This window comes from Alnus glutinosa, chromosome 9 (assembly GCF_958979055.1).
Source record: "Alnus glutinosa chromosome 9, dhAlnGlut1.1, whole genome shotgun sequence".
NCBI lineage: Eukaryota > Viridiplantae > Streptophyta > Magnoliopsida > Fagales > Betulaceae > Alnus > Alnus glutinosa.
In genome coordinates, this window is record NC_084894.1 from 13,775,290 (window position 1) to 13,847,378 (window position 72,089).

Sequence of the window (72,089 nt, forward strand, 5' to 3'; positions counted from 1 at the left end):
GATGGTTGCAACTATCTTCCCATATCTGTGTTTTGGAAAGAAATCCCATAGTTGATCGAACATTGAGTGGCGTCCATACGTGCTGCTGAAACGCCTGGACAGATGCAAGCTGGAGTAGTTCGAAGCTTCTCGACACAGAGGAAGGTCCGGACGAAAAGTTCTCGTCTTCTAGACGGATGCAAGGGATCCAATTTCTTTAACTTGGAATCTGTGCAGAATCTTCTAGAAACATATCTTTGAAGAAGACTTCTGAAAACTGACTGAACCCTTAGTTAAAAGCATCATTGTTTATGTTATTGACTGATGAGTGTCCAGGCGTTTCACCAGGCCGTTCGGACGATAAACTCAGGACCTGACTTTTACTGAGCTGTAGACTTTGTAGAGTCTTCTTGGAGTCCAAAAGTTCCTTCTTGATGCTTGTGACACTGATCTTGTCATAATAAGGCCATTTCCATATCAGAGAAATAAACTCTAAATATTTGAAGACTTTGAACTGATACGACATCCCTGTGGAATCAGCAACATTACATAGAAGTGATTTTGTCCAATAGAATGCAGCCAACACAAAAAATAACAGATTTCATATTAGCATAGAACCAATGTAAGTAGGAGTGCTAGTAGCCACCCCAGTATGAAAAGCTATGATATGCAGGAAAATAGTTTTGAACTGTCCAATTTGTATTGAAGAGAGAAACCTCATGGCTAATCTAATAGTATTCGATATGGAGGGGTTCGATATCATTCTTGGGATGGATTGGTTGTCAAACAATCTTGCCATCATTGATTGTCGCAGTAAAGAGATAATTTTTCATTTACTAGCTGACACCTAGTTCAAATTTGTTGGAACTAAGGTGAGCAATACCCCACGATTGATTCCAGCAACACAAGTCAAACAATTGATATTAGAAGGATGCCAAGTTTATCTAGTGTTCATAAAAGAATCATCTCATCAAGAAAAGAAGATAGAAGACATACCCATGGTTGAAGAATTCCTTGACGTTTTTCCAAAGGATCTTTCAGGACTTTCTCCAGATAGAGAAATAGAATTCTGCATTGAACTAACTCCAGGAACAGCTCCGATATCCAAATCACCCTACCAGATGGCATCAACTGAATTAAAAGAATTGAAGACCCAGGTACAAGAATTGTTGGACAAAGGATTTATTCGCCCTAGTGTATCGCTATGGGGAGCACCAGTTCTTTTTGAGTGGAAGAAGGACGGGATGATGCGAATGTGTATTGATTATCGAGAGCTCAACAAGACTACCATCAAGAACAAATATCTGCTACCACGCATTGACGATTTGTTTGACCAGTTACAAGGTGCTGAATTATTTTCAAAAATTGACCTTTGTTCGAGGTATCATCAACTGAAGATAAGGAGGGAAGACATACCCAAGACGACTTTCTGCAAACACTACGGCCACCACGAGTTCTTGGTAATGCCGTTCAGATTAGAAAATGCACCAGCAGCCTTCATGTACATGATGAATCGAGTCTTCAAAGAATTTTTTATTATTGAGAGCTCAACAAGATTACCATCAAGAACAAATATCCGCTACCACGCATTGATAATTTGTTTGACCAGTTACAAGGTGCTGAATTATTTTTGAAAATTGACCTTCGTTCGGGGTATCATCAACTAAAGATAAGGAGGGAAGACATACCCAAGACGGCTTTTTGCACACACTACGGCCACTATGAGTTCTTGCTAATGCCGTTCGGATTAGCAAATGCCTTCATGTACATGATGAATCGAGTCTTCAAAGAATTTTTGGATCAGTTCGTGGTAGTATTTATTGATGATATTTTAATCTATTCCAAGAGCCCAGAAGAACATGAAGACCACTTGAGAATTATTCTACAAAAGCTTAGAGATGAGCTACTCTATGCTAAATTCTCCAAGGGCGACTTTTGTAGGGTGGGCAATTCGGGTTCACGGGTTGGGTTCGTGTCAACCCGACTGACCCGATTACATAAACGGGGCTGACACGAACCAGACCCGATTATTGATCGGGTTGGGACACGCGACCCGATTAATAATTGGGTAACCCGAACACGACCTGACAAACCCGACTAATAAACGTGTCACCCGTTTACCTGACACAACCCGACACCAATTTCATAATATGCATGTTTTTTCGTGGAAAAAAAAATACTTTTTTGGGTAGAGCATTAATTATAAGTATATTACTTCAAATATAAAGTAACCGGTGCTTGATGTTGAGTCTAGTTGACACATATCAATGATATCATTGTCTCACTTCATTGCTTGAGGGAAAGAAGGGTCAGATTCTGGATTTACATAGACAAGGAAGTTCTACAAGGTTGAATTGTTGAGCAAATGGGAAAACTAGGTTCCATACTAATTACTAAGCTAAGAGCATTATTTGAAGCTTGGGCTTCTCTTACTCTACATTCCTAGTTGTGGTAATACCTTTGAAATTTATTTTCACCTAAATGAGGTTTGAAGTTGGCGTGGTTACAGCGTTTTTTCATCATTCCATAATTTTATTTTATTTTTTTTTTCTAATTGATAACGGAAAAGGGTTCCAAACACCAAAGGGGGGTCCTTCATACTTCATGAACTGATACCTCTAAATACAGAAGCCACACCGCATGCAAAAGAGAAGCTTCATCCCATGGAAGGTAGTTCCAAGCCTTAGTTTACACAGACTTCCCAAGTTTATCAAGCACATACGGCATACAGAAAACAAGCACCTCGGAGACAACTGACAAAAAAAAAAACCACCAATGGTGGGGTACGATGAAGGTTGGCAAACACAAATTAAACTTAACACAAAAAGAAAAATGCTAAATTGTTCCTCTAAAATTAAACTTAACACATAACTAAAAATTTTACAACTAATAAAGACAAAACAGAATTCAGTTTCAAGGCAAAACAAAACCCATAATTAAAACAAACCCCATAAAAGGAGCTCATCCACATATAAGCCAATGTCAAGGAATATTAATTGAATTTGTTCCTGATGAACTTGGAACATCATTGGAATTGAGATTCAAAGTTAAAATATCTTCTTCAGACTCATCAAACTTTATTTGTGTCAATTCTACATCAAAAGATAAGATGAATTAGTGTAATAAATAAATAAATAAATATATATATATATATATATATATATATATATATATATATATATATATATATATATATATATATATATATATATATATGTATGTATGTATATAAGTTAATGAAAAAAATAAATATACAAATAATAAATATTACCTTTCTCTTCAAATAACCAATCCCGAGTGCATACTAGTGCCTCAACAATATCAGGTTTGAGCAAACTCCTATATTGATCAATTATACGTCCACCAACACTAAAAGTAGATTTTGAAGCAACAGTAGAAATAGGAATACTCAAAACATCACGAGCCATAGCAGCAATTATAGGATAACGAAATTCATTTCCTTTCCATTATGAAAGAATGTCAAAATGTCCATCCTCATCAATTATCAGTCTGGGTTCATCAAAATAAAGTTCTAATTGATTCTTATTTGCTAGAACATTACTCCCGCCAGAACTATGAAACGCCTACAATTAAAATAAGATAACGTGAACATAATTTACTAAGTAGTTAGAAGCATATATATTATATTCTAAGTTACAAACAATAACACATAAATCACAAAATAAACATATAATTTTACCTTCATCGTTGCGGAAGTCCGCTTGACAGCCTTGACTTGTGGTTGGGGTACTTGGGAATTAACATGTCTTGCATCAAGAGATATGGAGCTTGAAGATGAAGATAAGGAACCACCGTACTCCATAAAAAGATAGACAAATTTATCACGAACATGACAATACTCCATAGAATTATTAACTCCATAAAGCCTCAAATAACAGAAATTTACAAGTTCAAGCTTGTAGCGAGGATTCAACGAAACTGCAATAGCCAACACTACACTAAATTCTGACCAATATTTCTCAAATTTAGAGAGCATATGTGTTGCCATTAATCTCTTATATTCATCTTCGCTCTCAACTTCTTCCTTCAAGGCTATAAATATGTCAAAAATCACAGGAAAGTAGAGGTTGGCTGTGGGATACTTGGTACTAGAAAACTCACATGTAGCATGGTAAAATGGAGCCAAAAAACAACATATATGAGTCGCTTGTTCCCACTCAGGTGCAGTAGGGCAATGCTTATAGTTTGAATCAATCATCTCTAAATAACTAAAAGCACTCCGATAATGAATAGCAGTCTCAAGCATAAGATATGTTGAATTCCATCTAGTTGGCACATCTTGTTTTAGTCCCTTTCTACTATCCAATGACATTTTATTCACAGCCAAAAGGAAATTTTGTTTTCTCATTTGTGATCCTCTAACATACTTCACACTGTCACGGATCTTTTGGAGAGCACTATCAATCTCTTTCAAACCATCTTGAACTATCAAATTGAGAATGTGTGCACAACAACGAATGTGAAAAAACTCGCCTTCACAAACAAGGGCTTTCTTTTTCTTCAATTGATTTCTTAATAAACCAACACAAACATCATTAGAAGAAGCATTATCCAATGTTATACTGAAAACCTTGGTTTCAATCCCCCACTCTCCTAGCAAATTATACGTCTTTTCACACAAAGAAATACCATTATGTGGTGGGGGCATGAATGAAAAGTTTAACTCCCTTTTAGTTAAGACCCAATTCTTGTCAATAAAATGTGTTGTGAGACACATATATCCATCAGTAGTCAAAGAAGTCCACAAATCAGATGTTAAACAAATCCTACCAGGACAATCATTCAACATAAATTTAACCTTTTGCTTCTCCCTCATATGCAAATTTTTCAAATCAGCCTTAAGGGTATTCCTAGAGATAAAAGGTGCATCAGGATGCAAATATTTTATCATCTCTCTCAAGCCCTCATACTCAACAAATCTAAAAGGCAAATCATGCTTAATGACCAAAGCAAACAACAGTTCTCTAAATTTTTTGGGACAAAATTTAGAGTTACTTAAAGACAGAGATCCCTGACTTCTGGATAAAAGCATCTGTCCAACATCACGAGTGTCTCTCCTCGGACAATTGTCTATGTGGCGCTTCAAATTTCCAGTTACATAAGTACTTGGAGCCAAGTATACAGTACCACACAATTTACGTTTTGCCTTTAACTTCTCACCCTCCTTACCATGAATGGCATCAAAATGTTCCCAAACGGTTGAAGTCCTCCTACGCTTGTGGCCTTTTCCGCCTTTTCCCTCTTTCTCCACACAAACAGAGTCATCTTCTTCTTCTATTGTAGTCAATTCAACCACATCATCCTCAAATTCTCTAACAATATCATCACCAAGTACTTCATTACTCATCTGCACATATCATTATTAGTAAATTAGTTCTTCAATCCAAATTAGATAGTATATAAAATTTAGCTCACAAAGACAACTTGCAACTTAAAAGGCTAATAATCTTACCTGCTCAGGCTGCTCTTGATCTTGATTCATGATTGGACACAAGTAACCTAATAGATGAGCTGTGTAGGCTAGTTCGTTTGTCTATAAAAGCTACACAGATTGCAAAAGAGTATTAGCATTTTGAATATATATAGACTAGATTAAAAGAAATTTATCTAATATAGTTTGAATAAAACTTTATAAATAAAAAATGAATTGCTTGCTAATTGCTATATATATATATATATATATATATATATATATATATATATTTGAGATAGGACAAATTTAACTCGACAATTCAACATTATTGATGGGGCAGATATGGACCATATGGTACAAATTGGCTCCAGGTAGGCAGGTACTCACGTTGGAAAAGCATGGGGTCATAAGTTCATAACATGACTTTCCCCCAAACTTTTCTGTTTCTAGTTAAAATTATATTTGTAGAAGTAACCTCATATATAGCCATATAGGGCCGAGAATTATGACTATCAAATATCAATGATGAAGACTAGAAAGCGAGGGAGCTTGCCAACCAATATTTACACATGGTATTCTCGATCACCGAATGGAAACCAAAAAGTCATGCTCCTGCACTGGCTTTTGTCCAGGTGCAATGCTGAGGAACCAATCAATGGGTTTGAACTTTGAACCCATATGTGATTCTCACATGGATATATATATATATATATATATATATATATATATATATATATATATATATATATATATAAATGCAAAATTTCCTGTATTTAAATGTAAAAAATCGAAACCATCATCTTCCCCCCCCCCCCAACATATATATATATAATAACCATGAAAGCTGAGGTGCATAATGCATATGGCATGTTCTGCTTTCAAAGTTCTCATCCTGCCAAATGCCGTGAATTTGCACTGTTGAAGACTTGAAGTAATTATCAATTATGAATTTATGAACCACTTGAAAATAAAATTAAAAAATTAAAAATCAAAAAAAAAAAAAAAGCTGACTAATTATGGACAGAATAATTAAAAGCCATTAAATTCATCAATTCAATAAAATAGCAATTAGCAACGATCTGAGTTAAAAATCAAAAGGAAAAACCGAAAAATCCCTTGAGAAAATTTACCCCTCTAGAATCTAGATGGTGGGTCATGGGTCGTGGCGTTCGGACATTTCAGTACGGTGGTGCTACCGTACTGGGCTATTGGTGGTGTCGCCGGGGGGGCGGCGTGCGGGCTACCTGGCAAAATCACAGTGGGCTGTGCCGCTGTGGCCTGTGGGCATGTGTAGATGGCGGGCGTCGCTCTTATCTGCCGGTGGTGGTGTCGCCGGGCGGGCGGGCTGGCGGGCGGCTTGCGGGCCACTGGGCAGTGGGCTAGGGTTCGCACTTCGCACAGTCGCACTTCAGTTCGGGTCACTTCGGGACTTCGGGTTCACGTTCACAAGACACACTTCAGTACTTCACCGTTCTTAACTTCTTTACTTCTTTTCTCTTTAAAAAAATAATAAATAAATAAATAAAGAAGACGGGTCAGAATCCGGTTGACCCAATTCGACCCGAACCCGATTACATAAAACCCAAACCCTATTTTCTCGTGTCGTGTTCGTGTCGGGTTCGTAGGTCGTGTCAAAAATTGCCAACCCTAGAATTTTGGCTCGAAAGGATTTCTTTTCTTGGACACGTAATCTCTAAAGAAGGCATCACGGTAGATCCCAAAAAAATTGAAGCTGTAGTAGACTGGGAAAGACCTACCAACGTCCAAGAGATTAGATGCTTTCTTGGTTTAATAGGTTATTATCAGCGTTTTGTAGAAGGATTTCCAAAAATTTCCGGCCCCTTGACTGTTTTAACAAAGAAGAATGCTCGTTTTGAGTAGACCGACGAATGCGAACATAGTTTTCAAGAGCTAAAGTAAAGATTGGTGACTGCTCCGATTTTGACACTTCCCTCAGGATCCGGTGGGTTTGTTATTTATAGCGATGCTTCTAGGAAAGGACTTGGCTTCGTTCTTATACAAAACGGTAAGGTTGTAGCGTATGCTTCTCGGCAACTCAAGAACCACGAGTTGAACTACCCCAATCATGACTTGGAGCTCGTTGCGGTAGTTTTTGAAAAATGGAATTTGACTTCTAATTTATACAAGTGTGCGTGCGCACAATGTGTTAATAAAATAATGCTGAAATAATACAAGATTTTTGTTAACGAAGTGGAAACTCAATTAAGAGAAAAACTACTCCGGGGCAGCCAAACCCAGGATATCCATTATTCAAAAGACAAAGCTAGTTACAAAGTAGTAGCACTCACATACCCCTGATGCAGTAGTCGTACCTTGAACTCTAACATGTAACCCAACACGAACGCCTCCCAACCAGGTCTCCTACCTAAAGGGGTCTTCAATGGAATCCTTTACCTTAGGGCCAACCCCTAAGATATACTTCAGATTAAGCGCAGCAACATCACACACAACAACGACTTCAGAGAGATCAACTCAGTGTAATAATCTCAGAATATAGCTCTCTAAGCACTAATGGAATTCAATACCGAATTCTTATTGTTCTCAAGCCTAGGGACCTCTATTTATAGGCTTATGGTTCAAATGAGCATCTGGCTTGATAAAAATTAGGCGTCGTCCAGACGGAAGTCATAGGCTGTCCGGACGGACAACTATACGACCGAAATTTCAAAAATTTCGCTGAAAATCTTTCCTAAAATGAGCCGTGTCCGGACGGTGGTGCCCTGTCGTCCAGACGGTCGCATGTCCGTTGCAAGTAATTTCCATATAGAGGCTTCGGGCGTCCGGACCAGGAGGATGGTCGTCCAGACGGCTAATCTGACGCACGCAATTTCCATAACTGATGCTCGCGCATCTGGACCATGATGACTGGCGTTTGGACGTCTGGATTTGAATTGCGATACTTGCCTTATGGATGAGCGCATCCGAATGGAAATCCACGTCGTTCGGACGGTGGCAGTAATCTTCCCATATATGTGTTTTGGAATGAAATCCTGAAGCTTTGGTCGAACATTGAGTGTCGTCTGGACGTGCTGTTGAATCGTTCGGACGGATGCAAGCTGGAGCAGTTCGAAGCTTCTCGACACAGAGTAAGGTCCGGATGGAAAGTTCTCGTCATCTGGACCGACGATACTGTAGACAAAAGAGCATCCGAACAGTATGATATGTCGTCCGAATGGCTGGCACTTTGGACAGATGGGCATCTGGACGGTATGATAATTCGTTCGGACGGCTGGCAGGGAACTGGATTTTTCTGACTTGTAAATTGTATAGAATCTTCTGGAAGCACTCTGAATAGCGGAATCCCTGTTAAAAAGCATCTTTACAAATAAGTACTTTTGTCCAACAGAATGTGGCCAATTACAAATTAACAAACTCCCCCTTTGGCCATTCTGGGACAAAAATCACTTGACTGGTTAAAAATACAATCTCGGTCCAAATAAAAAATTACTCCCCCTTTTTTGTCACAAAGGGACAAAGGGTAAAACAGATTAATGAGAATGAAACACTCAAAAATTACTCCCCCTAACTGTCTCTGAAGGACAAGGGTAAATAGAGTAATAATATCGAAAGATAAAAACATTCTAAAATCCTAATCAATAGGAAACAAGAGAAGAGTCTGCAAGTGGCCCAAAAGAGAGGAACAAAAATCCTCCAAGTATCAATCCTGCTGATGCACTGAAATCAAGTAACGGAGATAAATCCGTATAAAAAGCTGGATTTGTACTACTTCGGCTTCTAGCTCAGGAAGCCGGAACCCATGGACTAAAGAGCTTCAATCTCTTGATTTTGCAAGGCCTGAAACTAGTTATCCGTAGATTGACATCCTCTAAGCAACTGGTCTGCAAGATAAATGAGGAGATTCACCACTGAACCTCTAACTGATAAAGATCCGAGGGAATGCTACGGGAGGCTCTGCATGAGTTAGGAGAAAGAGCTCATCTTAATCCTGATACCTTTGGAATTTGAACATCCGACTTCAACAATTGTCAGTTTTCCAAAGGATCCATCTGTAAGATATTGTGCTGGGAGCTACTAGACGACATATTCTTGAAAAGATTTAAACAAAAATATTTCCAAAAATAACACCACAAAGAAATATTAGATCTTGTCAGTCCCAAAAAGAAAGTGGTATTATGACAGCTGTCAATTGGATGCCCAAGTATTACAAAAGCAAAGATTGCAATCCAAATGACCCAGATATATCAATATCAACCCAACACACAGACATAATAGGATTTTCATGCACACTATCTCAAGAGAATATCCCAACAAATATTCTAATATTCTAAAAGCACAAAAACTTAAAAGAATAACGGAAGACACAATGAAGATCATGGGATGAGAGGAGATGTGCAAAGAATGCCAAAATCTCGGGAGAAATCCACGAGAAAAACACACAACATAATATGATAAAAATGCAGAGATGTGTGTATGGCAGAGAAACAGAAGCAAGGCTTAAACCTATAGAGATCCTGTCTGGACGTGTCACTTAACCGTCTAGATGGCAACTGTTAGGTTAGCATATGGCAAGACTGCTCTCGTCTGGATGTAAGAATAGGTCCGTCTGAACGCTTCACACTGAAAATCTGAAACTTGAGGAAAATTTGCAGAAAAATATTTTTTTCCAAAAGTTATCTTCAAAACACGCGTGTATAATCAACTAATAAAACAATCAAATAGCATTGCAAAACTATGTAAAGATATAAATGAGAGTTAAGTATTCAATAAGCACAAATTTCCCTGCAGATAGCAATTTTAAATAGATTACTCAACTCATGCAATGTATGTGTATGTGAAGACTTTCTCAATAAGGTATGAAATTCACTGATATGACGAAAAGCAACCAGATTTTTCAAACAAGAGAGAAGATTTATGAAAGATCAGCCAAAAGTCTAACCTTATCTTACTAGGGCCTAGCCACCCTCATCTGATACACTCCGCCTAAGATGCAACACCTAATTATTTTACTTGTACCATGAAGGACAAGGTAAAATTTTACTTGCACCATGAAGGACAAGGTTTATTTCAGCACAGAAGCAATGAATGTAAGCATATAGCACAAAAAACTAAAGAGTTACTGCTTGATTCTAGTGATGCTGCAACCTAGAGAGTGCCAGAATATTTAGGTTCTAGGTTCAACTAGCATGTGGTCAATTTGACCATCTTAATCAAAGACATCTATCTCATTAGAATTTCTAGAAGCAAGAAGTCAAAGAGGAAAATGATGTACCTTAGGGGAGCCTTGGATAGTGCACATTTTCATTGCATGAGGAAAGTAACTATCTATCATTAAGATGCCACAAGAAAACTTAGCAGATATCATGCATAAACTCTCAATGATATATAAGCATATTTAATCAATGCTTAACGAACTGAGATATCAGGCAAAAACACATACAATATCTAAAAAGCTATCAAAAGAAAAAAAAAAATAAAGCTCCGCATCTTCTCCCCCAATATGTTTTTCTTTTTTTCTTTTTTCTTTTTTTTGTTGAAAACAAATGAGTCAGAAAAACAACAAGAACATGCTTATGAAAAGGAAATAACATCTAGTCCAAGCATGTAAGGTAAAACCAAACCTGTCCTCATGGAGAGAGGTTTAGAAATACCAAAACAGAAAAACTGCCGCCGGACGTGCTTTAAACTGCCATCCCCAAAAAAAATATCTGCAGAAGTTTCTCTAGATAACAAGAGAAAATATGGGGGATAACATAAACAGTTCCTTAAACAGAATCCAAAGCATGAATAAGATATGACATGAAAAAAATAATGCAATGCAAACATACCTGATATGCACTAGGATTTAGGAACCAAAATCCTAGGCATGGTGAGACTTCACATTTACTAGGTGAGTCTACTCCCCATCAAGGGGTGAATGGTCTCATTATTCTTGACCCATACCTGCTTGACCCGTGGAGATGGTTTGCGAGTCATGTCCATGTTGGCTATACTCCTTAGCATACCTTGTATTAGGCTCATCAATCCTTCATAGCCATGGCTGTCATTGGGCTTGTAGCGCCCCAGATTTTAAGACATATAATTTAATGTCTTAAATTGAATTTCAGATCTAATAATAATGTTAAAGAATAAATATTTATGTGAATAAATAATCATTTGTTTTGTAAACTGTTTTATAAAAATATCCTATTGATTTATGAACATTGTTTTAACGAAACAGATATTTATTCTATACCCGAAATTACTGAGTTAATAAATTAGACAAGATAGTTAATCACTAGATTAATTAACTTCATTATTATTTCAGTTTGTATAAAATGGTATTAAAAGTCCCGGTGTATGAAACTCAAATAGCTGATTATGATCTCTCTGTACGTCATCCCTTACGTTTTATTCCACTTAAGGCCTTTTTAAAATCAACTCACGCTCTCCAGCTCCCTCCACTCATCACCCTCGCATTTTTAAAATTCATTCAGCTCGTACTCCGCTCTGATTTAAAAGTACTCACTAGCCTGCTCTCTACCTCCTACACTCATTACTCTCACATTTATAAAACGCACCCTCACCCCTCTGAAAATCGCATTTCTTCAATGTTTCACTGACGGTCTCCTTTCTTCTCCTTTCTTTATTTTCTTCCTTCTTCTCTTTTCTTATTCTTCTCTTTACTTCGTCTAAATCTAAGGAGACCGAGAGGGATTGAAAGAGAGAGAAGGGGAGAGGCTGAGTGTGAGGATCCGTTCGGTGGTGGGTCGACGCCGGCAGGAACAGAGGTCGGAGGAGCAGAACCCGACGAACCAGATGAACGGCGGCCCTGGAGCCCGACTTCCGGCAAGGCAAAGATGATCCGATGGCCGGAAGCTACCTTTCCGGCGGATCCGAGCTCTGACCCAGTGAAGTTCAGCGCGATCTTCGGTGATTGGGGGCTGTTCTCCGGTGGTTTTTGACGATAGAGGACTGCCGGCAAACTGAGGAGAACCCGGTTCTGCCAGCGATGGTTTTTCGACGAGTTTCGGTGCGAATCCGGCGAGTCCCAGTTTGTTTCCGGCCGTGTCCTTCCGGTGGCCCGATGACGCGCTTCTGACAGCACAGTGACGACTCCAGCAGTGTTCTTCCGCCAATTTCAGTGGATTTTCTGTAGAAAATCCCTAGGTAATTTCTTGTGATTAAATTGGTTTAACCTTGTTGATTTTGAATGGGTTCTGGTTGGACTGATTAACTAGGTATTTTGGTGTTAATTTAAATTATGATTATGGGTACTTTGAATTTATGATCATTGTGTGTGAGATGTGTACTGGCAGGGAGTGTATTTTGTGGGTTCAGCCAATTTGGAAGGTATATATTTACATGGGATTATTTGATGGGTATTGTGATTTTGTAGATGTAGTCTTGATAAGCTGTGCTTGTGATGTATCGTTTTTAGTGTATTATGTGGTGATATTATTAATGAATTGAGATTGGTTAATTGAGGTTATATGCTGATTGATATTCCATAAAAAATGATTAGATGTACTAAGTAATAATATTGGGACTTAATCATATTATGTTGAGTAATAAATAATGTAGATGATTGTTCATGTGTATACAATAGGATATATATATCAATAAACGGATCTATGTAATCGAGTGATGATGTTAACACTCGGTGTGTATAAATGTGTTTATTGCAGAAGATGAATTAAGAGGCTGCACAAAAGGCTGTAAGTATCTCTATACTTACTGAGGACGAAGCTGGTGGATTTTTTCATAATATTGTGTTTACTGCTTTATTTAATTTGTTTGTGCATGTGAATTTACATGTTTTATAATTTAATTAAACTGTGTAATAACAAAGCTGGTGAATGCAGCGGGGGTGCGTGCTGTTGCCAGTGGGACCTTTGGTTCCCATGAAAGATAACAATAAATAAATCCTGTAACCGTAGGTTTACAGGCCAGCTGGGACCTTTGGTTCCTAGCCCAAGATGAAATAAGCTTTAAGTGAGAGTTGGCGAATACAGCGGGGGGTGAAGGTATTGCCAGCTGGGACCGTAGGTTCCCACAACCCGTTAATCCGGACCGTAGGTTCCATCACGAGAGGAGTGCAAAAGATGATAATTAAACCTTGCATATAAAACTGTCATATTACTGTTTTATGGTTATGTATATATTCAATCTATGACTGTGATTAGCTACCATGGATCATATATTGCATATACACGTGATTATAAAACTATATTTGCATTATGTTGCATTTAATAAATAAATCGGCATTCATTATATTATTGGAAACAGTGGACTCACTTAGGGTGTTTTGTGTTTTTGTTTCTATATATATATGTATATTGGTGCAGGTTTTTATAGATGAAGATTAGAGCTCAAGAGGTTCTAAAGCTAAGGACACATAGATTATATTTTGTTTATAGTTTTCTGTGTTCATAACATTTTATGTTGACAAGATTGCTAATAATTTCCATGTATTCTCTGGTGTCACTATTGACACATATTTCCATGTATTTGTCCTAAGTATTTTCTAATGGATGTCTAGAGGTATTTTTAGTTAGAAGCTCTGATGTGTTATTTAACTCCAAATCTGTTGGATAAAAATATATTCCGCTGCGAGAGTTATCTCTAATGTAGTAATGTCACGTGGAAACTGGAGGTTTCCGCTAACAAATTTACAGGCTCAAATTCGGGGCGTTACAGGGCTTCTGCGGCTTTCTCTTGTAGGGCCTTGATTTGTTCTTCTTTGGTTTGACACTCTGATTGGCAAGAACAAACTTTTGCTGATGCCGTGGAGCCTGAAGAGTCGTAGGAGGTAGAGTGCCTGATGTAGCTCTTGTTGGCAGCTTCTTTTGAACCTTCGACTTCTGAGCCTGAAGCTGTGGACATTTGGGTCGGATGTGACCGGTGATGCCACAGTGATGACTGGTGGGCAAGCTTCTTTTGTTTGAATACTTCTTGACATTCTCTACAGAATTATGATTAGCATTCTTACAAACAACACTGCCCTTACCTTTTATATGTCTCCTATGAGAAGGGAGATATTTTGATGAAGAAGAATCTTCAGTTTCACTTTTCCTCAGAGCATCCTACTTAATCCAAGGCCTGTGGGATTTCAACAAATAACAATTTGGCCTAATATGACCAATTTTCCCACAATTATGACAAGTAAGAACAAACTTACCTCGTGTTCCTAATTCCTTGGACTTTGGCATCACATGATTATTTAAGCTGTATCTACTATCACATGATTAATATCTAATTCAGAATCAGAAGCATGTGAAGTAGAAGCACTCATATCATCAACAATTAAAGCAGGCTTGTTAGAAACATCTGTGTGAATACAAAGCATGCTCTTCAAATTATCACTTGAGAATATTTTCAAGAGATCTTCAGATTCTTTTTATTTATTCTCAAGTGTATCAATAATGTCAATTAGCATGGTATTCTCAGATCTCAAAGAGTCAATCAAAGCATGTGATTCAGATAATTGAACAATCAAAGACTCTTTTTCTTGCTTCACCTTTGTAAGCTCTTTTGGAGAAACAATTTTATCTATTTTTGCAAAAACTTTAAAGAGCTCAATATCATAATTTTCTTCAGATAACTGAGAGAAATCCATGATAAAAGGTGTAATTAAAAAAATAAAAGTTACAAGAGATGAGGATCACACTCAGGAAATAAATCCTAAACAGAGTGTACTTGCTTTGATACCAAATGAAAAATGGAATTTGACTTCTAATTTATACAAGTGTGTGTGCACAATGTGTCAACAAAATAAAACGGAAATAACACAAGATTTTTGTTAACGAAGTGGAAACTCAATTAAGAAAAAAACCACTCTGGGGCAGCCAAACCCAGGATATTCACTATTCAGAAGACAAAGCTAGTTACAAAGTAGTTGCACTCACATACCCCTGATGCAGTGGTCGTACCTTGAACTCTAACGTGTAACCCAACACGAAAGCCTCCCAACCAGGTCTCTTACCTGAAGGGGTCTTCAATGGAATCCTTTACCTTAGGGTCAACCCCTAAGATAGACTTCAGATTAAGCGCATCAACAGCACAGACAACAACGGCTTCAGAGAGATCAACTCAGCTCAAAAATCTCACAATGTAGCTCTCTAAGCACTAATGGAATTCAATACCGAATTCGTACTGTTCTCAAGCCTAGGGACCTCTATTTATAGACTGACGGTTCAAATGAGCGTCTGGCTTGATAAAAACTGGGTGTCGTCCAGACGGAAGTCATAGGCCGTACGGACGGACAACTGTGCGACCGAAATTCGAAAAATTCCTTATAGCACAAAAACTTTAAATAATAACGGAAGACACAATGAAGATCATGGGATGAGAAGAGATGTGGAAAGAATGCCAAAATCTCCGGAGAAATCCACGAGAGAAACACACAACATGCCATGATAAATCAATAAAAATGCAAAAATGTGTGTATGGCAGAGAAAGAGACAAGTCTAAAACCTATAGAGATCCTGTCCGGATGTGTCACTTATCCATCCGAACGGCTACTGCTAGGACAACGTATGGCAAGACTGCGCTCTTCCAGACGTAAGAATAGCTCTGTCCTAACGCGTCACACTGAAAATCTGAATCTGGAAAAAAATTTGCAGAAAAATATTTTTCCCTAGAGTTAGCTTCAAAACACACATGTATACTCAACTGATAAAACAGTCAAATAGCATTGCAAATATATGCAAAGATATAAATGAGAGTTAAGTATTCAATAAGCACAAATTTTCCTGCAGATAGAAATTTTAAATAGTTTACTCAACTCATGCAAAGGTATGAATTTAACTGATATGACCAAAAGCAACTAGATTTTATGGACAAGAGAGAAAATCAATGAAAGATCAGTCAAAAGTCAAACCTTATTAATTACTAGGGCCTAGCCACCCTCATCTGATACACTCCCCTTAAGATGCTGCACCTAATTGTTTTAATTGTACCATGAAGGACAAGGTAAAATTTTACTTGCACCATGAAGGACAAGGCTTATTTTAGCACAGAAGCAGTGAATGTACATATATAGCGCATAATTCATAAGAGTAACTGCTTGATTCTTTTGATGCTACAACCTAGAGAAAATGCCAAAAATTTTAGGTTCTAGGTCAATTTGGCCATCTTATCAAAAACCTCTTCTCTTATCCAGAATTTCTAGAAGCAAGAAGTCAGAGAGGAAAATGATGTACCTAAAGGGAGCCTTGGATAGTGCACATTTTCATCGCATGAGGAAAGTAACTATCTATCATTAAGATGCAACAAGAAAACTTAGCAGATATCATGCATAAACTCTCAATGATATATAAGCATATTTAATCTTGGATAGTGTGTGCAACAAGTGTCAACAAAAATTAAGCACAGTAGAAAATAAAAGACACATAGTTTTTGTTGACGAAGTGAAAACTCAATCAAAAGAAAAACCACTTCAGGGCAGCCAAACCCAGGAATTTCACTATTCAGAAGACGAAGCTAGATACAAGATAGTAACACTCACATGTACCGATACAGTGGTCGTACCATGCTCTCTGACGTGTAACCCAACACGAACGCTTCACAACCAGGTCTACTACCTGAAGGGGTCTTCAATGGAATTCCTTACCTTAGAGCCGACCTCTAAGATAGACTTCAGTTGTAGCACAGCACACTTGAAACGGCTTCAGAGGGATCTTGAACTTCTCTGAGCTCTTGTGAAATTCAATACCAAATTCTTGCAGTTTCAATGCCCAGGGGCCTCTATTTATAGGCTGAGGTGCAGAATGGGCGATAGCTGTAATATGTACGGATTCCGTCCAGACGGACAATTGTGCGACAAATTTTCCAAAAATTTTGCTGAAAATCTTTCCTGTTTAAGAGTCGCGTCCGGACGGTGAGACACTGACATCCGGACGGTCATACGTCCGCTGCAAGTAATTCCATATAAGGCTACGTTCGTCTGGACCTAAGGGGATGAACGTCCGGACGGCAATTCTTCAACACGCAATTTCCATATCTGCTATGCGTGCTTCCGGACCATGAGAGGCAGACGTCCGAACGGTTGAAGTCGAATCGGCAATTTCAATAATAGTTGCACGTGCGTCCGGACCAAGGCTGACTGACGTTCGGAAGGTGATATTTGAATTGTAATTCTTGCCTTATTTATGTCTGCATTCGGACGGTGTGTCAATCTTCCCATATTCTGAACTTGGAAAGAATTTGAAGCTGATCGATCACTATTGGGCGTCCGGATGGGCTGCTGAGAGGTCCGGACGGATGAAAGCTGGAACAGAAGCTTCTCGATACAGTAAAGAGTCTGGACGAATGATGCTGGTCTGTCTGGCGTCCGGTCAAGATGAACACGTCGTCCAGATGGATGGAACAGTGGACAGATGGACGTCCGGACGGGATTAAACGTCGTTTGGACGGCTGATAGGGAATCTGAAATCTTCTATCTTTTTTGCAGTGCAGAGTCTTCTGAAAATGCTCTGACAAGTGGAATCCCTGTTTACAGCATCTTTACACATAAGTGATTTTGTCCAAACACAGAATGAGGCCAAAATACTAACAAACTCCCCCTTTGGCTATTCTGGAACAAAAATCAATTAACCGGTTTGGAAATACATTCCCGGTCCAATAATAAAAATTACTCCCCCTTTTTGTCACAAAGGGACAAAGGTTAAAACAAAGTAATAAAAGCCAACTGTCATAAAAATTACTCCCCCTAACGGTCTCAGAAGGACCCGGGTAAACAGAGTAATATTAGCTTAAGTGTTTAACAAAAAACAGAGAATAACAAAAAGTCTCAAAATAACACAAAAAGAGACAATAAAAATAGAGGGAAAGTCAAACATCCTCTAGCATGTGTACAGTCTGAGCTGCAGCATCCTCATCATCACTGCTGTCCGGATGATGGACTCGAAGGCACTCCTAAAGGTCCAAATGGGTCTGCTCCACCCGCTTGTTGATAGACTGCACTTCGAGCTACAAGGAGGAGATGGACTGCTGCATCGTGGTCATGCCTCCCTGAATGGCAGCTAAGGCCTCCATGATCTGAGAATAATTAGCCTCTGGCTCAGATGGTGGGACGGTATGAGAGGATGAAGCCACGTCTGGAAAAGCAACATGCATAGCAGCAGGCATGTCATCATCAGAATCCTCTCATCGTAGCTGCGCATTCGACTTCATCAATGTCTGTTTGCTGAGGGGCTGCTGGATCTTCATCCTCGGCTCTCCATTAACATTGATACCGGACTGAAGGATGATCTGAGTGATTAGGCAGCCGAAGGGGAGACCGGTATTGCTCTCATCACGAGCCTCGAGCATGACTCCCAGAATATGCTTGCAAAGACAGAAAGGCAAGCGAAGATGAACAACATAAACAAATTGTGCCCTCTTCAGTATTAGATCACTGCGCCTGGCAACTGGCCAGAGATTGTGCTAAACAATTTTGGACAACATACGATTAGCCGGAGCAAGTGTACCAATCCTGATGTTAGTCGAACGCCCCTCACCCTGTGGAACAGCATGGAAGAACTCTCGGAGATCGTCCATAGATGGCGGAAGCACCACCTCATTGTAAGGACTGGCAGGCAGATCAAGGACTGGTACCCCGATGAACTGACTGATGATCTGGGGATCAACAATGATGATGTGTCCGTCAATAGTGGACTGCAGTACCATCCCACGGTCATCATCCTGAGCGACCTCAAGGTTGGCATAGAAAAGCCTGACTAGCCAGGTGAGGACGATGCAGGCAGATGTGTAGAGATACCCCCAATGATATGTATGGATAGTCTCATAAATGCTATCCAATGGAGGCACCTTGATGTCGGCACGTACCACGTTCCGCTCAGTGAGGACATTGCTGTCCATGATCTTGGCTTGGAAAGCACTCTGCTCTTCCTCTGTCCTCTGGCGGACCCGGCGCTGGGAGCTGATGGCAGACATGATTCTGAAAAGGATCCAACAAGAATTTTTGCCAAGAAAAATAATCCACAAAAAATATTCTTGTTAGGGTAACAAAAATTTGGCAGAATAACAGCAGTAAAAATGACTTTTGTAAAAAATAAAGACAGAGAATATCACAATTAAGTCCAAAGAATTTCAGCACAAATAATCCCAATATGCATCACATAAGTTCAACCTCAGTCCAAAATTAACTCTCTAACAGTTTGAAATAAATAAACTGAAAAGAAAGAGACTAAAAAAATACCTGGAATGGAATGAGAATGCACAAGAAGACACCGGAAGATAACTCCAAAGACTCAAGAAATTACTCACAAAGTGTTAAAAGAAGGTATTTTGTGGGGTATGGAGGAGTGAGAGCGGGGATCTGGGCTATTTATAGCCTCTGTGGGGTGCCCGTCCGGACGATGTTTTGATGACGTCCGGACGCGCGCTGCTTCGGAAAGGAGCAAAACGGTTACACACATCCAGACAAATTAAATTACCCGTCCGCCCGAGAATGACAGCTCACATCCGAAAGTGGAACAGATTCCATCTGGATTGCAAAACACCGTCCGTTCGAACTCCAAAAAGGCCACCGTCCGAACTGCTGAACTCCACCCGTCCGGACGACAAGAGGGACCATCTGGACGCTCCACACTGAAACACCAGAAAAACTGAGGAAAATGTTACAGAGATTAAATTATCTCAAGTCTATGTCAGAACATGCATGTATAATCAACTGATAATACAATCAGAGAACATCTCAAAACTAAACAGAGATATAAAAGAGAGTTGAGATTTCAATTAGCACTAATATTTTTCCTGGTCATAGAAAATTCAAATAGACAACTCAACTCACGCAATGCATGTGTGTGTGTGAAGACTCTTTTCCCACAAGGTATGATTTTCGATGACTTGACATAGAGCAACTAGATTTTCTAGACAGGAGAGAAAATCAGTGACAAATTAGCCAAAAGTCAAACCTTATAACTTGCTAGGGCCTAGCCACCCTCATCTGATACATTTCCCTTGAGATGCAGCACCTCAGTGATTTACTTGTACCATGAAGGACAACATAAATGTTTTATTTGCACATAGAGGGCAAGGCATAAAGCAAATGTAGCACATAAGCAGTGAATATATACTATAAAGCATAGATATCATATGATTAACTGCTTGTTTCTTATTGTGCTGCAAACTGTAGGGAGTGCCAGAGTTTTTAGGCTCTAGGTTCAACTAGCATGAGGTCAATTTGGTCATCTTATCAAGGACTTCTTCTCTTATCCAAAATTTCTAAAAGCAAAAGGTCAGAGAAGGAAAGATGTACCTTTAGGGGAGCCCGGGATAGTGCACTTTTTAATCGAGTGAGAAAATAAGCTATCCTACTTTTGCATAGACAAGAAAAACACTTGGCCAATATAGTCATAAACTCTCAATTATATCTAAGCTGAGTAGATTAATGCTTACAGAATTGAGATATCAGGCAAACATAAATGCAATATCTAATAAGCCAAGAGAAAAAAATATCCTGCAAATTCTCCCCAATTTTTTATTTTTTTTTTATTATTAAACAAAAACAACAAGAAATATGGAAATGACATCATATGCTAAGGCAAGATCAAACCTGTGTACGCTCAATGATGCCACTACAGAAAAACAGTCACTCGACCTGCTTTTTCTGTCTTCCCCAAAAAGTACCCGCACAGTTCTTTCAAGAAACATAAGGGGCAGAACACAACTGGTTCCTAGATTGTATATAACAATATATCAAGTAAAATAAGCAATCAAACCTGATGCCATAGGATTAGGAACCAAATCTTAGGCATGAACACCCGAATCTACTAAGTGCGTCTGTACCCCCTCATGGGGTAACTGTCCTTCTTGACCTAAGCCTGCCTTCCAGTGGGTGGTTGCTGGCAGGACTGTATCATCCACTCCATCATGTTCTGCATCCAGATAGGAGGCACACTGGAGTATTGCTTTTCTTTCATCTTCTGAGGCCTTGTAAACTTCTTAGGTTTGCTTTTGTAGGTGCCACTGTGATTGGTTGGTACAAACCGCTGCTGAGGCCGCTGATGCTAAGGAGCATGAGACCAAGGGGCTTGATATTGATACCTTGGTGCTTGGTGAGGTGCCTGATGCCATGGAGTCCGATGCTGAGCCGCAGGTCTAGTGCTATAATGAGCTTGTCTGGGCACTTCTTTCTTGGCTTTGGCCTTTTGTACTTTCAGAAGAGAGCACTGAGGGTGAACATGCCCACTAAGACCGCAGTGATGGCAAATGGGAGGTCTTCTGATGGAATGAGGCTCCTGAATGACTGGAACATCATCGTTGACCTTTTCCTTCTTTTTATCTTCAACAATGGGAGTAGGCTCTAGGACTGTAGGTTTTACAAACACAGTCTTTGAGGAAGAAGGAACATAAGAAGAGGGAGCTACATACCCGAGGCCAGTCTTGTCATTTGGGCTCTTCTGGATAGACAGCTGTTGTGCAAATATCTACCTAGATAAATAGGCAAATACTTGTACGTTTTACTCGCAATTGCACAAGATCAAAACAATAGTATAGCAGGCAAATACGAGATCATTCCCACGAAGATTGGTATAAATTGTCTTTAAAGAGAAATTCCTAAAAGCGATATGTTGAATAAGACAGGATAAAAGATTGAATTAAAAATACTATGAAGAAAAGGTAGGGCTTCGATATCCACCGCTAATCATACTCAAATAAGATTCGCAATATGCACAATACTACAATCATAACATGATGCTTAATGCTTACCAGCCACAAGGGAATGGTATCTTCTCCTAAAGCTATTGATTTCCCTAAACAACGAGTTAGGCATGGTATCTACTCTAACTCTTTTCTTCCTTGAAGGATTTAGCATGGTATCTACTAAGTTGTTCTTCAAGGAAGCATAAATCTATGGAAATCGGTAAACACACTCAGATTGGAATATGGTATCTATTCCAGTTGTCTTTATGCTGATTAATCCAAGAACCTGTGTCGGGGTTCTTTTGTTACTCTATTATGCCCAGGACTCGGTCATCCAAATTCACATAAATAACAAATCCATACCACATGCATATGATGGCCAAACATAAACATATGAGGAATTCAAGAAACTAGAACTAATCAAGTTAAACATCAATATATAAATTGTAGCAAGGCAAATTGAAAAACTTAAAAAGACATGATTAGGGCTTCAATCGAGCCCTAACTAAAGTATTAGTTACAACTAATATAAACTAAAATTATATACATACATAAAATAAATAAATAAAGAAAATAAAAATTAAAAAGAACCTCCTTCTTGATGTAGCTTTTAATTCTTCCTCAAAGCTTGTATGTCTTTTCTTCATAGGCTAGAGGCCTATTTATAGGGATTATAAGCTCTAGAAGCTCTAGAATTCCTATTACAATTCTAAGTAGGTCTTCTAGTCCAAATAGAGTAATTACAAGTCTTTTCCTTTTCTGAAATTTCTATCCAAGTAGGAAAAGGATTCCAAAATTCGTACAGATTTGTGGTCTTTTATTGCGGGGAGATTTTGGCATGGAAAACTTCTGAATTAGGAAAAATCTATTTCTGGCATATTTGTTTCTTTCATTATTAGCTTTCCAACGCCACCAATTTTGTTGCAATTTGATACTTGAGCCGAAAGTTATGATTAAATTACTGAGACGTGCTCATTCTGGATTCTTTCCAAAGATAACGAATTTTTGCCAACTTCTCTTTCCTTAAATTCAAAATTGATTTGCAGTTTGAATCTATCCAAAAGTGAGTTTGCTGACTTCATTATAATCTTGGAATTTAATCGGTTTTTCATCTAAAACCTGTTACAAGAAAACACAAAAATAACACAAAACATCAAATTATAACAAAACTAAGAGCTTAACATATGTAAATTAAGGGGCTTGAATGTATAACATTCAACACATATCAACAGCATATGAGTCAGCTTCTCACAGTGACTCTCTCTAGCTGGAGCTGCGTCTCTAGTAGCTTTTCCTCGAGCTCTTGTACTTTGAGCAGCAATGAACTCTTCTTGATCTGTAAACTATTCAGATCATTAAGGTGCTGCTTTCGGCCTTCCCTCAGCTTCTCATACTCTATGTAGAGTGTCTTGTAGGCCTCCTTGAGCTCTTCCTCATTATCACTATGCTCCGAGTAATACGAGTCTTCTTCTTCAACATTTGGGGCTACAAAGGCTAGAAATTTTTCAGACTCTGGAGCTTCTTCTTTTGACTCATCTCTAAGAGTCACATTGTATGCTTTCCCCTTGCCCTTTCTAAGATTCCAGCAATCGGCCCGGATATGCCCAAAGCCTGAGCATTCAAAACATCGGGGTCCTCTGGGATCTTTCTTATCTTCTTCCTCAGGTTCAGCTTCTCTAGGAGATTTCTTTACTTTTTCAGAAAAATTCTTGAGTTTAGAATGTTGAACACATGATCATTTGAAATTGATTCTAAAGTCCTACTACTTACTTTTGGCATCTAAGGATTCATTTATTTCAATCTAAACTATCACAAGCACATTAGCATATAATTTGTGAGGTATGATATATGAACCTGATTGTGTATTTTTCAATATCTTGGGTGAAGCTGGGTCACTTGTTAGATGGATACCTTGGTATATGTATAATAAAAAAAAAATTAAAAAAAAAAGGAAAAAAACCATTTTTGAAGCTTTCACTGAGTAACTAGACTTCTTGCCTCATTAAGCATTGAATGTTCACATCAAAAAGTGAGAAATTTGGATTGGTTAAAGTCATGACTAGTTTAGTTCTGTAGCCTTTTTGACTCGAGTTAGTAAGCTCTTAGGGGTGTTTCCACACCTAGTGCCTTAAAGCCATCTGGTTTTGGAGCAGTAGCCTAACACTCGTTATATGAGCCAATTAGAAAGCATAAGAGAACTAAGCATTGCACTGTCTGACCAAAAAAAAAAAAAGAGAATAAAGCTCTTGCTATTATGCCTTGGTTATTCAATTTGATGGGGATCCTAGTGAATTTTGAGATATTGAGTCATTGCACATTGGAATTAATTTGAAGCCTCATGATTATATGTTAGGTCACCTTACATTGAATTGAACTTGTGATGCCTCAGCTTGTCGCTCTTAAGTGGTTAGACTTTGGAATTCTATTTTATATTGAAGATGGAGTTTATCTTTCTAAGCTTGCTAATGAATGAGAATCATAATTTTGGTGACATTTAACTCTTTGGAATAAACATGAATTTTTTGCATAATGTTTGTGGGTATCATTCATGGTAAACCCTCACGAGACTTCACTCGTCTACAAGGGAGTCCTACGGGTTTAAAAGGCTTATTGCATACGTTAAATGCAATCGTGTCTCTCGCGACAGAGGAGGTAGAGTAGTTATTGTTTTAGTTTTCCTTTTATTTTCAATTTTGCATTGCTAAAGGACTAGCAATATGTAAGTTTGGGGTGTGATAAGTGTTGAAGTTACACATTCAAGCCCCTTAATTTGTTTTTGTGTTTTCTTGTATTTCATAGGTTTTTGAAGAAAATCCATCAAATTCCAAAATTATAAAGAAGTCGGCAAACTCACTTTTGGATAGATTCAATTCCAATCAATTTTGAATTTAAGGAAAGAGAAGTCGGCCAAAAATTCGTTATTTTTGGAAAGAATCCAGAATGAGCACGTCTCAGTAATTTAATCATAACTTTCGGCTCAAGTATCGGATTGCAACGAAATTGGTGAAGTTTTGGAAAGCTAAGACAAAATACAACAAATATGTCAGAAATAGGTTTTTCCTAATTCGGACTTTACTATGCCAAAATCGCCCCGCAATAAAAGGCCGCAAATCTGTACGAATTTTGGAATCCTTCTCCTACTTGGATGGAAATTTTAGGAAACGAAAAGACTTTTAATTATTCTATTTGGACTAGAAGACCTATTTATAATTGTTCTAGGATTTCTAGAGCTTCTTTAATCCCTATAAATAGCCCTCTAACCTTTGAAGAAAAATACACACAAGCTTTGAGGAAGAATCAAAGGCTACATCAAGAAGGAGGTTCTTTCTAGTTTTTATTTTCTTTCTTCCTTTATTTTCTGTATGTATATAATTATAATTTATATTAGTTGTAACTAATACTTTAGTTAGAGCTCGATTGAAGCCCTAATCATGTCTCTTTAAGTTTTTCAATTTGCTTTGCTACAATTTATATATTGATGCTTAACTTGATTAATTCTAGTTTCTTGAATTCCTCGCATGTTTATGTTTGGCCATCACGTGCATGTGGTATGGATTTGTTATTTATGTCAATTTGGATGACCGAGTCCTGGGCATAATAGAGTAATGAAAGAACCCCGACACAGGTTCTTGGATTAATCAACATAAAGACAACTGGAATAGATACCATATTCCAATCTGAGTGTGTTTATCGATTTCCATAAATTTATGCTTCGTTGAAGAACAACTCAGTAGATACCATGCTAAATCCTTCAAGGAAGAAAAGAGTTAGAGTAGATACCATGCCTAACTCGTGGCTTAGGGAAATCAATAGCTTTATGAGAAGATACCTTTCCCTTGTAGTTTGTAAACATTAAGCATCATATTACGATTGTAGTATTGTGCATATTGCGAATCTTATTTGAGTATGATTAGCGGTAGATATTGAAGCCCTACCTTTTCTTCTTATTATTTTTAATTCAATTTTTTTATCCCGTCTTGTTAAACATATCTCTTTTAGGAATATCTTTTTAAGCATAATTTACCAATCCTCTTGGGAATGATCTCGTATTTGCCTACTATACTATCTTTTTGATCTTATGCACTTGCGAGTAAAACTTACAAGTATTTGCCTATTTATTTAGGTAGATATTTGCACAACAATATCCTGGGTTTGGCTGCCCCGGAGTGGTTTTTCTCTTAATTGAGTTTCCATTTCGTCAACAAAATATTTGTCTCCTTTAAATTCTACATTTAATATTTTGTTGCACACTATTCACACACACAATTAATTAGAAGTCCAATAATTTTCAAAAAGCATCATTACATAGAAGTGTTTTTGTCCAACAGAATGTAGCCAACCAAAAACTAACAAACTCCCCATTTAGCCATTCTGGGACAAAAATCACTTGACCGGTTTAAAAATACAATCTCGGTCCAAAACAAAAATTACTCCCCCTTTTTGTTACAAAGGACAAAGGGTAAAACAGAGAAATAAGAAAAATCACACAACGATTACTCCCCCTAAATGTCTCAAAAGGACAAGGGTAAACAGAGTAATAAATATCCAAGAGTTTTAGTATATCCAACAATTTATCCAAACAAAATAAAATATCTCAAAATGGATAAAAGCCAAACACAAAAAAAAAATAAAAATAAAAATAAAAATAAAAAAATCATGTAGCCTCATCCATAGGCGCACCTGCCTCGTCATCACTGCTACTGCTTGATGGATGATGGTGCTTGAGGCACTCTTGGATGTCCAGTTGACTCTGCTCCACACGGAGGTTAATCTGGTGAACCTCCTATTGCATGGTAAAAATGGATTGCTGCATAGATGACATTGTCAGCTGTATGGAACTCATGCCCCCTTTGAGTGCATCTAAGGCCTCAAGGATCTGAGCATATCCTGTATCCTGCTGATATGGTGGCGGAGCAGTCTAAGATGAAGAAGCAATGTCTGCGGCATTACAACATGAATTGGAGCTGGCTGAAGGTCTTCATCTTGGTCGTCACGCTGCAGCTGGGCATTTGACTTCATCAATGTCTGCTTGCTGATGGGATCCTGGATCTTCATCTTTGGCTCTCCATCTACAGAAATGCTTGACTGTAGAATGATCTGAGTAAGCAAGAATCCGAAGGGGAGGCCGGTATTGTTCTCATCTCGAGCCTCCAAAATAATACCCATAATATGCTTGCACAGACAAAAAGGCAAGCGCAAACAGATAGCATAAAAGAACTATGCCCTCTTCAGAATCAGATTGCTCTGCCTAAAAATAGGCCAGAGATTGTGCTGGACGATCTTTGTTAGCATTCGGTGCGGGGGAGATGTAATACCCCGTATTTTAAGATATTGAGTAAAATATCTTAAAATATGATTTAAGGCCTAATAATAGGAATAATATACATATGAATATTTGTGGAATAAATATTCATCAAGGTGGGTATAAATATTTAAGAAATTAAATATTTATTAGAAATATGTGTATAAGTATATAAGAGTTAAATGGATTAGAATTAAACTAAGTCTAATTCGATCAATCAGAATCGATCGAGCAATCGTTTAATGTCTTAAAATCGATCGTGCGATTAGGGAATCGAACTCTTATTAGAAGCCGAAATCGATCGATCGATTAATTAATCGATTGAGCGATTTAGTTATATAAGTGCTAAAACGGATGAAAATTTGGCTAAGTATAATAGATCGATCGATTATTTTATAGTGTAAAAAGTAGATCGATCGACCTACTATTCAAGTAGATCGATCGACATAAAAGTGGATGTATCTACTTTCTGCAGAAAACAGATTCATGCACCGAATCTCCGAAAATCTGATATTTAATACCAAATCTCCCCAAATCTTCTCCCCAGCCGTTAGATGCGGTCATTTTGGAGCAATCTTGGCTGTTCATTTCACTATAAAAGGAGCCCATGTTGTGCAAAAATCTACCTAAATAAATAGGCAAATACTTGTACGTTTTACTCGCAAGTTCACAAGATCAAAACAATAGTATAGCAGGCAAATACGAGATCATTCCCACGAAGATTGGTATAAATTGTCTTTAAAGAGAAATTCCTAAAAGCGATATGTTGAATAAGACAGGATAAAAGATTGAATTAATACTATAAAGAAAAGGTAGGGCTTCGATATCCACCGCTAATCATACTCAAATAAGATTCGCAATATGCACAATACTACAATCATAACATGATGCTTAATGCTTACCAGCCACAAGGGAATGATATCTTCTCCTAAAGCTATTTATTTCCCTAAACAACGAGTTAGGCATTGTATCTACTCTAACTCTTTTCTTCCTTGAAGGATTTAGCATGGTATCTACTAAGTTGTTCTTCAAGAAAGCATAAATCTATGGAAATCGGTAAACACACTCAGATTGGAATATGGTATCTATTCTAGTTGTCTTTATGTTGATTAATCCAAGAACCTGTGTCAGGGTTCTTCCGTTACTCTATTATGCCCAGGACTCAGTCATCCAAATTGACATAAATAACAAATCCATACCACAAGAATATGCTAGCTAAACATAAACATGCGAGAAATTCAAGAAACTAGAATTAATCAAGTTAAACATCAATATATAAATTGTAGCAAGGCAAATTGAAAAACTTAAAAAGACATGATTAGGGCTTCAATCGAGCCCTAACTAAAGTATTAGTTACAACTAATATAAACTAAAATTATATACATACAGAAAATAAATAAATAAAGAAAATAAAAATTAAAAAGAACCTCCTTCTTGATGTAGCTTTTAGTTCTTCCTCAAAGCTTGTATGTATTTCTTCAAAGGCTAGAGGCCTATTTATAGGGATTAGAGAAGCTTTAGAAGCTCTAGAATTCCTATTACAATTCTAAGTAGGTTTTCTAGTCCAAAAAGAATAATTACAAGTCTTCTCCTTTTCTGAAATTTCTATCCAAGTAGGAAAAGGATTCCAAAATTCGTACAGATTTGCGGTCTTTTATTGCGGGGTGATTTTGGCATGGAAAACGTCCGAATTAGGAAAAATCTATTTCTGACATATTTGTTTCCTTTCTTATTAGCTTTCTAACGCCATCAATTTTGTTGCAATCTGATACTTGAGCTGAAAGTTATGATTAAATTACTGAGACGTTCTCACTCTGGATTCTTTCCAAAGATAACGAATTTTTGCCAACTTCTCTTTCCTTAAATTCAAAATTGATTTGGAGTTTGAATCTATCCAAAAGTGAGTTTTCTGACTTCATTATAATCTTGGAATTTGATCGGTTTTTCTTCTAAAACCTGTAAAATATAAGAAAACACAAAAACAACACAAAACATCAAATTTTAACAAAACTAAGAGCATAACATATGTAAATTAAGGGGCTTGAATGTGTAACATTCAGCACTTATCAGCCCAATCCATTCCTTCAATTATACATCTCATTTCTCTCCCAAAACTCTCTCAATTTCTCTCCCAATCTCTCTCAAATTCTGCCTCTCTCTCTCTTTCAATTTTGGGTCCAACAGCAAAGGTAGAAGAAATCCGAAGCTCTCTCTCTCCCGTGGGTATGTCTCTCTCCCAAGCTCTTTCTCCTTCTCTATCTCTTTGTCTCTCTCTCGGTTATACTGTGATGGAAGAGGAAGAAGAAGAGAAAAAGAAAAAGAAAGAAAAGGGAAAGGAAAAGGAAATGATATTTAGTTTTTTAAAGTTTTGTTGTAATATTGTTGATTATATGAGTTATTTATGAATTACTCTAATGTTTTTAAGATGTATTTCTAAACAGGGTATTTCAAGCAGAGTATAGAAATATAAAAATACGACGCTATGATGCCCGAATAAAAAATATATTACTTTACAAAAACGCCGTTACACGGCGCAAATATTTTTAAGTATTTTAGATATTATTGATATTAATGCCGTTATGCTGCCCGGACTTTATAAAGAATAAAATAAGGTTATAAAGCTCATTATTTATATTTAGTAAATTATATATATATATGCTTTTTAATGATAAAACTTTTATAATGCTATGGGTATTTTAGTTATTATAAATGCTATTATAATGCCTGCATGAAATACTTGGCATTATAATTAAACTAATTTATACGCTGTTACTATGTCTAGATAATGTTAGAGATTATAATAAGGTTTAAAGGTTAAAAATGGGAATAACTTTAAAATGTATTGTCAGTGAATTATATTAATTCACTATTGTTTGTATTAAATTATTGCAGTGAATATTTATCTGTAAACACTTTCCGAAGCGGGAAATAACTGTGAGTATTTTTACTCATTGAGGATCATACGTGGTTGTTTTCTATAATGTTGTGATTTCTGCTTTATTTAATTATATGCATAGGAATAGTATATTGCATACTGTTAATAAAAATTATGCAGGTTTAATAATAAGTTGGTTGTTGGGATGACCAATAGACAGGCATACCGCCTGTGCGAAAAACAATAATAAGTACAAGTTAGATGTTGGGATGGTCAATGTGCTAGGCAAGTTATGGCTACTTAATTGGCTGTCGGGATGGTCAATGTACTTGGTTGTCGGGATGACCAATGTACTAAGTATGCTACTTTAACTACTAGTGCGGAAAAGCTAAGAAAACATGGTAAGGGAGTCTGTGCTCCAATAATTAGCCGCTTAAACGAACATGGATTTAATGGCCCTGGTATGAGAGGAGTGCAAAAAGAGAATAATTAAGACTCTACATATAAAACTGTCATTACATCATATTATTGCATCGTATATTGTTAAATAAATCAGTAATCATCATATTATTGAAAACAGTGGACTCACTTTAGTGTTTTGTATTGTTGTTTTCTTTCTGTATTATGTGTCAAATCAGGTTATGAAGAAGAAGAATATCAGGACTATCCAGACACTTAGGTGGATCCTGACACTAGTATTTGAGGCTAGACCGCCTCCCTTTTTGGGAACTACTATGTTGTAGTTCATTAACTTAGTTTAAAGACAATATTTATGATTCTGCAGTTATGTAGTCATTAAACCTTAGATGTTTTGGCTTGTATGACTACTTATGCCCTGTGAGGCATGACTACTACTACTTTGTATAATTATGCTGACTTACTTATTATATCTATCTTGAGGTATTTCAGTAGAAGCTCTGAAGTGTTACTTAATTCCTAAGTTTATATTATATTTATATATATTCCGTTGCCAACATATAACTCTGATGAGTTAGTAACGTTACGTGGAAATCGAAAAATTTTCACTTACGCTTTTTGTAAAAGCGGGGCGTTACAGGAGACAAAGCACCGATCTTGATGGCAATAGATCGCTCCGCACCCTAAGGGGCAATATGAAAGAATTCCAGGAGCTCATCTAAGGAAGGGGGCAAAACAACTTCATTGTACGAACTAGTAGAAATCTGGAGTATTGGCACTCCAATGATCTGGCTGATAGCCTGAGGATCAACCATAATAATATGCCCGTCAATGGTAGATTGTAAGATAATGCCATTATCATCATTTTGCACGAACTCAAGATTGGCACAAAAAATTTGGACCAATTTGGTGAGGACTACACAAGTATAGTTATGGAGGTAGCCCCAATGATATGTCTGGATGATGTCATTGATGTTGTCCAGTAGAGCAACCAAGAGATCAGTGCGAATGACATTCCTTTCTGGAATGACTGCCCTGTTCATAATTCTAGCTCTAAAAGCTGCTACATCCTCCTTGGTTCTTTGTCGAACTCTCCACTGTGGACTGTCAGCAGAAATAATTCTACAAAAATAATTACCAACAAGGTATGCCAAAAATATTCTTAAAAATGTTAGACACCAAGAAAAAATTTGGCATTATAACGGCAAAAAAGTGGACTTTCCAAATAGTTACAAACAGTGAATACTTCAATACAATCCAAAAGAGTGCCAAAATAGACAGTCCCAACACAACAAATATCACAGATATGCAGTTTTTAATCTCAAAACACATTCCCCAAAATATTTAATATTCTAACAGTGAATAAAACACTGAAAAGAATAGACAGAACAGAGAAAGTACCTGGAATGGAGAGAAATAAGCACAAAAGGACAAAGAACGCCTAGAATATGCACTAACCCATGATAAAGTCACTCAAGAAAAAAGTAAGAAAAAAACGAGTGAAAAAAAAATGATGTGGCGGAGGTTAGGGTAGAAACTCGACTTATAACCGGGTCCTCGTCCGGATGGATCACTAACCAGTCTGGACAAGTGTTGCCACATAAGCATGAGACAGGCCGCGCGCGTCCCGATGTGTAACCTTACCGTTTGGACACCTGAGCCGCATCCATCCGGACGCAAGGAGAGGCCGTCCGGACGCTTCACACTGAAAAGCAGAAACTGAAGGAAAAATTGCAAAAAAATATTTTTCCTATTGTCAGCTTCAGAACACGCATGTATAATCAACTGATAAAACAGTCAAATAGCATCTCAAAACTATATAGAGATATAAAAGAGAATTCAGAGTACAATCAGCACAGAATTTTCCTGTAGACAGAAAATTTAAATAGATTACTCAACTCATGCAATGCTTGTGTGTATGAAGACTTTCTCAATAAGGTATGAAGTTTACTAATATGACAAAAAGCAACCAAATTTTCTAGACAAGAGAGAAAATCAATGAAAGATCAGTCAAAAGTCAAACCTTATTATTTACTAAGGCCTAGCCACATTCATCTGATACACTCCCCCTAAGATGCAGCACCTAACTGTTTTTACTTGTACCATGAAGGACAACGTAAAATTTTACTTTCACCATGAAGGACAAGATATAAAGCTAATTCAGCACAGAAGCAGTGAATATAAGCATATAACACAGAATTCAGAAGAATAACTGCTTAGTTCTTGTTGGTGCTACAACCTAGAGAGAATGCTAGAATTTTTAGGCTCTGGGTTCAACTAGTATGTTGGTCAACTTGACCATCTTATCAAAAACATCTCTCTTATTCAGAATTTCCAGAAGCAAGAAGTCAGAGAGGAAAGAATGTACCTTAGGGGAGCCTTATAAAGTGCGTATTTTCATTGCATGAGGAAAGTAACTATCCAGCTTTTACGTACACAAGAAAAAACTTGGCACATATATAGTCATAAATTCTCAATCATATCTAAGCAAAGTCAATTAATGCATAATGAATTGAGATATCAGGCAAAAATACAAGCAATATCTGACATGCCAAGAAAAAGAAAAAAGAATCTCCTGCAATTTCTCCCACAATTTTTTCTTTTTTAATAAAAACATGCTATGTGGAAACAAGATCATAGAACTAGCATGCAAGGCAAGATAAAACCTGCGAGGGATCAAAATTGCCAATACAGAAAAACAGTAGCCCAACATGCTTTTTCTATCTTCCCCAAATAGTGCCTGTAAAGTCTCTTAAGAGAAATAGGGGGTAAATAATAGTGGTTCCAAGATTGCACAGCAAGCATAAGATATAACAAGTAAAAGATCAAGCAATCAAACCTGATGCCTTAGGATTAGGAACCAAATCCTAGGCATGAATACCTTTCACCGACTAGGTGAGTCCATTCCCCCTCATGGGGTGAATGTCTTCCTTCTTTGTTGCCCAAGCCTGCCTTCCTATAGGTGGTTGTTGGCAAGATATCATCTGCTGATCCATCCATTGCATCATGCTTTGCATCCAAATAGGTGGCTCCCTGCAGTATTGATCATCCTCCACCTTCTACGGCTTTTTAAAGTGCTTGGATTTGTTGTTCTTTGATTTGCCACTATGATTGGCAAGAACAAATCACTGCTGAGGCCGCTGATGCTGAGGAGCCTGGCGCCATGGTGCATGATGCCAAGGACCTTGATATTGAGGAGCCTGATGCCTTGGTGCTTGATTCCATGGAGCCTGATAAGGAACCTGATGCCATGGAGTCTGATACTGAGCCAGAGGTCTTGTGCCGTAATTTACTTGTCTGGGCACTTCTTTCTTGACCTTTGCTATCTGAGCTTTGAGAAGGGAGCACTAGGGTCAAACAGGCCCACTTAACCCATAGTGATGGCATATGGGAGATCTTCTGATGGTCAGTAACTTCTGAGTAGCCAGAACATCTCCATTGATTTTGTCCTTCCCTTTATCCTCAACTGTGGGTGGAGGCTTAGGGGTTGTAGGCTTAACAAAGACAGTCTTGGAAGTAGAGGGAATATCAGAAGAAGGAGCTACACACCCGAGACCAATCTTGTCAGTTGGGCTCTTCTGGATTGATAGCATGTGAGTCAGCTTTTCATCGGTGACTCTCTCCAATTGAAGCTATGTCTCTAGCAACTTCTCTTCTAGCCCTTGTATCTTTAGCAGCAACGAACTCTTCTCAATCTGTAAACTGTTCAGATCATAAATGTGCTGCTTGCGAGCTTCCCTAAGCTTTTCAAACTCTACATAGAGGGTTTTATAAGCGTCCTTGAGTTTTTTCCCATCATCACTATGCTCTGAGTAAGAATCTTCCTATTCTACATGTGGAGCCACAAAGGGTAGAAATTTCTCTTTCTCAGAAGCTTCTTCTTCTTCGAACTCATCACTGAGAGTCGAGTTATATGCTTTCCACTTTCCTTGCTTGAGGTTCCCACAGTCAGCCCGGATATGTCCAAACCCTGAGCATTCAAAACATCTTGGGCCTCTGGGATCTTTCTTCTCAACTTCCTCAGATTCAGATTCTCTGGGGGCCTTCTTTATCTTTTTCAGAAAACTTCCTCTTGAACCGCTCGTTTCTCATTAGTCTTCCGAAATTTTTGGCCAGCATAGCCACAACTTTTTCTTCATCATCAGAGTCATCTCCAGATGAGACTTCGACCTTCTTCTTGGAAGCTTTCAGGGTAATGGTCTTCAAATTTTTGATCGGGGGCAGGGACAGCTCATAAGTTTGAAGAGAACCCACCAACTCTTTAATCTTCATCTCTTCCAAGTCTTTGCTCTTTTCAATTTTAGTCACCGTGATTCTGAAACGCTCAGGCAAAGATTTTAGAATTTTACAGATGAGTTTTATATCCGAGACGATTTTCCCAAGACTCACCATTGAGTTTCTTAGGTCGCTCATTTTGGAGTAAAACTCTCCGAATGTCTCATCTTCCAACAACTTAATTTCTTCAAATCTAGAAATCAACATTTGAAGTTTGGCAAATTTAACGAGTTTGATGTCTTCATATGTTGTTTCTAAGATTTGCCACGCTTCTTTAGCGGATTCACTGTTTGAGATTCTTGCGAATTCAGATGGTGAAAGCGCTTGACAAAGAACATGGAGGGCTTTATCATTAGAAAGTCGTGCAGTTTTCTAAGTGACTAGTTCGAGAGTTGCATCCGCTGGCTTGGTCCAACCAGTTTCAATTTCAATAATCAATAGATTTTAAAAAGAACCTCATACGAGCTTTCCAATAGCCATAGTTCATTCCATCAAAGCAAAGAACAGTATTAAGATTTTGAGACATTGAAATAAAACTAGAAGTCAAAAGGAAAGATAACACTCAAGAATTGAATCTAAACAGAATGTACCAAGCTCTGATACCAAAGGAAAGTTAAATAGACTTCTAATTCTAACAAGTGTGTGCAAAAGTGTGCAACAAAATATCAAAAAATATAGAATTAAAAGAGACAGATATTTTGTTGACGAAGTGGAAACTCAGTTAAGAGAAAAACCACTCCAGGGCATCCAAACCCAAGATATCCACTATTTAAAAGACAAGACTAGTTACACAGTAGTAGCACTCACATAACCTTATGCAGTGGTCATACCTTGAACTCTGACGTGTAACCCAACATGAACGCCTCCCAACCAAGTCTCCTACTTGAAGGGGTCTTCAATGGAATCCTTTACCTTGGGGCCAACCCCAAAGATAGACTTCAGTTTAACACAGCAACAGCACTTGGCAACGGCTTGAGAGAGACTAACTCAGCACAACAATTCTAAAATATAACTCTTTAAGCACTACGGAATTCAATACCAAATTCTTGCAATTCTCAAGCCTAGGGGCCTCTATTTATAGGCTGCAGGTTCTAATGAGTGCCTGGCTTGAAATACCGAGGCGCCATCCAAATGGTAGACATAAGGCGTCCGGATAGGCAACTGTGCAATCAGCTTTCCAAATTTTGCAGAAATTCTTTTCTGAATTGAGTCGCATCAGGACGGTGTTGCCCTGTCGTCCGGATAGTCGCACTTTAGCTACATGCAATTTCCATATCAAGGCTTCGCTCGTCCGGACCATAGGATCTGTCGTCCGGACGGTTGATCTGATGAACGTAATTTCCATATATGAAGCTCGAGCGTCCGGACCATGAAGAATAGCATCCGGGCATCTTGATTTTGAATGCACGACTTTCCTTATGGATGAGTGTGTCTGGACGGGAATCCACATCGTCTGGACGGTTGCAACTGTCTTCCCATATCTGTGTTTTGAAATGAAATCCCATAGCTGTTTGAACACTAAGTGGCATCCGGATGTGTTGCTAAAACGTCCAGACGGATGCAAGCTGGAACAGTTCGAAGCATCTCGACACAAGCTAAGGTCTGGACAGAAAGTTCTTGTCGTCCGGACAGATAATGCTTGGACAGTTAAGCGTCTGGACGGAAAATCACATCGTTCGGATGGCTGCAAGGGATCCGATTTCTCTGACTTGTAGACTGTACAGAATCTTCTAGAAGAACTCTGAATAACTGAATCACTGTTTAAAAAGCATCATTACATAGAAGTGTTTTTGTGCAACAGAATGTAGCCAACCAAAAACTAACATGAACGATGGTTTTAGAACAGTATTAAAGGACACAAAATGAAGAGGGTTTGATCGGCCATGCCTAGGAATGATGAATTGCTCTACATCCTAGTTAGTTTAATTTAGGTAGAACAATTCATGCCTTGTTGAAAGATGAGTTATGCTTATCCCTTGATTACGTGTATGCTAATTAAGAAATTTGATAGTTCATACCTAGGGAAGACGAATTGTACCGTATCTTAATGGTTTGGTGGATGATCTGTGCCAACGGAAGATGGGCTATTCTTATTTCTTAATAAAAGAAATTTCTTAACGACTTCGTTGGGTGCTTGACAAACACACATTCGTCATATCATTTATATAAGTGGAATTCCCATGTTAAATGCAATTTACCATTATTATGAGGTTAGTAATGAAATCAATTCCCTGTATCTTCTTCATACTATCTTATTCTTACTTTTATGTTTTTATTTAGTTTCAATTAAAAAACTAAAACCAAATATCTTTTTTGAATTAGATTAGAGTTAATTTCAATAACTTAACAACTCACAGTCCTTGAGATTCGACACCTTCACATAGTCCTACATCAATCACCTATTGCGAGTGGTAATTTATTATTGATTCATCCTACAAAGATTCATCCTATTGCGAGTGGTAATTTATTATTGATATATATTTTGTTTAAAAAGACTACATCAATCACCTTGGTTGCTCGGTATTTGGCTTAAAGATGGATTTCTAACGAAAGCCTTGCAATGTATCACTGCATTATCACATTGCATGACACATTAATATTAACACAACATTTCTAATTCTAAAATTCCGTTTAGTTATTGAATCGCTCGAGAACTAGACCCATGGAAAACTCATAGAATTTCTTGGGTTCCATTTGACTACCCATCAACTAACATTACCAACCTATAAAATAATCTTAGGGTTAGACACAAAATTTACCAATTTAGAACACTTCAACAAAAACTAATGTTTAGAGATTGTACCTTGATTTCTCACAAAAAATAAAACCCAATCCTTAGAGATGATCAAGAACACTCCAAAACACAAAATACATAAAGAAAATTGACGGATTAAACTCAACCCTTTGAAAATCTATACAAAATCTAGAGGAACTTGAATTTTCCGATTTACCTCAAACCAATCGGTGAAAACGTAGATTCTACCCCGATGATCACGTTTCGGATGTCAGATTAGAGTTTGAAAGCTTCAATATAGTAGGATCTTGGGCTTTGTCACAAAACCCTAGGAGAGAGAAGAGAGAAATCGTGTAAAAGAGGAAGAAAATGAGAGAAATGAGACAGAAATCGCGTCCAGCAATTTCAATACAAGCCTGTTCGGACACTTAAATGGCCCGTCCGGACATGCGTATGTGAAATTGCATATATGAAATTTCTACAAGGCCCGTTCAGACACGAAAATAGTTTGTCTGGACGCGTAGAAACTGGGACTTATTGGAAGTCCCGTCCGAACACGACAGTGGACAAAGAGTTTCTGCCAAGTTCGTCCAGACACACATTTTAGTTCATCCAGACGAACAACTTAGGAAGTCACCACTAAACATTTTCTAAGTGTTTTTCCCATATTTTTTCTAATTTCTCTCTTAATTTGTCTAATTCATTTCTTTAATACCTAATTAATTTCTTTCTTAGACATTACATCCCTCCCTCCTTATAAGAATGTCATCCTAGAAATTCAAATTCTACGTAGTTAAACAAACTTACAAACATGCATTTTATCTAAATGAAAACACGCAAATGATATGATAAAGTGATCATACCTGGGTTTACTCGAACAAATGGGGATATCGATCATGCATGCCTTGCTCAAACTCCCATGAGGCTTCTTCTACGCCGTGATTCCGCCATAGGATCTTCACTAGTTGTATGGTTTTGCTTTGCAATTGTTTTTCCTTCCGATCCAACACTTGCACTGAAGCTCTTCATATGTCAAGTTTGCTTGAATATCAAAAGGTTCGTAACCTATAACATGTGAGGGATCATGAACACACTTCCGCAACTGAAAGACATGGAAGACGTCGTGAATGCCCGCCAAGCTAGAAGGCAATTCAACTTTATATGCTAGAGGGCTCACACGCTTCACAACTTGGAATAGTCCAACATACTTTGGACTGAGCTTGCCCTTATTGCCAAAACACATTACGCCCTGCATTCGATACCTTGAGACACACAAGGTCACCAACTTCGAACTCATGCTTGTGATGATGCTTATCCGCATAACGTTTCTGTCGACTTTGGGCATTGAGCATCCGCTTCCGCATGAGTACAACCTTCTCTTTCTTGTCTTGCACCATTTTTGGGCCTAACAGTTGTCTTTTATCAACTTCATCCCAATACAATGGCAATCTACACTTACGCCTATACAATCCTTCATATGGTGCCATGCCAATAGTTGCTTGAAAGCTATTATTGTAAGCAAACTCAACTAAAGGCAAGTATCGTATCCAGCTTCCCTTGAAATCCAACACGCACAACCTAACCATATCCTCAAGCATTTGAATGGTTCTCTCGGATTGGCCGTCGATTTACAGATGGTATGTCGTGTTAAAATTCAACTTTGTTCCCGTTACATCCTGCAATCTCCCCCAAAACTTCGATGTGAACAGTGAGTTACGATCAGACACAATGGAAACAGGCACTCCATGTAGCCTTATTATCTCTCGTACATACATTTATGCTAGCTTGTCCATGGTGTTAGTATTTTATGTTGGCTACATTCTGGATGATGAAAACACTTTACGTAATGGTTCCTTTTTAAACAGGATTATCTGTCTTCTTCAAAATCTTCAAGTTTTATGGACAGTGTTTATTTCAGACCTTGTGCCTTGTCACAAAGTTTCCAGAAGATGTTTATGAAGATTCCATGCTAATTCCAAGTCAACTAGCCAGTTTTTGTGCAACCGTCCGGACGGGCCTTTGAAGGTGTTCGAACGCCCTGTAATGTCTAGAAGCTTCAGCGTTGAAGACGTCCGGATGTCAGGGCAACACCATCCGGATGCTAGGTCAAGCTTCTCCAATTTCTACTCGGAGTTGGATTTCAGTCGACACTTATTTGGGAAGTTTCTACAAGACGTCCAGACGATGTGGCAACTTGTCCGGATGCTATCCAGCATTCTAGAATATTTTGGGTTTCCTATACAAGCGCGGAAAGGAGTTACAGCGAAGACCGTCCGGACGCTCGGCCAAGCTGTCCGGACGTGGACCTGTTATGGGAAGTTTTGCACTATTCTCAAAAGGCGATCGCAGAAAACCGTCCGGATGAGTCTATCTTCCGTCCGGACGCTCCACAGCCAGAGTCTGAATTTGTCTAGAATTAGGTTTCAGAATCCTATATAAAGAGGGCTCTAGGCTTGTTATTTGAAAGAATTCAATATAGAATTCCATAGTGCTTAGAGAGGGTGTTTAGGGAGAATTAAAGATCCACTAGCTCTCTAGCTATTGCCAGTGTGTGCTACCACTGTTCGTGTGAAGTCTATCTTAAGAGTCGGCCCTAAAGTAAATGAATTCATCAAAGACCCCTTCAAGTAGGAGACTTGGTTGGGAAGCGTTCACGATGGGCTTCATGTTATAGTTAAAGATATTACTACTACAATAGGTTTTGTGAGTACGAGTGCTTTGTAACTTGCTTTGTCTTTGGATAGTGAATTTCTTGGGTTTGGCTGCCCCGGAGTGGTTTTTCTCTTCACAAAGTTTCCACTTCATCAACAAATATCTTGTCTCTTTTTATTTTCTGCATTTAAGATATTTTGTTGCACACGAACACACACTTGGTAATTTAGAAGTCAATATTTTATTTTCAATTGGTATCAGAGCTTGGTACACTCTGTTTAAGATTTATTTCTTAAGTGTGATCTTTTTTACTTCAATTTTTTTATAATGTCTCAATCTTTTCATTGCATTCATGCCTTTGATGGCATGAATTATGGGTATTGGAAAGCTCGTATGTGCTTCTTTTTAAAATCTATTGATGTTTGGCAAATTGTAGAAACTAGTTCGATTAAGCCAGAGGCTACAACTGCCGAACTATCTGTTGCTAAAAATAGTGCATGACTTTCCAATGATAAAGCCCTCCATGCTCTATGTCAAGCACTTTCCCCATTTGAATTTGCAAGAATTTGAAATTGTGAATCTGCTAAAGAAGGATGGCAAATCTTAGAAACAACATATGAGGGCAACAAACTTGTTAAATCTGCCAAGCTCTAGATGTTGATTTCTAGATTTGAAGAAATTAAGATGTTAAAGAATGAGACATTCGGTGAGTTTTACACCAGGATCAATGACTTGGGAAACTCGATGGTGAGTCTCGGGAAGAAAGTCTTTGATGCAAAACTCATCAAAAAGATTCTAAGGTCTTTGCCAGAGCATTTCAGGATTAAAGTAACTTCCATTGAAGAAAGCAAGGACTTAGATTCTATGAAGATTGAAGAGTTGGTGGGATCTCTTCAAACTTATGAGTATTCCCTACCCCCAATCAAGATAGCAAAGGGGATGGCCTTCAAAGCAACTAAAAGTAAAGTCTCATCAGATGAAGACTCATACAATGAAGAAGAGTTAGCCATGATCACCAACAAGATCAATAAATTGATGAAGACTGATAAATTCATTGAAGGACTGAGGGAAACTCCCAACGAAGCCGAGCCAGAAGAAGATCCTAGAGGTCAAAGATGTTGTGAGTGCTAAGACTTTGGGCACATGAGAGCCAAATGTACAAATCTTAAGCAGGCTAAGGGGAAGGCCAACATTGCAACTCTGAGCGATGAGTCTAAAAAAGAAGAAGAATCTCCTGAGAATTTTCTAGCCTGTGTGGCTCCACATGAAGACTAGGACGATCTTCACTACTCTGAGCACAGTGATGAAAAACTAAAAGAGGAATATTGTGTCTTGTACATGGAACTCATGAAGCCGGGAAAGTCCAATCAGAAGAAGGTGATAAAGATGAACACTATGAAGACAGAAAGAGACACCTTACTTCAGAAGATCACAAAATTGGAAGATAAATTGATGGATGCATAGTTACAGTTAGAGAAGTTCTCAGACAACAAGATAGCTCAGATGCTGATAGGTCAGAAGTGCTCATCTGACAAAACTGGTCTCTGGTATGTAACTACTGATTCCTCCAACATTGCTTCTACTTCCAGAACTGTGTTTATGAAGCCCTTAGGTCCAGAGCCTCTGAATACAAAGGTAAGGCTATTATGGTTTCATGTGAGAATGATAATACTACACCTGCAAAATCTGAGCATTCTACAGAGAGAAGCCTACCTACATGTCATAATTGTTGGATGGTGGGACATATTAGACCAAATTGTGGTCAGTTAAAATTTTCAAGAACTTGGAATAAGAAGAATGCTCCTAAGAAAGAAAAAGATGTTAAAGAACATTCCAAGACAAAATATGTTCCTCTACATAGGAGACAATCCACTCAAAAGTTTGTCCCTATTTGCCATCACTGTGGGTTGAGCGGTCACATCCGACCCAAGTGATGGTAAATGAGGACAAACTTTTGAGTGGGTTGCCCACACGTACTTGTTCAGAGGTCTAAAGTGAAGGAGTTGCCAAAGAAAGATTCTGCGAGCACTAGACCTCCTAGGAAGCATCAAGCTCGGAGGAAACTATCAATGTATGCTCCACTAGTGCACAAAACTCCCATATGTCACCAATGTGGAGTTAATAGTCATGTCAGACCCAAGGCTCCACAGCCTCAGAAGGACCCACCTAGAAAGTCTAGACCTCGTACAAGATATCCTGCTCCAAGGCATCAGCAATAACAGCAGAGGTTTGTTCCTGTTAAACAGGCCTGGTCGCCAAAGAAGAACAAATCTCAGCATCATGAGGAAAAGCCGCAGATGCCTAAAAAGTATCCATCCTATGAAGAATTACCCATTGCTAGAAGCTTTATGTAGATCTTGATCAAATATATGGAACTACAGCCAAAGGATGGAAGACAGGATAGACACACTCACTTCCCAAGGGGGAGCGGACCCACCTAGTAGATGAGGTCACATATGCCTAGGATTGTGGTTGTTAAATCCTAGTGCATGCCAGGTACACTTGCATTGCATCTTTTATATTGTCATATCATGTGCATGCTTTGCATATTTGTTATGGAACCATTTTGTCTATCCCTATATAGTTTCTCTTGTTGTCTTGAGAAAATTATACAGGCATTTCATAGGGATGGCAAACAAAGCATGTAAAGACCAAGAAAATATATAGGGAGTTTAGCATTTAATAAATTATATTTATTAAATAGATGAGACTAATAATTATATTCTAGGTGATAATATTTATATTATGTAAATAAAATGAGTTTAAGATAAAATAATGGAAGTTGGAATAATAAAATATTATTAATGGGTTTCGAGGATTAAATAAAAATAAGTCTAATTAGTGTGGTAAAATAAACAAAGTGTTTATTTTTATCCTATGGGCTTGTAAATGATAGCCCAAGAAAAGAGAAAAAGGATGATGTCTTTTAGGCTACAATCATGAATTTCCACTAAAGTCCATAAATACCCATGTTTTCACTTAAGTTGGGGGCATTTTCGGAAATTCTGCACAAACCTTCTTATTCCCCTCCTTATCTCACGACCACACACTCCTCATCTTCATCTTTTATTTTGTTTTGCTCACCAAACACACACACACGCACTGCAGCACACTTCCCCCTCTCAACCACGAAAATCTCCACCATTTTCTCACTTGTCTCTTGCTCTTCTCCCTTCTCTCATCAACCCTTGAATCTTGGGAGCCATAGCATGAGAGGGCTTTGATTTCTTGTTGGAAGCATTGCACAAAGTGGTCTTTTAAGAGCAAAAACAGTAAGTCCTTCACATTGATTTGTCTTGGGAAGAGTTTTTGAGCTCAAAACGTTACCCATGGAGGGCTATACACGGCAGTGGCTTGGAATGATTTTTCACTCTCTCAACTTCTTTCTATTTTACATGCGCTATAGGTTTGGCTTGGGCTTTGCTTCAAATCAAGTCCTTCATCGTTTTTGAGCTTTGGGTAACAATTTTTGGGTGTTAGGACCTCCAATCTACTAATTATTTTGAGGTAATTTCGTAATCCCTAATTTTTGTCTAAGTTAGGTCAATTTTTGGTATTAGACTAAATTATTAAAATTAGCTTGAGGTTTTTGTGTATAGTGAATTCCTATACACTATTTAAGCCATGGGTGGTTGGATTAAAGGATTTGAAACTCCAATTTTGTTAACTGTTGAAGCGTAGGCATAAGCCCTAAATTTGATGAGTTGAGTTAAAATTGGGGCTTTTTAGTGTTTAAATCCTAGATTATTAATTAGTTGATTAATTGCATTTAGGGTGTTAATTAATCCTATGTTATGTATGGATTTCATAAAAATAAAAATAAAAAATAAAAAATAAAATAAAATAAAAGGTATTTATGGGGTGAGGTCCTAAAGTTAGTAATTTGTATAAATTGGAAATTTTAATTGTAAACCTAAGAATATTTCTATGTATACGTTTACTTAATTAATGGATAATAAAGTAAATCCTACAATTTTATGGGTTAGTAATTGTAAATAATAAAATGTTGAATGGAACCTTAAAACTTTATGAGCTCAACTTTTAAACATGTATAAAGGGAATCATGAGTTATGGCTATGAGTTGGGGCTTTGATGGGTTATACTTTGGTGGCTGTTTCTGATTGGGTTCAATTATAAGAGGAGTCTAAAAGAAGAAAATGAGACAAATAGTGAAGTGAAAGGAATAAATGAAAGTGAAGTGCACTAAGTGAAATAAATAGATTCACAAAATTACAATAAGAGTTAATAAAGTAATATGTTGAATAAGGATTAAAGCCTTATAGTCTAATCACTTAAGTATTTATATCATAAAAGAATAAAGAGTTGAATAGGAGAGTTGAAAATAAAGATGTCAAGGGATTTATAGTTTAATCCAATTAGGTTCTATAACCTAAACTACTTGAATGGTTAGAGACTAGTAAGGGTAAAGTATTTAAGTGTACCATTGAATTAGGTTTAAGCTTGTTAAGCATTGCATGTATATATATATACATGTACATGAGTCAAATACGCATTGTTAACTTAGCAAATAAGGAACAAGCTATAAAAAAGATTAACAATAATAGTAGGCAAATAAAATAGTAAATGCATCTCTAATTAATAAATAAGATATAATAATAACCTAGAATCGAGGATTTACTTAATTATAGCTTAAAGAAACCTAGCTAGCTTTAGAAGCAGGGAATGCGGCGTGTGAGCACGCAGGTAGTTTATATGTCATAGAGTATAAAGTTCAATAGCTTAGTCTAATATCTTATATGTTTGCAGGCACGTAAGGTGGAGACTTCAATTGTTCTCCAACGGTGAGTTCAATGTAACTAGAACGTGTGGGATATTCAAGTCATGAGTCCAATGTAACCAATGTGAGTATTCTACTCACTAAGGGACCCTAGGAACGTAGATTTACATTATTGATACTTGGTTGTTTATGATTATGGAATTTGTTGATAAAATTATTTGTGATTGAGTTGTGATATATTGGATTGTGAATTGTATGGATAAATGGATGTTGATGAATCTTGGTTGTATATGATTATGGAATTGTTGATAAAAATTATTTGAGATTGAGTTGTGATATATATTGGATTGTGAATTGTATGGATAAATGGATGTTGATGAATCTTGGTTGTATATGATTATGGAATTGTTGATAAAAATTATTTGAGATTGAGTTGTGATATATTGGATTGTGAATTGTATGGATAAATGGATGTTGATGAATCTTGGTTGTATATGATTATGGAATTGTTGATAAAAATTATTTGAGATTGAGTTGTGATATATTGGATTGTGAATTGCATGGATAAATGGATGTTGACGAATCTTGGTTGTATATGATTATGGAATTGTTGATAAAAATTATTTGAGATTGAGTTGTGATATATTGGATTGTGAATTGTATGGATAAATGGATGTTGTTGAATCTTGATTGTATATGGTTATGGAATTTTGATGAAGATATGTATTGATGATTGAGTTGTGAAGTGTTGAATTAAGAATTATGTTGAGATGATTGAAATTGATATGTGGAAATTATGTAGTGGAATTGTGGTATGTGTTGAAAGAAAGATGTTTGGGAATACACATGTGATGATATATATATAGTGTGGATGCTTTGGCATTATGATAACCCTCTAGTTGATAGATGGTAAGTCTAGTGATGTAGTATCTGGCACAGTGGTAGGCCGTAGGGTAGTAGCTATTGGCTGAGATGAGTGGTAGGCCAGAGGGTAGCAACTCTTGGCTGAGATGTAAGTCTAGCATTGAAGTGCTAGCACACGTGAGATGTGTGCCCTGCGGGTCGTAGATTTACTGGCGGTATTGACGGTAAGCCTAGCATTGAAGTGCTAGCACACGTGAGATGTGTGCCCTGCGGGTCGTAGCTTTACGGGCAGTGCTGACAGTAAGCCTAGCATTGAAGTGCTAGCACACGTGAGATGTGTGCCCTGTTGGTCGTAGCTTTATGGGCGGTGTTGATGGTAAGCCTAGCATTGAAGTGCTTGGACACGTGAAATGTGTGGTAAGCCTAGCATTAAAGTGCTAGCACACGTGAGATGTATGCCCTGTGGGTCATAGCTTTACGGGCGGTGTTGACGGTAAGCCTAGCATTGAAGTGCTAGCACTCGTGAGATGTGTGGAATATTGTTTATGGTATGCGTGGAATATTGTTAGTAGAAACTGTGATAATATATAAGTGTGTGATGAACAGCGTGACTTGTACTCGATAATGTGTTGTTGTGCGAACTTAAGGATATGTGAGTAACGCTGTTGAACCCTGCATGCAATTATGTTTGTGTATATTGTATACTTAGTGAGTCTTATACTACTAAGGTGGTGAACTCATACTTTCACCTCTACGGATGTGGTTAACCCCACAACCGTACAGACTCTGATGCTTTGACTATAGGTTCAATGGATCTAATGAATGACATCGTAGCATAGTACTTGGGATGTTATGACTGAAGCCCGACGCAACAGTTATAATGGTTGGACCATGGGTTGTCCGCCTCTTGGTAGACTTTGTTTATGGCGCTCATGTCGCCTGTGACACTTGTATTTATAACCCAGTCTTTTGGTATGTATTTAATAGGTATGTAGAAGTCTTAAACAGATAGACTTATTAATGGCTCTTTTGTTGTGATTAACTGTTGTTTATAGATATACCTTCCGCTATATTGATAATGTTATTATGTGTTATCTGCTGCGTAGATGTAACTCTGATTATCAGGTACATGTTATGGAATGTATATCGTATGTTGGCTTAGCAACACGTAGTCATGCCACTGTGATGACTCATTTGTATGTAAAAAAAAATAAAAAATTGGGTAGTCACAAAGCACGTCTAGCGATTGCTTTTCTGTCTTGGTATAGGTAAACCTCTCTCCTTGAGGTCTAGTTTGCCTTTACCCTACATGCTTGGACTAATTTTCTTTTCTTTTCCTTTTATGCATGTTGATTTGTTCTTAAAAAAAGGGGGGGATTAGATGCAAGGTTTCTTCTAAAGTTTTCAGCTATCCCATGTATGTTTATCTATTTTAACAGTTCTCTGTGCTTTGATAGAATATACCTACATATTATTGAGATTCTAAGTCTGATTTGTGCTAATTTTTCCTACTCCATCTTTACTAGATAGTTGCTTTCCTCATGCAATGAAAATGTACACTATCCAAGGCTCCCCTAAGGTACATTTTTTTAATCTCTGATTTTCTGCTTCTGAAAATTCTTTTTAGAGAGATTTTTATGTGTTAAGATGGTCAAATTTACCAACTCGCTAGCTGAACCTAACCCCAGAAATTCTGGCTTCCTCTCTAGGTTGCAGCACCAAAAAGAAACAAGCAGTTATACTTTTGAGCTCAATGATTATATGAATAAATTCACTGCTTCTATGCTGATTCAGCAATATATCTTGTCCTTCATGGTGCAAGTAAAAATTCAAAATAGTGTTGCTTCTTAGAGGGAGAGTATCAGATGATGGTGACTAGGCCCTAGTAAGATGAGGTTTGACTTTTGACTGTTCTAACTATAAATTTCTCTCTTATTGAGAAAATTCGGTTGCTTTAAATCATATCAGTGAATATCACACCTCATTGAGAAAGTCTTCACACACACATGCATTGCATGAGTTAAGTTAACTATTGAAAAAATTTCTATGTGCAGGGAAATTTATGCTCATTGATTACTTGACTTTTCTTTATATGTTTGCATAGTTTTGATGAACTATCTGACTGTTTTCTCAAGTTTAGATACATGTGTGTGCTAAATTCTTGTTGAAGCCCTAACCTTGTTATCTTCCTTGGTTTGTTTCTTTGGAAATGTTTGGTTATGGTTTTTCTCTGAATACTCTATTTACCCTTTGTCCTTTTGTGACAAAAAGGGGGAGTATTTTTTTTTGTTTTGGACCTGGAATGTATTTCCAAACCGGTTGAGTATTTTTGTCTCAGAATGGCCAATGGGGGAGTTTGTTAGTATTTTATGTTGGCTACATTCTGGATGACAAAAATACTTTATGTAATGGTTGCTTTTTAAACAGGATTATCGATCTTATTCAAAATCTTCAATTTTTATGGACAGTGTTTATTTCAAACCTTGTACCTTGTCACAAAGTTTCTAGAAGATGTTCATGAAGATTCCATGCTAATTCCAAGTCAACTAGCTAGTTTTTGTGCAACCGTCCGGATGGGCCTTTGAAGGCGCCTGGACGCCCTGCAGTGTCTAGAAGCTTCAGCGTCGAAGACGTCCGGACGTCAGGGCAACACTGTCCCGAAGCTAGGTCAAGCTTCTCCAATTTTTACTCAGAGTTGGATTTCAGTCGACACTTATTTGGAAAGTTTCTGCAAGATGTCCGGACGACGTGGCAACTTGTCCAGACACTATCCAGCATTCCAGAATATTCTGGATTTCCTTTACAAGCGCGGAAAGGAGTTACAGCGAAGACCGTCCGAACGTGGACCTGTTATGGGAAGTTTTGCGCTATTCTAGAAAGGTAGTCACAGAAGACTGTCCGAACGAGGCTATCTTCCGTCCGGATGCTCCACAGCCAGAGTTCGAATTTGTCTAGAATTATGTTTTCTGAAGCCCATATAAAGAGGGCTCTAGGCTTGTTATTTGTAAGAATTCAATATAGAATTCCATAGTGCTTAGAGAGGGTGTTTAGGGAGAATTGAATATCCTTTATCTCTCTAGCCGTTGCCGATGTATGCTACCACTGTTCGTGTGAAGTTTATCCTAGGGGTCGGCCCTAAGGTAAAGGAATTCATCAAAGACCCCTTCAAGTAGGAGACTTGGTTGGGAAGCGTTCATGATGGGCTTCGTGTTATAGTTAAAAGTATGATTACTGCAATAGGTTTTGTGAGTACGAGTGCTTTGTAACTTATTTTTTCTTTGGATAGAGAATTTCCTGAGTTTGGCAGCTCTGGAGTGGTTTTTCTCTTCACAGAGTTTTCACTTCGTCAACAAATATCTTGTCTTTTTTATTTTCCGCATTTAAGATATTTTGTTGCACACGAACACATACTTGGTAATTTAGAAGTCAATATTTTATTTTCACATGGAATCTATAATCTTGATGGGGAGGAAGTGGGTGCTCTTCGTGAGTCTATCTACAATCACGCATATAGTATCTTGTCCGCTTGGTGGTCTTGGTAAACCAACGAATCCATAACTATTTGATCCCATTTCCACATTGGCACTTCAAAAGGCTGGAGTTGCCCAGCTAGCCTTTGGTGTTCAACTTTCACAAGTTGACACGAAAGGCATTGTGCAACATACTTAACTACATTACGCTTCATGCCACACCACCCAAAAATTTTTCTTCAGATCTTGACACATTTTATTGTTGTTGGGGTGAACAATATACCGTATCTGATGAGCTTCATCAAGAATTTCCCTTCTCAACTCAGCATCATTGGGAATAACTGTTCTCCCACTGCTAATCTTCAATGTCCCCCCTTCAATTAGATAAAACCCAGATGCTTCTCCACATCTGGTTCTATCAATAAGATCTTGCAATTCAAGATCATCTTATTGTGCTTGCCAGATACTGTCCAGACTTTGTGGCTGTACAACAAGGGCTGTCATGATTGGTGGCCCACCAATAAGCACTTTATCAATCTGCACAATTGCAAACTATTGCGCCAGTTGTTCCATAAGCACTTCAGGTTTGGCCTGGCCATCACGAGATTTTTTGGTTAGTGCATCAACCACTACATTGACTTTAGTAGGATGATAGTACATCTTGCTGTCATAATCTTTCAACACTTCAAGCCATCTTCATTGTCTCATGTTTAAGTCTCTTTGTGTGAAAATGTACTTGAGACTGCAGTGATCAGTGTAAATTTCGCACTCTTCACCATAAAGGTAGTGCCTCCATATCTTCAAGGCATATGCAACAGCTGCTAACTCCAAATCATGAGTATGATAGTTCAGGCTACAACCTTGTCTTTCTGCATAAGCACGCATTCCAGCCCCTTGATCCATCTGTATAAACCACATACGTAACAAATTCTATGGGTAGTGCAAGCACAAATGCAGTCACAAGTCCTCACTTTAATTCTTGGAAGTTTGCTTCACATTCTTCACTCTATTTCATATTAGACATTATTCCTTGTGTGAGTGGTTAGTGGCCCCAACAATGCGAAGAATCCATCAATGAATCTCTGGTAGTAATCTGCTAGATCCAAGAAACTTTGGATCTCCGGAACATTCGTTGGTCGTTCCCACTCAACAACAACCTTTATCTTTACTGGGTCAACTGCAAGTCCGTTACATAGAGCATTTAAAAAAAAAAAAAAAAAAACGTCGAATTTTTTTTTATTTTTTTTTTGAAAAAGAAAAGTGCTTGGTTTGGTCGGGTCCAACTAGGCCATAGGATCCATTTCACTTGGTTGATTTTTTTTTTTTTTTGCATTTTATTATAAACATATATTTACATCTAACGATATATTCGGCGCCACTTCATTTAAAATTTTAGATGACATAACAATATATTTATCATGTAATAATATATTGTCACGTCATGAAAAAGGCTAGGTAAAATGTTAATAAGGCTTGCTCTAGTCGGCCCAACCTAGGCCTAGCCTAACCTGGTCGAACCAGGCTCTAACCCAAATCCTAATGGTTAAAGCCAAACCAGGCCCAGGTCCTAACCTGGGCCCTAATGGGGTTAGGGTGAAGGAGACCCTGTTGGGCTAGGGACGAATTTGGTCAAACTGGCCCCAACCCATTATTATTATAGCAATAGCGGTAACAAATTTACGAAAATTATTAATTACCAACAAGCCCCAGACTCCTTTTACATGAGAGTAATTGAAGAAGATATTAATGCCCCATTTGTTTCGGCGTAAAATGGTTTCTGTCGTAAAATAGTTTCGGGGAAGTCATTTTCAGAAAAATATTTTCCATCGAAATCATTTTTCGGTGTTTGGCGCGTACGGAAAATTACAAATATTTTTTATATTTTAATTTAATCATATTAATTTAAAAAAAATTAAATTTTATTCACAAAATAAAAAATATTAATATAAAATAATATAAAAATATTTTTTAAAATTTGGCATATACAAATTCCGGCAAAGTTGCCGGAATCCGGCCATTTTCGCCGGATTCCGGCGAACTTTGCCGGAATCCGACACAAAAATGGCCGGATCCCGGCCAATTGACCAGAAACAGGCCGTCCTGGCCAGTTTCCGGCCAGCTGGCCGGAGATTCGGCCAGAACAGCCGGATCTGGCCAGATGCCGGGGGTCCGGCCGTTCTGGCCGGATCCGTCCAGGATCCCGGCTAGATGGCCGGATCTCTGGCTTTCTGGCCGGATCTGGCAAGATAGCTGGAGATCCGGCCGTTCCGGCCAGTCTGGCCGGAATCCGGCATAATATCCTCGGAATCCGGCGACATCTACCGGACATCCCCAGATTCTGGCTTAATTTGTCGAATTCTGGCACCGACTGGAGTCAGAATCTGACTTGTCGAAATTCGGCAATAGTCAACTGCTTAAACCTAAAGGTCGACTGCGTTGTTTAAAAAAGAATCGACTGCATCTACTATTTACGGAAAATTATTTACGCTTTTAAAAAGCGTAAATCATTTTCCAAAATTTATTAAGCATTTTTTGTGAAACGGAAATCATTTTTCGGTTGACCATTATTTTCGCCCCTACCAAACACCGGAAAATACCGAAACCATTTTCCAGAAATCATTTTATGCTGAAACAAATGGGGCATAAGATACTAACTACAACCTGTCAGCTCAAAACGCTGCGTTTTTGCTTTCATGTCAAAACTTTAGATACTAAAGTGACTTGTTTTTGTGCGGCAGTTACACTGTCTGAGCTTCCACTTTATATGCATACTCAGATATGGAATGCCATTGTCGTGCTTGAATAAATGTTTTTATTGTTGACAGAATATTATGGTTAAATCTCTTCAACAATTCAAATGAATACCATCTAATTTAAAAAAGAAACAAGTGCATCCTGCAGCAAACATTCGATTTCACATTTTGGACCTTACTTTCTCAATCAGCTCTCTTCTCAGGATCTTTCCTGCAGCAGATTTAGGGACATTATTTATGAACGTCACCCTCCGCAATCTTTTGAAAGGTGCAACCTATGACAATAAGCGCAAATCAGATCTCAGATGCAAGTAAGACGATCTTGACATGGGCAACGCATTCATTAATTAATGAGTAATGTTATTTAATAGATTGTTATACGATTGCTAGACAATTAGAATTTTTTTCTTTTTATTAGTTTTATGACTGCTGATGCAAGGGCTGATTAGTGGTATAATACTCTACTAAATAGCATTTTTCTTTGTTAAATTACAAATGTAATATTCAATCATATTTAGTCTGAAATTACCCCTTACCTGGTTAACAATAAATTTCATAACATCTTCTTCGGTCAGTGAACTATTGGGTGACCGAACAACGTATCCAACTGGGACTTCACCAGCTTCAGCATCAGGAAATCTGCAAGGTTAAAAAAAAAAACGTTGGAGGTAAAGAGATAGCTGATCATGTGAGTAATACAGATTTTGCATGGGTTGAACACTCACGGGATGACAACAGCATCTAGTATCTCAGGGTGAGAAACAAGCAGCCCTTCAAGTTCTGCCGGCGCAACCTAGTGAGAATTGGAAAAAATTTAAAAATACAAAACAATTACAACAAAAATATATAACTTCATTGATTTATTTCTCTGAGATCACTATATCAGGTTAACCCAATATCAAGGCATACCCGTATCTGAAAACCGAATATAACCCAATATCAAGGCATACCCGTATCTAAAAACCGAATATGTACCGATATATATAACAATTGAAATAAAAAGAGTGCCTTTCTCAGAAGACATCCAATAAAACCAAAGTATCTAAAATGGGATGCAATACAAGAGCAAAATCTTAGTCCAGAAAGAAAATAAATCATGAGAAACAGTGAGGTTACAAATGTTGCTGCAGCTCAGTCAATGGACATTAATTCCAATATCAACCATATATTGTTCACTCCAAAGACAAGCCAAATTGTCTCTTTTTCATAGATCAAATGTGTTTTTTATTTTTGGAAAAAGAAAAAAGAAAATGTAGCAGCAGGATCTTTCATGCATGTTTGTAACATTTTTGCAAAGTTACCTGAAAACCTTTGCACTTGATGAGCTCTTTAATTCGGTCAACAACATAAAGGTTCCCATCTCCATCGAAATATCCGAGATCTCCTGTGTGTACCCAACCCTTCTTATCTATGGTCAGTTTGGTGGCCTGTGCATTGTTGTAATAACCTGAAAAATGAGTTTTGCAATAGTAATATTGCATATCTTAATGAAAACATTAAGCAAATGCCTAGAACATGTTAAGTAAATGTAGAGCTCACACGAACTTTAAGAAAAGAAAGGCCATATCATGTCACACTTGTATATATTCTGCTGCAACAAGCATGACAAACACTATCGCAGACAAAGGTTGCTTAAACTTCATTGACTTGTATATGGCATGCAAAACAGGACATGCCATAGAGGGAAAAGCACTATTCTTGTCTTTGATTTGTAAGCTGGATGTACCAAAATACGTTTAATGTGCATCTTCATACTACTTAACCTCATGACAGGTAATCAAGCTGAAAAATTTTCAACTTATAACTATAAACACAAAATATTAAGTGTTTATAGTTATGGTCATTTGAGAAATGAAGCCTCTTGTCCATATGGTCATACTCCGTTCAATGGCATATGATGTGATACCCTAAGAGCCAGCTATAATTACTGATAGGTACCAAATCTGCACCAAGAAAGAGGATACTCTAGATAGGGGCATATGATCATATGGACAAGAGGCTTCATTTCTCATGTGAACTACCATATTAGAAAAAGCGTTGCCCTCCATGCAGAGATGAGCAGAGCAACCATGATCTAGCTGTTAAAGCCTTTGGGCTCGGTTGCATGCTTTTAAGACAGCTTTTTGCTTTTTAGCAAAACAGAAAAAAGATTAACAAATAACTCAACACATAAAACACTCACAAAACACAAAAAACTACTTTCACCTTTACGTCACATCACAACCAAAAGACAAAAAGCACCCTATAAAAGGCATTACCAAACGAGCCCATTATCTTCAATAACCATGCTGTGGGAACCAAAATGCATCCATTTGGAATATAACAAACAGGCCGGGAGGTCAAAATGGGTATATGTTCAGATTCTCATTTGCTATGAAAGCACATTTCATAAAAACTCCTAATTTGGCAGTGTTCCCCACCATCCATCATCTGGCAAGAGACTGGATTGAATCACCACAACCTTTTAAGTTCCTATAGCATACTCATAAATGCGGTTACACCAACTTTTAAGCTAACAGGATAAGGGCTAGCATTCTATCATCCTGATACAACTTTGGTATGCTTATCAAACATGTTTCAATATGTAAATGCATTAAACTGTCACATTCAAGATGCAGGGTGCCTAGAATAATTTAATCAAGTACAATAATGAGCTACTTGGCTTCCCTCTATATCAAAGAGCAGAAACCTTTTTTCTAACAAGAGAATTTATCCGTGTAAACAGGGCCAGGTACGTGAAGACAGAAGCAAATAAAGAAAATACCTTGCATCATATTAGGCCCCCGAACCCATATCTCCCCCAACTGATTAGGAGGAAGTGGCTTCAATGTATCTACACTGACTATTTGGGATTCAACTCCCGAAGCAAGCGTCCCAGCTGAACCAGTATGCCGAACGCCTACTCTTGGATTCTCCACAGAAACAATTGCACAAGTTTCCGTCATACCATAGCCCTGAAACAAAAGAGAACATTCTGAATCAAAAGGTAACTTTTCTACCCCCTGCTGCTCTACCAAAACCTGATAAAAAGATGTACAGAATGACCTTTCAAATCAAAAGCCAAGACAGGCAGTGAATTGCCAAGAGCTTTGCAGGACATAAACACTGCAGACGGTCTAATACCTTTATGAAGTATTTATTGAATTTTTCATGAGTGGCTAGATTGGAGAACTCAACAAGCCACTAACTACTTCTACAGCACATTAAATTAGAGACCAATAAAAAACTGTTTTGATGAGTTTATTAGGAATGGACTTTCTTTGGTAAAATTTTTTAGCTGGTGGTTTTTAGTTTTTTGTTGTGATGTGACATAAGGTAAAAGTAGTGCATTTTTTTGCTGGCCTAAAAAGTGCTGCCAAGGGGGCCCTATGGTCTTGCCTCTGAACAATCCTGAGATTCTTTCATAAATTCAAGGGTTTCTACCGGTGTTAAGTTATCAGGTAGGACTTTTGAAATATATCGGCAGTCTTCATTGATAAGACTCCAAGCCATTCTTCATAGATTATCAGTTGTTTACTCTCCTTAAAATTGGGGTACAACATGCCCGCCACATCAATTCAAGTCTATGGCATTCTAGCGACAGAAAGAAAACAAAACTTGAAATTTTCAAAAAGGAATTATTTATTACGATCAAATAATTGACGTTTAATAGTTAATAATTCTTTTGCTTTGCTCTAAAAGCTGCATGCTTAAACTAAGCCCAAATACCAAATAAAAATCAGCCACGTCAAAGCACCTGAACGACCGCAGCCTGAGGAATATTTCTGGCGCACTCCTCCATCAAATCCTTCCCCAGAGGCGCCGCGCCTGAACCGAGATGCCTCAACGACGAGAGATCGTACTTTTTCACCACGCTGTGCTTCGCCAGCGCCAGAATGATCGGCGGTACAACCCACAGATGGCTCACCCTGTACTTCTCCACCGCCCTCAGAAGTTTCTCCAGCTCGAACCTCCCCATCGACACAACCGCGTTCCCGATCTGCAGCTGCGAGTACACGATCACCGCCATCCCGAACACGTGGAACATCGGCAGCACGCAGAGGAACACGTTGTGCGCCTCGCCGGAGAGCTCTTGGTCCATCGCCACCATCAGAGACGCCGCAATGAAATTCCTGTGAGTCAGGATCACCCCCTTGCTCGTGCCGGTCGTGCCGGAAGAGTATAGCAGCACTGCGGTGTCGTTTTGCTTCACATTACTCTCCGGGAAATCGGACCCGGTCCCGCCCAACCTAACCAAGGCGTCGAAATGGATAACGCTTGAAGAAGAAGAAGAATGATTGGACCCCAAAAAGACAGCTGGGAGGTTGAAATTTTTGACTTTGTCCCACAATTCCGGGACGGTTATGATCAACTTGGGGTTGGAGTCGTTGACTTGCCTGGCGAGCTCATGGACGGTGTAGACGGGATTGGCGGTGGTGGCGATGGCGCCGATGGCGACGACGCCGAGGAAGCAGAGAGGGAACTGGATGGAATTCGGGGCGAAGATGAGGACGACGTCGTTCTTGGTGATGCCTAGGCGGAGAAAGCCGCGGGAGATTCTGGCGACGGTGGATTTGAATTGAGAGAAGGATAAGATTTGGGAGGAATCGGCGTCGATGAGAGCCGGTTTGTGAGAATAGGAGGAAGAGTTTCGGAAGAGGAATGTGACCATGGAAAGGTTGGGGTCTTCGGGGAGCACAAGAGGCGGTCGGAGAGACCTGTAGATGCCATCTCGGCCGTAGCCTGATTTTTCCATTGGAGAATAGGAAAGGAGTAGGACGGCTGAAGCGGAGAGAAATTCAAGCAGATACGATCATGCGACTGGACGAGAATCAGGAGATGATTTTTCTTTTTCTTTTTCTTTTTTTTTTAATCTTTTATAGCCGCAAGGGGATTCCTTTGTGGCACGCAAATCACCGTTTCTGTTTTTTTTTTTTTTTTTTTTTTTTTTTGTGGAACCGAGGGGATGAGCTGACGCGAGAACTTTGTTGTCTTTAACTAAAAGTCAAATGAGAAGACGGTTTCCTTCTGGGACTTGACTCTTTTCCAATCCGACGTGCCCACACTTTTCGGCGTGGCAGTAGAATTTTTTATTTTTTCTCTTCAAATTATGCATCTTTAATTTTAATTTTAATTTTAATGAACTCTTTAAATTTTCTTTAATTTTTAATTAAACAATCTATTTTTGTAATTTTATCTATTACTTTGAACAAAATTCATACACCAATCTATCTAAATAATTTTCTATTTCAACTAAATATTAATTTATTATTAATTTTAACCAACCATTCCTAACAAATAAGAAGAAGAAAAGTGAAAAGTGAAGTAAAATGAGAGAGAAATGATAAAATATTCAATAGCTCAATAAATTTTTAAGCTAAATTTGAAGTGAAATTCTAACAAGAGACAACATAGAGAAACTATAGAGAGTTTGTTAAAGTTGACTTTTTAAAGGTTTTTACCAAATTTTGATAAAAATTTTAAAATGGAGAGCTCACTAGGAATGTTCCCTATCGTTCCTCTACATCTCCCATTGGAGATGGGTCTAATTATGTCAGTCCAAACTCTTAAAGGAAATCAAGAGTACAATAATTCAACTTTAAGTTAAAATTGTGATTTAATTATAGTTGAAGACTATCATCTAGTCACAGTTAAAAACTGTGATCTAGCTCCAGTTGAAATCTATCACCTAATTACAATTGAAAACTATTACCTAGTTAGAATTGAAGACTATCACCTAATTGTAGTTAAAGTCTAGTTGTATTATATGATTCTCCTATAAATAGAAAACTGTTATATTGTAAACATCACAAAAAGAAATAAGAGCAAAATTTAGCCTTTTGGGATTTAATCTATAGACCGAACCATGTAATTCTTTATGTCTCTATTTTATTATTCTGCATTATATTATCAAACCATGAGTGTCCTAATGTAAAAGTATCAACGCCGACTCTTGACAAATTTAATCCCTTGGAGCTCTCATATGAGACTATATGAAGTGCTCCGAATTTTTATTCATGTGTACACAAGTTTTAATTTTGGGATTCAGAGTAAATTATAATATTTTATTGATAAAATAATAATTTTGGAGAAATTTAAGGAGGCTCACAGATATTATAAAAGTGAATTATGATTGATAAAATTTAATTAGAGGCTTTAATTTTATTGTTAAGGAAATTATTTCTGACTCTAACCTCATTACAGGTGATTTAAAACCAGGGTATTTTATTTTGAGAAATGATCCCTGCACTCTTATTTTACAACAACGGCACAACAAGTTGACGTGGAAAGGCTTTATTATTTTGTTTTTTCATTTTTGTTTTTTTTTTTTTGGCTTGAAAACCGGTTAGAGGGGAAATGAAATTTCATTCCTCCTCCGACGCAGCCCCCCCCCCCCCCCTCTCTCTCTGAAATTTCTCCTCCTTACAGTCGGTCGTGGGGTTGTATCCTTGCCGGCACTGCTTCATTGGAGTTCTCCTCCTCCGTCGAAACTGCCACCCGCAGCCCCTCTCTCTCTCTCTGGCGGTCCCTCCCTCCCTCCCTCTCTCTCTCTCTCTCTCTCTCTCTCTCTCTCTCTCTCTCTCTCTCTCTCTCTCTCTCTGTGGCCGGATCTGCCTCCTCCGTCCGTCGTCCTGGTCATCCCCTTCCCGGCACCGCTTCACCGGAGTTTTGCCTCCTCCAATAAAACCGCCGCCCCCCCCTCTCTCTCTCTCTCCCGCTCGCTCTAGTGCCGGTCGTCCCCGTCCCTCTCGGTGGCTTCTCTCTCAGCGGTCAGCCACCCTCCACCCTCCTTCACCGGCGTTCTGTCTCCGGTAGATTTGGTGGCCAGATCTGTCTCCGGCGACGCTAAAAACAAATGTACTCTGGCTCTCTGGCTCTCTCTCTCTCTCTCTCTCTCTCTCTCTCTCTCTCTTTCTCTCTCTCTCTCTCTCTCTCTCTCCCCGTTGAGCTAACATTTTTATGGGTATAATGTTTCTCCATGTTTACAGATCTTATTGCTGTTCTCTATCTCTCTCTACCGGTGCCGTCTCCACCTCCGGTGACTCTCTTTCTCTCTCTGAAATTATTGTTTGAAAATACTGATTCGGTTTGAGGGGGAAAAAAATTCGGTCTTTGGTTTGTTGTTGGATGCTGTAACTGATGTTAGTGATTTTCCTAGTTCTGATTGTTGGATGGTGTTGGTATTTTGCTTTGTTCTAATTCGGTTTTAGGGGGGAAAAAAAAGAAAAGAAAAAACAAAACAAAGATTTGTTTTGGTACAGTAGGTCTTTTGCTACATGTTGCTTGGATTTTGAGGGGGGTTTTACTTTGTGGGTCGTTGAAGATTTGGGTATTTCAAGTGAATTTTGAGTGGTTTTGTTTCGTTCCTCGTGGATTTCTTGTTAGGTTACTTCTTCTTCGTTAATTTTTTTTTTGGGTCTCTCTGTCTCTATATGATTTTTTAATTTTGAGTTTTGTCTCAAATGGTTCAGATTTGTGCAAATTCTATTGTGGGTGATAGGCTTCTGGTTTTCCTCGAAATTTGGATTATATTGTCAAAGTAGATGATTTTAAGGTTATTAGCTATGCTTTTATGTAGTTTAGTTTTCGTGTGGAGTATGGATGCAAAGCCTTATGTAGGTAAAATAAATAACTTGAAGGATTTGAGGTTTAATTTAGCTTTCAAAGTGATGGAATCTTTATGTAATTTCACTTTTTTCATTAATTTTCTTGGGGAAAAGATGCAGGAAGGGGTAAAGACTCCAATTTCAATGTTCGATTTTGCATTTGTTTGATACTATGTCATATTTGCTTTTTTCAATTCGAGTACTACCAAAATTTGCTAGCTGTAGCTTTGTACCTTGCTTTAGCTCTAGCTTCCACACTATGCTAGGTTCCCCCAAATAATGAAGGGAGCCATTTTCAGATCTTCCAAGTGCAAAGCTTAACAGCAGAGATGTATTAGTTGTTGGTGTTCTTATTTTTTGTTGCCCTTTTGTGATTTTTACAAGTAATAGTTGTTGTTTTTTTTTTTTTTTTTTTTTTTTTTTTTTAAATTTGGTTTTATTTTAAAATTAACATAATGGTTGTTTCTTGGTCATGTAACCCTTTTCTGGCTGCAATGATGAAGTTGCTCTTGTTTCAAACTCAACATTATGGTTGTTTCATGGTTTATTTTAAACTTAACATAGTTTCATTTCGTTTTGGTTATTGTTAATTCTTTGAAATTACTAGCAAAGTGAATTGCTTATTGCAGGCTCTCAGCAATCCAAAAAAGACACCTATTCACACTTTCTTTTGTAATTATGATTTGAGTGACACGCCAGCTGATACCAAGGTAGTTTTCCATCACAAATAGAAGTTTTTTTTTTTTTTTTTTTTTTTTTTTTTTTTTTTTTTCAGTATTTAGCAATTTCTTTGTATGAATAATGATGTGATTTCTCGGTTCTTTTAGAAGTTTGTCAATATCTTTTGCTTTGTTTAAGTTTTGATATGGATTTGAAGTCAGTCATTTTATTTCAATACTTTAATTCAAGATCTGAGCTATATCACCCATAAGATGCATTATTTCTGTTCGTTGTTAATCTGAAGTTTAGTAAGCACAAGAATGTTTGATCTTTAGATGCATGTGTAACTTTAGACGCATGCTCTCCACGACAAATTGATGTTCAATACAATAGCAAATTTGGTTTACAGTGTCTCATTGCCCCTTTAAACCTCATTTTATTGCTTCCTTTGTAAAGGCACTAAAGCATCGATGTTAATGTTTTGAATATTGGTTTGAGTTGGTGAATTTTGTAGTTCAATGATTTAAAAGTACTAATGTATCTAATCTATTTATAATTGTTTGGAGCCTTATTCTAAAGAAGTTCGAATGTTCTAGTCTTAACATTAAATGTCATATCATTTTGTTGATAGTCTGCATCCCTTGATAGTCGGTTAGAAGTTACCTTGAGTGAGGCGCAGGAGTGTTAAAATTGTTGCAATAAAATTCAGAAGAAAATATAAAGGAAATGTAAGTCACAAGTTACTTGTCTTTAACATTCCTAGTCACTCATATTTATCCATGTATGCCAAATTTCTGAGTACAATTTATTTCATTTCTTTGAGCAGGGACAACGCCATAACATTCCCAAGCGTTGTGTTCCAGTCACAAGCAGATGATACATGTAGCGAGGCCTAGAGAGTTTTTTATATCATTATGGTTTTGGTTATATATAAATTTCTTTTTATGTAAGCAAAGTATAAGCTCAGTTATTGTTATTTAATGTGAAAAGATATAAATAAAGATCCAGATGTAGTAGTACAAAGGTTAGAATGTGAGAAAGAAATGACTTGAAATCAAACGGCCTTCCATTAATCTCGTTAATGCAACTGTGGATTCTGTTGATTCATACATAGAATCACAAAAAAGTGAAATTAATTGGAGATCTGCACAGCTTTTTGCTGCAAACCAAATTAGGTGCTTGAGAAAGTTGAATAAATATATATTACATTGTACCCGCCCTGCTTAGAACTCGTTCTAATATCATCATGGTGCCATGGACACCAAAACAATAACGTTGAATATGCCCTCAAAATAGAAGATTGGCATAATCAAAGTAACTTTTATTCCATTCTCGATCCAACGTATGAAGTATGCTCCTAGCAATTGTAACAATCCCACAACAAAAGCAAATTGGTATATTAACTACTAAGGAATCTCCTGTAAAAGTTTTAGTGAAAGTAAATTGCTAGACAAAAAATGTAATACACCATGATACAAATGAAACTGCATTTCATAGAAGAAAAAAAAAATGTAAACCCAAGCAATCTATTCAAACAGTTAGTGACAATACACTACATCAGTAAGAAGTAGGGACAAACTCTAATGTTCATTACAAGTAATAGCCAAATATTTGTTGATATTATTCGGCAAATACCACACATACAATAAACATCAATCCCGCAATTAAAGTACAACCACTACAGCAAGCCATCATTGTCCGCTTTATTCGTGTTATATCTCTTATGAAGTTGTTCGAAAACTACTGCTATTGGTTCTACATCTTATACGTTATATTCGTCAACCCCATTAAGTTTCCTGGGTGGTCCTGTTAAATACCAACCAAATACCAACCGCAAAATGCCTCCTTCAATTTGGATCAGCATCTGGAACATCAAACAAGCAGAAAACCTAATTTAGAAATTATTGTGTGAAATCTATCATAGAACAATATGGTGCACAAGGTAAATCCTGCACTATAAAGGGAATGTGGTCGATCACTAACGTCTTTGCAGCCTCATGTATTCAGTTTCTCTTCTCTCCAAACAACTGAGCAGCAAGCATGACAAAAATGATCCAGCAAAAGATTTTTTTTTTTTTTGAAGAATTAAAGCTTCATTAACCAAACAAAGTCAATACAACTCTCCAATAAACACTAGAATCTCAGTTCCAACAGGAAACCAAAACTACAACCTCAACAAAACAGAGGCAAAACTGTTAAGTTATGCACTCAAAACAACGCAGGAGATGAAAAACTAATAGTGCTCTCACAATCAAGCAATGAAAAACTCTGAGCTCACAATCATGTTTAAAAAATAAATAAAAAATGATACTACAACCTCAACAAAACAGAGGCAAAACAACCCAAAAGAGCATGAACCTTCTAAGTGACCCTAGTAGATAAAAGCAATGCAAATAACTGTGTATTATGTACTTTTCTTTTATACTTTTCGTGACCTTCTAAGTGACCCTGGTAGATAAAATCAGCAAGCTTGCAGCCAATCCAAATTAGTCTACAAAGTGCACAACAATTAGTCAACAAAAAAACCAAATATTGCAATTGTAGACTAAAGCATACATATATATATGTGTGTCATCTAGGTCATCACACATGGTTGGTCTCAAATCTAAATGGCTGCACCAAGACTTTACAAGATCATAGATGCTTACTATCTGGGTCATTGGCCTGAGCACATGCTTGAGTCGCAGTCTAGTTTGGCTCAGATGCAATTATAGCAAATACTTAAAAGTTTTACCTTGTAACACACTTAAGAACATCTAATAAATTTAAATTCCATTCATAAAATAAATTCGTATTCACCAACACTGCGCAATCAACTCCTAGAACATTGCAATATTAAAGCCCATCTCAACTTCCTCATTTGGCAGAATGCAGTATATCATAGTTGTCATATAATAACTAAACAGAAAAATTAAAAAGCAAATATAATTAAACTGATACTCTTGCTTGCTAAATTAAAAAGCAAATACTACATTTTCAAGCTTTTCATACTCTTGCTCGCTAAACTTCATAATCTTTATTTGCTCACTAAGTGCAGCTTGTAATCTCCATATCTAAGATGAAAAGGAGAGGGCCTAGTTTAGAACCTAGTTTCATTAGATTAGAACCCATTGGAATTCATTAGCAACTGACAAGAACCCAGTTTCTGAAATCACTACTAGACTTTGTGCAATATGCTGGCTCATAAAGCATAAAATGTACATTATAATATAAAACATAAAATGAATCTAAAAATAATTTATTGACTTCTTAAACAAACCAAGTGTGTGTTAGTGTGCAAACAAATATCTTTAGATGCGGAATTGAAATGAGACAAGATATTTGTTACGAAGTGGAAACTCTATGAAGAGAAAAAAACCACTCTGGGGCAGCCAAACCCAGGAAATCCACTATCTAAAAACAAAGCTAGTTACAAGACACTCGTACTCACATAACCCTATGCAATAGTCATACCTTTAACTCTGACATGTAGCCCAACACGAACGCTTCCCAACCAGATCTTCCACATGAAGGGGTTTTTGATGGATTCCTTTACCCTAAGGTTGACCCCTTAGATAGACTTCACACAAACAACGAGCACACACCGGCAACGGCTTGAGAGCTAGCGGATCTTTGATTCTCCCTAAACACCCTCTCAAAGCACTATGGAATTCACCACTGAATTCTGTACAAAACACAGACCTAGAGCCCCCTATTTATAGGCTTCAAGAGACCTTGAAAACTGCTGAAAATCGGACTCTGTCTGTTGACCGTCCGGATGGAACTTTGCCCTGTCAGAACGGGTTTCTACGATATCCTTCAGAAACAGCGCATATCTTATCCTTATCAGGTGTGCGTCCAAACGGCTTGACCGAGCGTCCGGACGGTCTTCACTGAAATCCTTTCCGTGTTTGAATGGAATTCTGGAGTTATTTAATTACTGTATATCGTCCGGACGAGTTGCCGAGTCGTCCGGACGGAATACTGAAACTTCCCAATCAGTGTCGATTTCTGAGAACAGACTTCTTGTAGAATACTGATTGACCGAGCGTTCGGACGATGTAGCTCTGACGTCCGGACGTCGTCAATGTTTATCTATAGGACATTGCGGGGCGTCCGGACGCCTTTAAAGGCTCGTCCTGATGATTGCACAAGAACTAGTTCAATTGACTTGATTTTTGCACATGACTATTCATGGATAACTTATAGAAGCTTGTCAACAGTAGATTTCTGAATATATGAAGATTCCAATTTGAAAACCGACTATCCTGTTAAAAAGCAACCATTACAAAAAGTGTTTTTGTTTTAACCAGAATGTAGCCAAGAAAAATACTAACAAACTCCCCCTTTGGCCATTCTGGGACAAAAACACTTGACCGGTTTGGAAATACATTTCCGGTCTAAACACTAAATAAAACAAAAAAAATACTCCCCCTTTTTGTCACACAATGACAAAGGGTAAACAGAGTATGAAATTAAAATCATAAGTGTTTAAGCAAGCACAAAGTGTCAACCAAAATATAAAATTGTGCTGAAACTAAGATAAGAACAATAACAAAATAAAATAAAATTACACTCAATCATCATCATCATTCAGCTTGGAATGATGATATTTTAAGCACTCCTTTATGTCGATCTAGCTCTGCTCGACACGTTCTCCAATAAGATTGACTTCTTGCTAAAGAGCTGTCGTGGAGGTCATAAGCTGTGCAAAGGCAGCCTCAATGTCAAAGGAGGGAGGTGCCGCCTGCGAAGATGATGATGTAGCTGCTGTGGGGAGATCTGGTGGAGGCTGAGGAACAGCACCTTGAGCCTCATGCCGCAACTTGACATTAGACTTCATGAAAGTCTGTATGCCAAGAGGATCTGGAATCTGTGAGCGGGGCTCTGAGTCTGAAATGTCCGGCACGACCTGAAGGCAGATTTGAGTGATTAGACATCAAAACGACAGACTCGTGTTCTTCTCATCATAAACCTCGAGCATCGTGTGCAAGATATGCTTGCATAGGCAAAATGGAGTCCGCATCACAATAGCATATAGAAGGGTGGCCTTCTTGAGGGTCAGCTCACTCCGTCGAGCTTGAGGCAAAAGATTTGTCACCTCCACTTTTACTAAAAAGCGGTGCATAGGAGCAAAGGCACCGATGTTGATCTAGGAGTGGGACTTGTCCTCACGCTGTGGCCTCGTTCCAAAGAAATTGTGGAGAAAATCAATGCTGGGACCTCATCAGGAAACGGAGTTCCGGAGACTGGCAGAACAGGGACCCCGATCATAGAATTGATAAGCTGGGGGCCTATCAGAATGGTCTGCCCTTTGACCATAGTCTGCATGATCAGTCCACGATCATCATCTTGAGTGACGATCATATGGCCATAAAATTCCCGCACTAGTCTGGGAAAGGCCTGGCATGCACAGTTGTAAAGGTACTCCCAGTTGTTCTCCAGGAGCATCTGAGCAATAGGTAGCAGAACGGGGTCTCACAGATCTGCGCAGAAAAGATTCCGCTCAAATAGGACCTGTCGTGATTGCATACGATGCAATCGGTCAGCAACTGATTCCTCAATTCTTTGTCTTACTCGGGGAGGAGAACTGTCTCCAGACATGATTTCTGGACAACAAAAAAAATCACATACACAAATCCAAGAAAACATTAATTTCAGTTATTCCAAAAAAAAATTTGGGCATTATAATGGCTGTAAAATGGACTATCCAAAAATTTACATCATCAACACAACCCAGACATATCAATAATCGAATAGACAAAATCTCAACTCAATAAATAGTTTATTTTGAGAAAAACTACATATTAAACTCAAAATAGTAAACCTTAAAAAAACAACCTATTTTAAGCAAGAAAACTTAAAAATAAGGTAGTAAAAGAGTAAGAATATACCCGGGGTGGAGAACAAACTGCAGATTTGACACGTGCATTAAAGATTTTTGTATAAAAACACAGAGAAAAAGCACAAGATGACAAAATCTAACCAAAGGGAGCCCAACAAGAGAGCTGCGGCACGGGGAGAAAAGGATTTAACCCTACAGGGTTAATTGTCCGGACGGAACATAAGTGAAAAACGAAATTGACTTCTAAAAATAAAGTGTGTGCATAAGTGTTAACAAAATTTAAAGCACAGCAGAAAATAAATGACACACAGATTTTTGTTGATGAAGTGGAAACTCAATTAAGAGAAAAACCACTATGGGGCAGCCAAACCCAGGAATTTTACTATTCAGAAGACATAGCTAGATACAAGACAATAACACTCACATATACCCGATGCAGTGGTCGTATCTTGATCTCTGACGTGTAACCCAACACGAACGCTTCCCAACCAGGTTCTCCTACCTGAAGGGGTCTTCAATGGAATCCTTTATCTTAGAGCCGACCTCTAAGATAGGCTTCAGTTGTAGCACAACAACAATAGACTTGATAGGACTTTAGAGGAAATATCACGTCTCTGAGCAGTTGTGGAATTCAATACCGAATTCTTGCAGTTCTCAATGCCCAGGGGCCTCTATTTATAGGCTGGGGGCTCAAATGAACGTCAGGAAAAATATACCTGGGTGCGGTCCGGACGGTGGACATGAGCCGTCCGGATGGACAACTGTGCGACAAGATTTTCCGAAAATTTTACGAGGGCAAGGTAAAGATTTTCCGACGGGATGGCACATCGTCCGGACGGTCGTACATCCACTGCAAGTAATTTCCTTATAACGCTTCGCGTGTCCGGACCATGGGGGATGAGCGTCTGGACGGCTATTCTTCAACACGTAATTTCCATATCTACAATGTGCGCGTTCGGACCATGATAGGCAGTCGTCCGGACGGTTGAAGTCGAATCGGTAATTTCCTTCTTTGATGAACGTGAGTCCGGACCACAGCTGTCAGACGTCCAGACGGCGATATTTGAATTGTGATTCTTGCCTTAAGGAGACGCGCGTCCAGACGGGATACCACATCGTCCAGACGGTTGATCGATCTTCCCTTTATTGGAACTTGGAAAGATATATGAGACTGTTCGAGTATTGAGAGGCCTCCGGACGTGCTGCTGAAACGTCCAGACGAATGCAAGTTGGATAGAACCTTCTCGACACAGTGGAGGGTTCGGATGGAGAGACACGTCGTCTGGACGGATGATGGTTGGTCTGTCTGGAGTCCGGACGATATGGCACATTGTCCGGACTGATGGAACAGTGACAGATGGTCGTCCGGACGGGATGGCTCGATCGTCCGGACGGCTAACAGGGAACTGAAAATCTTCTGACTCTGAAGCATTTCTGAATAGTAGAATCCTTGTGAAGCATCGTTACATACAAGTGATTTTGTCCAAACATAGAATGAGGCTAAATTACTAACAAACTCCCCCTTTGGCCATTTTGGGACAAAAATCACTTGACCGGTTTGGAAATACATTCCCGGTCCAGAAATAAAAATTACTCCCCCTTTTTGTCACAAAGGGACAAAGGGTAAAACAGAGTAATAAAAACCAACTGTCATAAAATTACTCGCCTTAACGGTCTCAGAAGGACCCGGGAAACAAAGTAATATAAGTTCAACAGTTTATCAAAAACAAGGACTGAAAAATTGCTGAAGAAAACTTCTGAAGAGAGAGAAATCAGCAAAGTTAGGGCCTCCACAAGGATAGTAGCACACGCATGTATTTCTGTCTGAGAAACTAGTCATAGAGCAAGTCAGAATTATGAGAACATGGAGGTGATAGACAAGTATATCAGACACAAAAATTACCCTGCCAAAATAATGAAGAGAGCCTGCTCAACTCATGCAATGCGTGTGTGTGTGAAGACTCTTATCCACAAGGTTTGCATTTTACAAAAATGACAAGAAACCACTAGATTTTCTAGACAAGATAGAAAATCAGTGACAGATTAGCCAAAAGTCAAACCTTATAGCTTACTAGGGCCTAGTCACCCTCATCTGATACACTCCCCTTGAGATACAGCACATATTCTGTTTACTTGTACCATGTAGGACAAGGTAAAAAATTTTAGTTGTTCATAGAGGGCAAGGTAAAGTTGAGCACATAAGCAGTGATTAAACAATTTAAAGCACACAACTTTTTATGAATTACTGCTCGAATCAGCAAACTGTAGGGAGTGCCAGAATTTATAGATGCTAGGTTCAACTAGCCTGTGGTCAATTTGGCCATCTAAGCAAAAACTTCTTCTCTTATCCAAAAATTTAGTAGTAAAAGGTCAGAGAAGGAAAAATACGCACCTTTTGGGAAGTCTAGGATAGTGCACGAGATCATCACATGAGACAAGCAACTACCAAACAGAACAATGAGCAGGAAAGACTTTTGTATGTGTCAGACTAATGTTTTCACCCACATGTAAACATAATACATCAATGCTTCAACAGACTAGAAAACAACAAAATAAATACATGAAATAGCTGACATACCTTGTGAAAGACCGGTTTTTTTTTGTTTTTTTATTTTTTTATTTTTTTATTTATTTTTTTTATTTTTTTTAACATCATGCAATCAGAGGATACATGGAATATCATGACTAGGACATGGCACACACACCAATAGCTTTTCGAAGAGACTCAAACCTGCTACCATCTAGAGGTTTGGTAAGAATGTCAGCCAATTGATTCTCGGTGGGGATGAATGAGAGAGAAACTACCTCAGATTCCACAAGATCACGTAAAAAGTGATGTCTGATGTCGATGTGCTTGGTCCGAGAGTGCTGAACAGGATTCTTTGAGATATTGATAGCACTAGTATTATCACAGTTGATAATCATAGTATCTTGAGAGAATCCGTAGTCCCCCAGCAGCGTCTTCATCCACAGTAATTGGGTACAACAACTACCCGCAGCAATAGACGCTTGTTTCTTGCTCATCCAAGCTACAAGATTGTTCCCCACATAGAAGCACCCTCCAGAGGTACTTTTTCTATCATCAGCATTTCCAGCCCAATCTGCATCAGAGTATCCTGCAACAACAAGATTTGTTTCTCTAGAATACCATATGCCATAAGAGAGGGTATCACTTACATACCTGATGATACGCTTGACTGCAGTGAGGTGAGATTCCTTAGGATTTACTTGGAAACGAGCACAAACACCCACACTGAAAGCAATGTCTGGCCGACTGGCTGTAAGATATAGGAGGCTCCCTATCATACTCCTGTAAAGAGATGGATCAACAGATTTGCCTGCAAGGTCACTACTGATCTTGACACTGGTGCTCATGGGAGTGCGAGCATGACTTTTTCCATCCAACCCAAATCGTTTGACCAGATCCCTAGCATACTTAGACTGAGAAATGAAGATACCTTCAGCAGTTTACTTAACTTGAAGGCCAAGGAAGTAGTTCAGCTCACCAATCATGCTCATCTCAAATTCCTGCTTCATTTCCTCAGAGAACTCATGGGCAAGAGAGTCTAAAGTAGCTCCAAAAATAATGTCATCAGCATAAATTTGAGCGATGAGTTTGTGAGTACCTTGTTGCCTGATAAATAGAGTTCGATCAGCTTGTCTCCTTATGAATCCCTTGGCCAGGAGATAAGTGGTGAGACGCTCACCATGCCCGAGGAGCCTGCTTAAGCCCATATAGTGCCTTTTTCATCTTGTACACATGATGGGGATGATGAGGGTCTTGAAAACCCTTTGGTTGTTCTACATAAACTTCTTCTTGCAGAACTCCATTTAAAAAGGCACTCTTTACATCCATCTGATATAACTTGAAGTCAAGATGACAAGCAATAGAGAGAAGAATTCTGATAGACTCTAACCTGACAACAGGGGCAAATGTTTCATCAAAGTCTACTCCCTCTATCTGAGTATATCCTTGTGCAACAAGACGGGCTTTATTTTGAACCACAGTACCATGTTCATCTATTTTATTCTTGAAGATCCACTTGGTACCAATAATATTCTGTTATGCAGGACGGGGAACCAAGGTGTAGACATCATTTCTGGTAAACTGATGGAGGTCATCATGCATTGCAGAGACCCAGCCTTCATCCTGTAGGGCTTCATCAACTTTCTTGGGTTCTGTCTGAGCTAGATAGCAGCTGTAAGAGACTTGATTGGCTACTTCACTGGTGGGATGAATGACTCTGCTTCTCAGCCTATGCCCTTCATCTATGTTCCCAAGCAGCTGCTGAGGAGGATGATTATGCTTCACCCATAATCGCTTAGGAGGATTAGCAGGAGTATCCTCATCTTCGGAAGTAGTAGGAGTGGTATCCGAAGTCGTGGGAGAAGAAGGAGATTCATCTAGAGACTCCTTTGAAGAAGGATTAATGATATCAGTTGGGGCTGCTGAAGGCTCAGCTGAATCGAGCTGTTTTTCCTCCCTGCTGATAGGTCTCTGAACTTCTTCATCATCAACAACTACATTTATCGATTCCATCACAGTCTTTGTTCTTTTGTTGAAGACTCTGTATGCACGACTGTTTGTGGAATATCCCAAGAATATATCTTCATCACTCTTGGTATCAAATTTCCCTAGATTTTCCTTGTCACGAAGTATATAACATTTACTTCCAAAAGTTTTAAAATACTTCACTGTAGGTTTCTTACCTCGCCAGATTTCATAGGGAGTCTTGTTTGTTTCAGGCCTAAGGTAGACCCTGTTGATGATATGACATGCAGTGTTTACAGCCTCTCCCCAGAAGTGTTGAGCAAGATTTTTTAAGTGGATCATCACACGAGCCATATCCTGAATTACCCTGTTCTTCCTTTCAACAACTCCATTCTGCTGAGGAGTGATAGGAGAAGAAAATTCCTGCTTGATTCCATATGAGCGACAGAATTCTTCGAACTTGGAATTTTCAAATTCTCTTCCATGATCACTGCGGATTCTCACAATCTGGCAATTTTGCTCAACCTGAATCTTTTTGAACAAATGTTGAGCTGTATCAAAAGCATCAGATTTTTCCTGAATAGGAATAGCCCATGTATATCGAGAGAAGTCATCAACAATAACCAGAATATATCTTTTCCCACCTAGACTAGCAGTTCTAGTGGGACCCATGAGATCCATGTGCAGTAATTCCAAGTTTTTGGAAGTTAGAATACCTGAGGTCTTCTTATGGGCTGCTCGAGTCTGTTTCCCTAGTTGACAAGGACCACAGATTCCTTTTCCAGTCTTCTCCATTTTGGGCAGGCCTTTAACAATATCTTTGCCTGCAATTTTCAACATATCGGAGAAATTGAGATGCCTTAACCTCTGGTGCCATAGCTCACTGTCATCTATGGTTGCTTTGTTGTAGAAAATCTAAGGATCTGCAGTCAAACCAGGAAAGCCGTAACAATTGTCAGCAGTTCTTTCTCCTCCCATGAGCCACCTGCCACTGCTGTCAAATATATTGCATTCCTTCTTGGAGAATCGCACCACCAAGTCATTATCACAAAACTGGCTGATGCTGAGGAGATTTGCCTTGAGCCCTTCTACATACAGAGCTTCTTCAGATGTTCCGAGGCTTGGAATGTCGATGATCCCTTTACCAATGACTCTGGATTGACTCCCATCTCCATAGGTGATTCGCCCACCTTTGCCCATCTGAACTTCTTTTAGCAAAGTCTTATCACCTGTCATGTGTTTAGAACAACCACTATCCAAATACCATAAACAAGTATCAAGAATTTTCAGTGTAGTATGAGAAACTAAACACAGATTATCTTCCTTTTTGACCTAGACTTGTTTGGAAGTTTTTTGATTATTAACCAGGACAGATCTTTGCTCATTAGGGGTGAGGTATGCTAACCTTTCACTAATGAGTTTA

At 38.2% G+C, this 72,089-nt stretch overlaps 1 protein-coding gene and 1 long non-coding RNA gene across 6 annotated transcripts; one reads left to right on the top strand and one right to left on the bottom strand.

The window, feature by feature from the left end:
• Positions 1 to 43,348: 43,348 nt before the first annotated feature.
• Positions 43,349 to 49,187, top strand: LOC133878465 (uncharacterized). Of its 5 annotated transcripts, XR_009901910.1 has the most exons (7): positions 43,349 to 43,551; positions 43,686 to 43,786; positions 45,047 to 45,141; positions 47,252 to 47,298; positions 47,408 to 47,460; positions 47,591 to 47,776; positions 48,350 to 49,187. It is a non-coding gene; the product is annotated as an uncharacterized LOC133878465 (long non-coding RNA). The 5 variants fall into 5 exon arrangements; XR_009901913.1 differs by lacking the exon at positions 47,591 to 47,776; XR_009901911.1 differs by lacking the exon at positions 47,252 to 47,298.
• A 2,959-nt stretch (positions 49,188 to 52,146) lies between these two features.
• On the bottom strand, positions 52,147 to 56,945 carry LOC133878033 (probable CoA ligase CCL7). Its single transcript, XM_062316515.1, has 6 exons — positions 55,841 to 56,945; positions 54,869 to 55,058; positions 53,406 to 53,551; positions 52,830 to 52,897; positions 52,641 to 52,743; positions 52,147 to 52,379 (listed from the first exon to the last, which is right to left on the bottom strand). The coding sequence occupies exons 1-6, from the start codon at positions 56,837 to 56,839 to the stop codon at positions 52,266 to 52,268; spliced, it is 1,620 nt and encodes a 539-aa protein (XP_062172499.1). The 5' UTR covers positions 56,840 to 56,945; the 3' UTR covers positions 52,147 to 52,265.
• Between the last annotated feature and the right edge of the window lie 15,144 nt (positions 56,946 to 72,089).

Excerpts from the sequence above, each read along its gene's own strand:
- LOC133878033 (XM_062316515.1), bottom strand. The coding sequence starts at position 56,839 with ATGGAAAAATCAGGCTACGGCCGAGATGGCATCTACAGGTCTCTCCGA. Across the intron at positions 55,059-55,840 it reads CTCAGGCTGCGGTCGTTCAG|GGCTATGGTATGACGGAAAC; the intron begins GTGCTTTGACGT and ends CTTTTGTTTCAG. Across the intron at positions 52,380-52,640 it reads TGAAATTTATTGTTAACCAG|GTTGCACCTTTCAAAAGATT; the intron begins GTAAGGGGTAAT and ends TTATTGTCATAG.